This window comes from Diceros bicornis, chromosome 34 (assembly GCF_020826845.1).
Source record: "Diceros bicornis minor isolate mBicDic1 chromosome 34, mDicBic1.mat.cur, whole genome shotgun sequence".
Taxonomy (NCBI): Eukaryota; Metazoa; Chordata; class Mammalia; order Perissodactyla; family Rhinocerotidae; genus Diceros; species Diceros bicornis.
Window position 1 is genome coordinate 9,132,610 of NC_080773.1, and position 66,575 is coordinate 9,199,184.

The 66,575-nt window shown below is 56.7% G+C and overlaps 6 protein-coding genes across 10 annotated transcripts in view; 4 read left to right on the plus strand and 2 right to left on the minus strand.

Annotated features, from left to right (window-relative positions):
• Positions 1-5,061: 5,061 nt before the first annotated feature.
• On the plus strand, positions 5,062-17,903 carry ATP4A (ATPase H+/K+ transporting subunit alpha). The gene is made up of 22 exons (XM_058531051.1): positions 5,062-5,073; positions 5,167-5,307; positions 5,427-5,486; positions 5,912-6,115; positions 7,227-7,340; positions 7,574-7,826; positions 8,110-8,378; positions 8,995-9,193; positions 9,585-9,694; positions 9,765-9,899; positions 10,420-10,612; positions 11,336-11,511; positions 12,639-12,775; positions 12,862-13,012; positions 13,107-13,275; positions 13,365-13,519; positions 14,714-14,837; positions 15,243-15,388; positions 16,434-16,567; positions 16,971-17,072; positions 17,163-17,254; positions 17,457-17,903. The coding sequence occupies exons 1-22, from the start codon at positions 5,062-5,064 to the stop codon at positions 17,483-17,485; spliced, it is 3,105 nt and encodes a 1,034-aa protein (XP_058387034.1). The 3' UTR covers positions 17,486-17,903.
• A 2,833-nt stretch (positions 17,904-20,736) lies between these two features.
• TMEM147 (transmembrane protein 147) lies at positions 20,737-22,481 on the minus strand. Its single transcript, XM_058530914.1, has 7 exons — positions 22,353-22,481; positions 22,215-22,284; positions 21,657-21,716; positions 21,436-21,572; positions 21,215-21,299; positions 21,016-21,137; positions 20,737-20,932 (listed from the first exon to the last, which is right to left on the minus strand). Exons 1-7 carry the CDS (start codon positions 22,427-22,429, stop codon positions 20,809-20,811), a joined length of 675 nt encoding a protein of 224 aa, XP_058386897.1. The 5' UTR covers positions 22,430-22,481; the 3' UTR covers positions 20,737-20,808.
• A 380-nt stretch (positions 22,482-22,861) lies between these two features.
• On the minus strand, positions 22,862-32,566 carry GAPDHS (glyceraldehyde-3-phosphate dehydrogenase, spermatogenic). Its single transcript, XM_058530952.1, has 11 exons — positions 32,500-32,566; positions 29,765-29,921; positions 28,918-29,014; positions 28,630-28,736; positions 25,644-25,734; positions 25,440-25,558; positions 24,955-25,036; positions 24,493-24,644; positions 24,168-24,330; positions 23,013-23,110; positions 22,862-22,934 (listed from the first exon to the last, which is right to left on the minus strand). The coding sequence occupies exons 1-11, from the start codon at positions 32,564-32,566 to the stop codon at positions 22,862-22,864; spliced, it is 1,206 nt and encodes a 401-aa protein (XP_058386935.1).
• On the plus strand, positions 22,925-40,803 carry SBSN (suprabasin). Of its 5 annotated transcripts, none has more exons than XM_058530871.1 (7): positions 22,925-29,017; positions 32,471-34,248; positions 34,384-36,056; positions 36,163-38,076; positions 39,512-39,577; positions 39,688-39,732; positions 40,587-40,803. In XM_058530871.1, exons 4-7 carry the CDS (start codon positions 36,601-36,603, stop codon positions 40,608-40,610), a joined length of 1,611 nt encoding a protein of 536 aa, XP_058386854.1. In that variant the 5' UTR covers positions 22,925-29,017; positions 32,471-34,248; positions 34,384-36,056; positions 36,163-36,600; the 3' UTR covers positions 40,611-40,803. The 5 variants fall into 5 exon arrangements, 4 of the variants coding, with proteins under 4 accessions (XP_058386854.1, XP_058386855.1, XP_058386852.1 ...); XM_058530872.1 differs by having other exon boundaries at positions 22,925-28,730; positions 28,982-29,017; positions 32,471-36,056; XM_058530869.1 differs by having other exon boundaries at positions 22,925-28,097; positions 28,607-29,017; positions 32,471-36,056.
• Positions 40,804-47,673: 6,870 nt separating this feature from the next.
• On the plus strand, positions 47,674-60,190 carry DMKN (dermokine). The gene is made up of 18 exons (XM_058530949.1): positions 47,674-47,951; positions 48,556-48,771; positions 48,883-48,939; positions 49,177-49,227; positions 49,377-49,694; positions 50,886-50,948; positions 51,197-51,250; positions 52,731-52,781; positions 52,923-52,970; positions 53,154-53,201; positions 55,396-55,452; positions 55,794-55,841; positions 57,508-57,555; positions 57,662-57,712; positions 58,032-58,097; positions 59,143-59,166; positions 59,274-59,320; positions 59,878-60,190. Coding segments are annotated over exons 1-18 (1,374 nt in total). The 5' UTR covers positions 47,674-47,825; the 3' UTR covers positions 59,879-60,190.
• A 5,395-nt stretch (positions 60,191-65,585) lies between these two features.
• Positions 65,586-66,575, plus strand: part of KRTDAP (keratinocyte differentiation associated protein) — a 2,936-nt gene continuing 1,946 nt past the window's right edge. The window contains exon 1 of the mRNA XM_058530938.1: positions 65,586-65,672. Within this exon, the coding sequence (XP_058386921.1) occupies positions 65,586-65,672 (87 nt within the window). The remainder of the gene's footprint in view (positions 65,673-66,575) is intronic.

The following is a 66,575-nucleotide window of genomic DNA, read 5'->3' on the forward strand; positions in this document are numbered from 1 at the left end:
AGCTTTCTGCGCCAACCCCAACTAACAATCTTTGTAAGGCAACTTCCCTTCTCTGCCTTTAAGCCCCTGACTTTTACTCCCCGGCGGGACACTATTTGGGTTGCTACCTGAATCCGTGCTCCTTGAATTGCAATTCTTTGATCCCAAATAAATGCCTCTCTGCATGCCTATCATTTTGGATGTTTATTTTCAGGTTAACAGGAGATTCAGAAAATACACAAGAAACCCAATGAATAAGAAAAATTGTGCTATGTTAGAAGGTGATGAAGAGAAATGGAGGAAATGGAGGTGAGGGAGATGGAGAGGGCTGGAGGGAGACTGCCCTTACATGGTCATCGGGCCTGTCAGGGAGGCCTCGCTGGGAAGACTTTGTGTAAAGATCTGACCGAGGAGCGAGGGAGCCGTGCAGGTATCCGGGGCAGAGCGTGCCAGGACGGAGACAGCAAAGGCCAAGGCTGGAGGCAGGAGGCTGTGCGCTGTGTCTAGGCACAGCTGGAAGCCAGTGCGGCTGGAATGGATGGAGGCAGAGGGACAGTGGGAGGAGGTGAGGTCACAGAGGAAAGAGGCCAGATCTCCAGATCACCCAGCGCTTGGGCGCCAACGTGAGGACTCCGCATTCCCCTGGAGTGAGGTGGAGGCAGGGGAGGGCTCAGCCAGGAGGGCCCTGATCCCACGCAGGGGTTCACAGGCTCCCTCTGGCTGCGTGTGTGGAGCAGACTAGGGGGCGGGGGGCATGGGAGCAGGGAGACCGAGGAGGAGGCTGCTGTGAGAGTCCAGGCAGGAAGGTATGGAGGCTGGACCAGAGTGGAAGCAGAGAGTTGGTTAGATTCTGGATATGATTTGAAGATCCCAGATAAGAACAGCCTGACAACCTCCTGAGGAGGTTGACCTTTCCACATCTGGACAAAGGTGGGAGAGGAAGAGGAGACCTGGCTGCCAGGTTGGTCAGGCGGGGGCCACACCTTGCCCCCTCTGGTTGACCCACTGCCTGCTCCTATGTCAGCAAGTTCCCTGCTGCCCAGCCCCCAGCTTCAATCTTCCCAGGGTCTGGATAGGGGGGTGACCTGCCCAACAGGCGAAGGGCACTGCTGAGTCCACTATCTTATCAAAGAGACCAAACACACACCAAAAGTCAAGGTCACAATGCATTCTTTCACTGGTAAACACTCCCTGAGGCCAACCCGGGCCGGCCCTGTGCTGGGCGATGCAGGGCACACAGCGGTGGCAGACATCCCGGATCTTGTCCTTATGAGTCCAGGGTGGGAGATGAAATGTCACCAAATAGTGACAGCCCAGATTGGTCAGCCTCGTGAGGGAGGGATTACGAGTCAGAGTGGTCAGGGCTGGGATAGGGCAGCCTAGGGGTCTGTGGGAGCCCAGGGGAGGCGCCTGACCCATCCTGGGGTGGGGGGTATGGGTCCAAGAAGCTTTCCTGAAGTAAGTGCCATCTACACTGGAGCTCAAAAGATGAGGAGCAGGCGGACGGAGGGAGGAGGCAGGATGAGTGTTTCAGGCAGAGGAAACCGCATGCGCCCAGCTCTTGAAATGATCATTTTGACAAACAGAAGGGCTGAGTGGGCTGGCCCTAAAGCAGGAAAGGGGAAGTGGCACACAGGAAGAAGGAGGGACAGCCCGGGGTCAGAGCCCATCAGGCTTTGGTGGGTGCTGAGCCCCTAAGAGTGCGTGTGGTCACGATTCCAGGAGACTCTTGTTAAAACCCACTCGATGTTCACCATCCATTTAATAGCCTGTCCTCTGCCCTCTCTTTCTCAAGGAAAAAAAAAATCAATTCTGACCACTAATTGTTCTCAGAAAAGTCTCCAATGACCCATGCCCCAGGCTCAGAGAAATCTTGGACTACTGTCCCGTTGACAATGTTCCTGTGACAAGCTTCATCCCAAGTCGTGCCGGGAGTTGCCAATTGGCCTGAACCGGCATCGCTCCCAGTCCCCCGCTCTGGATCCAGGGTGCCAACGTGGGCACCCCTGTGCTTCATCCACATCCCCGCTCTGGGAAACAGCCTGTGTCCACCCCCCAGAGACAGGGTTAGGGTCTGTTGGACACACGATGGAAGATAAATGCACAAGCAAAGACCCCCAGAGATGTGGAACTTGAGTGCCACCTGAAGGCTGTAATTGGGGGACAGGTAAAAATCTTTAACAGTCAACAGGGCTGGGGGCAGAAGAGTCAGAATGGACACGGTTATGGGGCTGGAGCAGAGTCGGGCTGGGCCAGCAGCCCCATCAGGTGGTCGGGGCGGGGGTCTGGGGCTCAGGCAGTGTTTCCTGACCTGGGGTCAGTGAGGTCAATGTTTCCATTACTGTAATCACTAGTACAGCCGAGTGCCAGCGTGGCTGTGATGGTGTTTTGAATAGAAAATAAAGAGATCATAGAATAGCCCTTGGTCATTCCTGAAGCCTCTTGATATCCCCCAAATGTCCCCCCTCTTCCAGACTCAAAGATGAGGCCCAGCCCGACAGGACGCTCTGAGAAGGGCACAGACCTCCGCTGTGCTCCTGCCCACAGCGCACAGCCGAAATCCACCCGGGAGGAATCATGGGCCAGCCTCCACCGAGGGAACCTCTGCAACGTAACTAACACCCTCCCACTGTGTCGAGGTCAGGAAAGACAAGGAGGACTGAGGAACTGTCACAGACGGGAGGAGACTAAGGAGAATGGCAACTAAATGCAAAGTGCGCTCCTGGATTGGATCCTGGACTGAGAAAAGGACAGGAAAGGGAAAACTGGGGAAACTCACATCAATTCTCTAGATCAGTTAATAATGTCGTATCAACGTTAACTTCCTGAATTTGATCATCAGACTGTGGTCATGTAAGAGAGTGCCCTTATTCACAGGAGACACACGCCTAAGTGTTTACGGATAAACAAGCATCCTGTCTCCAACTTACTCCCAATCATTCAGCTGAAACTTAAAAAAAGATGTATCTACTTATCCATGTAGAAAACACAAATGTGGTAAAATTGCTAAATTTAGGTGAAGGGTAGGTAAGTATTCATTTTATTACCCTATAACTTGAAGGTCTGAAATATTTAAAATAAAATGCTGAAAACTAGCATAAATAACTAAGAAATGAGAAATAAGAGACAGCAGATGAGGCAGAGAGCAGAGGACAGTCCCTGAGCTCTGACAGGTCTGCGCGGCGCGGGTCAGCCAGCTGCTGCCAGCGATGGAGCCTCGGGTCCCCACCTGTGACTCAGGCTGTGGGGTTCCCTAGTCTGTGCAGCCACGACCCCACGTCTGCCCAGGCCCTGGAGACTTGGGGGATAAGGGGCTGGCGGGCCAGGGTGGAAGGGCTGGAGAAGCGAGGGGCCCCTGAGGAGTTCCCAGGGACGGAGACCTCCTGACAGCCTGCCCAGCGCTCCAGGCTTGTCAGTGACTATTCCCAACCACCAGAGGAGATAAATCCCATACACCGTCGCACAGTGTTAATTGCACATCTGCTGTGTGTCTGGAGGCACTGCTCTGGGTGCTGGGCATACACAGCAAACACAACCAAGTCTTCCTTCTAGTGTGACAAGACTGACACCACAAAACACAAATAAAATACGTCAGGTTGGGATAGGGGTGTGAGGGAAGCAGGTAAGGGCACGGAGCCTGAGGGCTTGCAATGTTACAAGTGAGGATTCTCTGAAGAGTTGACACGTGAGCTGAGACCTGGTGGTGAGAAAAAGCCATGCAGATATCTGAGGAAGACAGTCCCAGGCAGAAGGAAATGCAAATGCAAAGGCCCTGGGGCAGGAACGACCTTGGCCTGTACAAAGCGCAGCAAGGAGGCCAGTGCCTGTGGATCTGTAGTAGGGGCTGAGCCAGGAGAGCTGAGCTGGGGCCAGATCTTGCAGGAATGACTGTGGAGTTTATTCTGAGAAAGAAGGGAAGCCCTTGGAGGGTTGTCGGCAGGGGAGCGACACAGATGTTTTACATGTGTGGCTCAGAGACTTGAAGCCCCTCAGTGAGCCAGCAGACTCCCTGTAAGGGTAGTGGGTGTGCCTGTGGCCCCACCTGCCTCCTCTCTTGGGGTTGGCCAGCTGGGTGGGTATGGGGAACAGCTCAGGCTGCTCAGACTTTCCCAGGTGACCTGCCACAGAGGAGAAGGACATCACCAAGGCAATTATCTTATCAATATACCCACACCTGCCCCTGCAGACACGTCCACCCCACCCAGGGCAGCCCACACATTCCACCAGCCTGGCCCCTCACTGCTGTGCAGAGGTCCCTGCCTGAGGGAATGGGAGGGGGTCCCCAGACCTCAGACCCCGCACCAAGCACCAAGCTTGAGCCAGGGCCCTGGACACATCTACCCACTTTGCACTTTGCTTTCCCCATCTGGGCAGGTCGGGGTGGAGACAAGGAGATGACTGCAAGCTGTGACGGCTGCAGGGGAGGACCTCTGGGATCCTCCTTGAACCTCTCCGAGCCTCAGTTTACCCCTCTGCACAATGGGAACGGCAATGCCGCCTTCACAAGGGTTTGTGGCAAGAAGCCAGGAGGTCACGTGTGCGGGACCGGCACATGCTTGCCTGCCGCTGTGAAGTTGGAGTTTTCTCCTCGGTGGTACCACAGGAGAGCCAGGCTCTGGGGTCAAACCTGGGCTGGATTCCTGTCCCTGATACTTAGTCCACCACAACCTTATGTAAAGTCCTTAACCCCTCTGTGCCTCAGTTTCCCCATCTGTAAGGGGGGAGGTAAGAATAGCACTCACCTCAAAGGGTTGTTGGGAGGTGAAAGAAGTTAGTACGGAAAGCCCTCAGCATGGGGCCTGGCACACAGTGAGCACCATGTGTTTGCTCTTCCCCTTGTTGTCGCTATGGGTATTCCCAGTGGGCCCCTGACCTCAGTGGCAGGCTGAGATGGGGTCCGGGCAGGTTGGGGCAGTCCAGTCGGGAGCGCCTGAGCTGCCGAGGCCTGGAGGTCACCCGAAGGAGCCAGTAATCAGCTGTAATCAGGCAAGTCTGCTCCACCTCCTCCTTCCCTGGGTATATCAGGGCTGGTTGGGACCCCAGGCTCCGTCTCGGCAAAGGAGGGCAGCTGCACCCGGCACCATGGGGAAGGCAGTGAGTGGGGCTCAGGGTTGGGGGTCGGGGCTTGGGGGCTGGAGGTAGGGATCCCAGTGGGATCTGACGCCTCCCCTGTCCCCCCACCCCCAGGAGAATTACGAGCTGTACTCGGTAGAGCTGGGTCCTGGCCCCGGTGGGGACATGGCAGCCAAGATGAGCAAGAAGAAGGCGGGCGGTGGAGGCGGCAAGAAGAAGGAGAAGCTGGAGAACATGAAGAAGGAGATGGAGATCGTGAGCGCGGGGCCAGCGGTCTGGGCGGGGGGCTGGGCAGGGGCCGGGCGGAGCTGGGCAACGGGCAGGGGTGGGGACCGGGAGAGCCGGCCAGCCAGTGCCCTGCGCCCACCACACAGAATGACCACCAGCTGTCAGTGGCGGAGCTGGAACAGAAATACCAGACGAGCGCGACCAAGGTGAGCGGGGTGCAGAGAAGGGGCGAGGGGGAGAGGGTGAGAGGGAGAAAAAAAAGGGAGAAATCCATTAGAGAAAGGGCCAAACAGCAAGAGAGAGTAAGAGAAGCAGAAAAAGAGACAGAAAGACAGACAGAGGCAGAGACAGAGAGAGGCAAAGAGACGGATAAGAGAAACAGGCAGAGATATCAGGAAGAAAGAGACAGAAAGAAAGATGGGAGAGAAGAGAGAGACAGAGAGACACGAAGGGGGCAAGGGGGAAGGGGCAGGAACAGAGATGAAGAGGGAGAAAGAAATGAAGAGGCACAAGGCAGACAGAGAGACAGAGAGGGGGAAGAGGGGAAGGAGGCAGAGACAGAAGAGGGTCTGCGAGAGGAAAGCCCTTAGCGGCCACCAGGTCACCACAGCCCCACCACGCTCTGTCCCAGGGCCTGTCTGCCAGCCTGGCTGCGGAGCTGCTGCTGCGCGACGGGCCCAACGCGCTGAGGCCGCCGCGGGGGACCCCGGAGTATGTCAAGTTCGCACGGCAGCTGGCGGGTGGTCTGCAGTGCCTCATGTGGGTGGCTGCTGCCATCTGCCTCATCGCCTTTGCCATCCAGGCCAGCGAGGGTGACCTCACCACCGACGACAATGTGAGTGGTGGGTCCTGGGGGCAGACACAGGACACCAGGACCTGGAGAACAGAAGACATTGAGCATGGGACTCAGGACACAAGGGACATAGAATGCGGATATAGAGACACGGAAATGCAGTGCCCAGGCATGGGTCATGGAGAGTGAAGGACATTGGGATATAGGACAGACCCAAGGACACAGGTCAAAGTGGACGCGGGGGAGAGGTGGGGATAAAAAGACATAGAAATGCAATACTTAAGAGATGGGACTTGGGAAACAGAGGACACGGGACAGACCAAGGACAGGTCACAGGGCACATTGGGACTCAGACACGGGACAAAAGGGCATGGGGACACGAAGGACACAAGAGTCAGGACACACTGCATGGAGAGACATAAGACATTAGACACAGCAGCACAGAGACAAAGAATATTGAGAAGCAGGACAAGAGGACGTTGGACATATGACAGGAGTCAGGACAAGGGACATGGGGACTTAGGGACATGTGACATTGGACGGGGTGTGAAGTTATGGGACATGTGACACGGGATGGGGACTCAGAGGTACACAGACATGGGGAGACACTGGACAGAGGGACTTGGAATTTGGAACACAGGACACTGATTGTGGAGGACACAGACTATGAAGCACAGGATCTACTGTGCACAAACCCACGGAAATGGGGACATGAGGGCACAGGGACACGGATGGAGGGGATGGCACCCAGATTATGGAATATGGAACACAGGGAGAACAGGACATGGGAACACAAGGAGATGTAGGACCATGGACATGGGGGTGCAAGACCTGGGGGCACAGCAAGAGGGCAGACATACGACCAAGGTGCATGGTAACACGGGGCCCAGTCATAGGGTGCGGGGACACGGGGACCTAGAATTCAGGGGCCAGAGAATATGGGGTATAGGTACAGAGGGATACAAGAACCGGAGAATAGAGGGCAGTCGAGTGTGGGCTACGGGGATGGGGACGCAGGGAATAGTGCACGAGGCTTCCTAGTGGAGGGGGGAAACCACGGAGGTGACCCTGAGGACACCAGGGGACCGGGGAGCAGGTGGGTGGCCTGGTGCAGGGGGCTGCCAGCCCCTACTCATCAGCCCTCCCCCCCCAGCTGTACCTGGCACTGGCCCTCATCGCTGTGGTTGTGGTCACCGGCTGCTTCGGCTACTACCAGGAGTTCAAGAGCACCAACATCATCGCCAGCTTCAAGAACCTCGTGCCCCAGGTGGGTCCCCGGGCCCGGCAGCTTCAGGCTCCAAGTCCCCACACTGGCGCAGCCAGGCTCCTGCTGTCTCTGCGGCCCCCTCCCCTCAGGCCCGACCTGCCCTTCATCCGTGGCCTCCATCTCTCCCCATCGGTCCTGGGCTTTCCCCAGTTTTCGCCTCCCTACAGCACCATTGTGCTCAGCAACTTCCACCCCCTCCCTGCCCACCTCAACTCTGGTGCCCCTGCCCGCAGCAAGCGACTGTGATCCGAGACGGGGACAAGTTCCAGATCAATGCGGATCAGCTTGTGGTGGGCGACCTGGTGGAAATGAAAGGCGGGGATCGAGTGCCAGCCGACATCCGCATCCTGCAGGCCCAGGGCTGTAAGGTGGATAACTCCTCACTGACCGGAGAGTCTGAGCCGCAGACCCGCTCGCCCGAGTGTACACACGAGAGCCCCCTGGAGACCCGCAACATCGCCTTCTTCTCCACCATGTGCCTTGAGGGTCTGTGAGGCCCCTGCCTGCCCGCCTAGCTGACCACACTACCTCCACACTCCCCATTACTGCCTCCCCCGCCCCTCTCCTGAGCCACACTGCCTCCCCACTTCACGTGGCTGCCACCTCTTCAGGGCACACTGCCTCTCTATCTCCCATTACTGTGACCCTCTTCCCAGGTCACACTGCCTCCACTGCCTTCCACGACTGCCCCCTCCGTCAGTTCCCATCACTGTGCACCAACCCGCTGCTGCCCACCTGGCCCTGAGTCAGCCTCTTGGCCCCACTGCAGGCACAGCACAGGGCCTGGTGGTGAACACGGGGGACCGCACCATCATCGGGCGCATCGCATCGCTGGCTTCGGGAGTAGAAAACGAGAAGACACCCATCGCTATTGAGATCGAACACTTTGTGGACATCATTGCAGGCCTGGCCATCCTCTTCGGTGGCACATTTTTTGTGGTGGCCATGTGCATCGGCTACACCTTCCTGCGGGCCATGGTCTTCTTCATGGCCATTGTGGTAGCCTACGTGCCTGAGGGGCTACTGGCCACTGTCACGGTGAGTTGGGGAGGCAGAGGAGGGTGCAGAGAGCTGACAGACCTGTCCATCTGTCTGTTCATTCTTCCAGGCTTCCCTCCATCATCTCCCTATCTGTCCACCTATCCCTTCACCTCCCATCCACCCACCCGCCTTCCCATCATCTATCCTCCCACTCCCCCCCCACCCCTTGTCCACCTATCCATCCAGCAAACACTACTCTGGGCCTCTGTACGCACACTGAGGACTCAGAGGTGAACAGGCCAGGTCCTTGACCAGAGGAGGCTCAGGACGGTGTGGGCGGCCTTCAACAGTCAGCGCCCAGCAGGAGACCCACCCCAGAGGAGGCTCAGGGGATGCTTGTTTTCTCATTTTGATTGCGCTGATCAGAGAACTTACAGAACCTCAGCTAGGGCAGCTGGGCTCTGTTTATCTGGGCAGACTGGGGAGGCGTCCCAAGTAGAAAGCACAGACTGGACAACAGCGTGGAGGCAAGAAAAAGCCCGGCTTCTGCCGAGGAATGCAGCATCCGCAGTACTGTGCCTGGGCTAAGGGACCCCCAGTGCTGTGAGAGGAGGGAAGTGGGGCTGACAGCAAGGATTGCTCCCCATGCCTGCGTGTCTTACCCTTCCCCCAGGTCTGCCTGTCTCTGACAGCCAAGCGGCTGGCCAGCAAGAACTGTGTGGTCAAGAACCTGGAAGCAGTGGAGACGCTGGGCTCCACGTCAGTGATCTGCTCTGACAAGACGGGGACCCTCACTCAGAACCGCATGACTGTGTCCCACCTCTGGTTTGACAACCACATCCACTCGGCTGACACCACGGAAGACCAGTCAGGTGTGGGGTGGGAGGAGGCAGGGGCTGGTGGATGGTGGAGACCTAGAAGGGAGCTCTGAGGTTAACAAAGGGACGCTGGGTAGGGCTTTGCGTTAATGGAGAAGGGCTCCACCCCGATGGGGGAGAGGGCCAGGTCTTGGGTCCAGGGAGGGGGGCTAAGCTGTGGGTCTGCGGGTCTGTGGGTCTTCCAGATCTGCGAAGGGGCTTGGCATCGAGTCTCAGAGGAGACTCGATATTGGGTCTGGAGAGAAGGCTCCGTCCGGGGTATGAGAAGGGGTTTGGCTCCCACCCAGGTCTGGGGAGGGGATCCTGTCCTGAGTCTAGGGGAAGGGGCTCAGGTCTGGTAGGGGAGAGTCCCCTCGCGGCCCCAGCTTGCGCGCCTGGCCTCCAGGGCAGACGTTTGACCAGTCTTCGGAGACGTGGAGGGCGCTGTGCCGCGTGCTCACCTTGTGCAACCGCGCTGCCTTCAAGTCAGGCCAGGACGCGGTGCCCGTGCCCAAGGTGAGAGCCGGGGGGACCCCGGGAGCCTGGTGCAGCCGGGCTCGCCCCTGACACCGGCCCCCGCTCTCAGCGCATCGTGATTGGGGACGCGTCCGAGACGGCGCTGCTCAAGTTCTCGGAGCTGACGCTGGGCAACGCCATGGGCTACCGTGAGCGCTTCCCCAAAGTCTGCGAGATCCCCTTCAACTCCACCAACAAGTTCCAGGTGCGTGCCCACCGGAGCGGGCCCCGCCCGCGGCCCAGTCCCGCCCCCAGCAAGCCCCGCCCACGCCCTGTCTGCCCCCAGCAAGCCCCGCCCACGACAGGCCGCACCACATTTAGGGGCGGGGCTTTGCCCCGTAGCCAAACCCCACTCGCATCTCTCGGCCCGCCCACAGCCCAAGCCCACCCATGGCCAGGCCACGCCCACAACCTCTCCGCCTGCTCTCAGCCATCAGGCCCTCGGTGGGCGGTAGCTCGCCATCAAGATCCTGCCCCAGCTCACCTCCGCAGCCTAATTCTGTCCATTCCCCGCGCCCAGGACCCTAACCATGTCCCTAGCCCCGCCCCAACCCTCAGCCTCTACAATGGCCTGCCCAGCCCGCAGGCCCCTCACCCTTAGCTCCGACCCTACCCCTCGAGGCTCTCGGGGCGGCGCCCCCGCGCTGCCAACGCCCCCGCTTCCGCCAAGCCCCGCCCTCTCCCTCCTTGGCCTCGCCCACAACACCGCCCCTCCTCGCCCACAGCTGTCCATCCACACACTGGAGGACCCGCGGGACCCGCGGCACGTGCTGGTGATGAAGGGCGCCCCCGAGCGCGTGCTGGAGCGCTGCAGCTCCATCCTCATCAAGGGCCAGGAGCTGCCGCTGGACGAGCAATGGCGTGAGGCCTTCCAGACTGCCTACCTCAGCCTGGGCGGCCTGGGCGAACGCGTGCTCGGTGAGGCCCCCGGGGGCGGGGTGCACCAGTGTTGGAGGACGGCACAGACCCTGCCCAGCCTTCCCCGCCCAGCCCTGGCCCTGACATTTCCCATCCCTGGCCGACAGCTGACCTGCCCCAGTCCACACACTCACCTTGACTTCCTGTGTCTCAGTCCTGACCCCTGTCTATCCTCAATTCCTCCCTTGACCCAGCCCCTGCCCGCCTGTCCTCCCTGGACCTTCCCCCTCCTGACCTGACCTGGGATCCCTTATTTTCCCCAGCTCTTGCCCCAACTGATGACCTGCCTTGCTTTCACCTCCACCTTTCAGAGTCCCCCTTTTGACCCTTGACCTTCCCCAGTCCCTGCCTTAACTCAAGACTTTCTCCAATCCTTGTGCTGACCTCTGACCTCCTCCAATTTTTGTGCTAACTCCTTAAAGTTCCCTAACCCCTGCCTCAACCCTGTGGTCCAGTTCTGGATCTTTCATTTTACTTGCTGCATGACCGCTGGCAAGAGTTATCCGCTCTCTAAGCCTCAGTTTCCTCATCTGCAAGATGCGCATGCTAACGGCCTCACAGGGGCTGTGAGGATGGATTCAGATAATGTGAATGAAGGATTCAGCACAGGGTCAGGCATCCACGGGTTCTTGGTGCAAGGGGCCTAGCTATTTCACTCCTCACCTGGCTTTGCTGGGGAAGGGTCTGCCCAGGACTCCTCTGATTTCCCTGTTTTCTGGCCAGGCTTCTGCCAGCTCTACCTGAGTGAGAAAGACTACCCACCCGGCTATGCCTTCGACGTGGAAGACATGAACTTTCCATCTAGTGGCCTGTGCTTTGCAGGACTTGTATCCATGATAGACCCACCCCGTGCCACCGTTCCAGATGCTGTGCTCAAGTGCCGCACGGCAGGCATCCGGGTATGCCACTGAGGAGAAGACAGGGTAGGGGTGAAAACAGAGGATGGCAGTATTTGGGGATAAGGAACCCTGTGACCGATACCCACCTGAAAATAGCTCGAACCAAAAAAGGAATATTGTGGTTCATGAAACTGAAAAGTTCTAGGGAATGAAGCTTCAGGTATAGCTGGATCCAGGAGTTCGGCGTCATTAAGAATTTGCCTTTCTCCATGTCTCAGCTCTGCTTTTCTCTCTGCTGGCTTTATTCTCAAGCAGTCCCTCCATTTTGGTGGCAAAGATGACCACCCCCCAGCAGCTCCAACTTACATCCCACCTGTTTAGCCACCCAGAAGAAAGAGAGTGCCTCTTTTTCAGTTGCACCAGATTGGGTCACATGCTCATCCCTAAACCAGTCGCTGGCTGGGGGATGGAATACATTGGTTGCCCAGGTCTGGGCTTATTTGCCCAGTCTTGGCCAGGGACCTCACTTCAACCTGAGGGGACGGGTTGCTCCCCCCAAACAAATCAAGGGTGAGGGAGCCAATGCTGAGCAAGCAACAGCCAAGTCCCTCCCACGGACTGAAAGGCTCTGTAAGATCCGGGCCCCATTACCTGTCTAAGCTCATTCCTCAGCCCTCCACTTCTTGTTCACTCCCCTCCAGGCACGCTGGCCTCCCTACTGTTCCTCCAACAGTCCAGGCATGTTCTCATTTCAGGGTCTTTGCACTGGCTGTTCCCTCTGCCAGAAACACTCTCCCCCAGATTTCCACGTGGCCAGCTCTCACCTCTTTCAGGTCTCTGCTCAAATGTGCTTCTCAATGAGGCTTTCCCTGGATACATTTATAACTGAACCACCACTTTTTCCACCCAACACTTGCCATCCCCTTTACCAGCTTTGCTTTCCCCCCTCCTTCTAACATGCCATGTCATTCCTTCCTTTATTTTGTTTCTTTTCTGTCTCCCACACTAGAATGTCAGCTCCATGAGGTTAGGGATTTTGTCTATTTCGTCCCTGCTATTTCCCAGGCACATAGCAGGGGGTCACAATCGGTTGAATAAATGAATGAGTGTATCAGCAGATGTCCCCAAGGAGGATGGGGAGAGTGGGCTGATCTGAAGGGGTCAGGGTCTGCTGGTCCCCTCCACAGGTGATCATGGTGACAGGTGACCACCCCATCACGGCCAAGGCCATTGCAGCCAGTGTGGGCATCATCTCGGAAGGCAGCGAGACAGTGGAGGACATCGCTGCCCGCCTCCGCGTGCCCGTGGACCAGGTTAATCGGAAGTAAGCCTCCTCAGCCCTCCCTGTGGCTCCTCCCACACCCCATGCAGACTGAGCCCCCAGTAATGCCCTCCCACATCCTTCCCTAGGGATGCCCGTGCCTGCGTGATCAATGGCATGCAGCTGAAGGACATGGACCCATCAGAGCTGGTCGAGGTGCTGCGCACCCACCCCGAGATGGTGTTCGCTCGCACGAGCCCCCAGCAGAAGCTGGTGATTGTGGAGAGCTGCCAGCGACTGGTGCGACCCTGCCGATGAAGGCGGGCAGATGGGCTGGGCTGGCCCTGGGCTGGCCTCTCACTGACCATCCTTCACCTGCACCCACTCCCTGCAGGGTGCAATCGTGGCTGTGACAGGGGATGGCGTGAATGACTCCCCAGCGCTGAAGAAGGCAGACATCGGCGTGGCCATGGGCATTGCCGGCTCGGATGCGGCCAAAAATGCGGCTGACATGATCCTGCTGGATGACAACTTCGCCTCCATCGTGACGGGCGTGGAGCAGGGTCCGGGTGCATCAGAGACAGGGCGGGCAGCGTGGGCACAGGAGGAAGTGGGCTGTGAGGAGGCTGAGGTGCCTGCTGTACCCCCACAGGCCGACTGATCTTTGACAACCTGAAAAAGTCCATCGCCTACACACTGACCAAGAACATCCCCGAACTGACGCCGTACCTCATTTACATCACCGTCAGCGTGCCCCTGCCTCTCGGCTGCATCACCATCCTCTTCATAGAGCTCTGCACCGACATTGTGAGTCTGTGGCCCCGGGGCTCCCCACCACACACACATACAGTGCCCACAGGTGTATGCCCACGGACACTCTTGGACACAGAGTGACAAAGACGTGTGTACAACAGACAGCCGGGTGTGGACACACAGGCAGGCAGGCAGGTAGACACAGACAGAACCATGGATATGGACACACAGGTGGACACTCAGATAGGCATGGACAGACCTACGGACACGCATGGCCTCAGATCTGGACACTCAGAGATATTAAGACACCGATGTCTGGCTAGACTTGGATCACAGACAGACATCCCTCAACAGACATGGACAGATAAACATCGTGAGATAGATCCCAAGGCAGATAGATGGAAAAGAGCCACAGATACTGCCACAAATGCAGCCAGATACACGGCCATGTTGACATATTTATTCAATAACACGTAGTGCCTAGTCTGGGCCAGGCACACGTTAATTTACTTAATTTTGTCCTTATAACCACTCTGTGAGATGGGCTTTATTTATTTATCATCCCCATTTTTCTGATAAGCTAACTGAGGCACAGAGAGGTTAAGTGGCTTGCCCCAGGTCACACAGCTAATAAGTGGCACAGCTGGGATTTGAGCCTAGCAGTCAGGTGCCCGAGAGCCTCTGCTCTCGGTCAGTACACTCTGCTGCCACTCTGTAGTCACAAACGGATGGGGTGGGAGATGGGGAGGAGGACACAGAGAGATAGAAGAGATAGAGTGACAAAGAGAGATATATAGAGAGGGACACAGAGACACAAAAGCAGAGACAGTCATAGAGAAAGAGACCAGAGACAGGGACAAAGAAACAAAAAGAGTAAGAGACAGAGAGAGCAACAAGGAAACAGAGAGACCAAGACCAGAGTCCCCCAGAGAACAAACAGAGAGAGAGAGGAGGAGGAAAAAGGGAGGGAGGGAGACAGAGACACGGAGAGAGTGAGCGAGAGCACACACACAATAGCAGAGATAAATGCAGACATTCTCATGGAGATGGACACAGATGTGGACTGGAGATGTCAACACTCCTGACAGGGTCCAGCAGATCCAGGCTGTCCAGGCAGGTGTGGCTGTGTGGTCACTGCCTCCTAACCTCAGTCCTATCTCTGCTCACTGGCAGGGGAAAGGGGGCTCCAGAGACTAGGGGACAGGTAAAGGTAAACCCTGAACCCTGGTTCCTTCTGCTCCTGGCCAGTTCCCGTCTGTGTCTCTGGCATATGAGAAGGCCGAGAGTGACATCATGCACCTGCGTCCACGGAACCCGAAGCGTGACCGATTGGTCAACGAGCCCCTGGCTGCCTACTCCTACTTCCAGATCGGTGGGTGCCCGTGGGCCCGGGAAGCTGGGCTCTCCTGCAGGCTGCTCGGCTGCCTTGTCCTGGATCTCGGGGTCTGCATTTGATCCTGGGTCTCTGTCGTTCTCTGAGTCCTTGTCTGCACATGACGGCCTCTATGTTCCCCTGTGTCCTTGCTTTCTCTGGCCCTGTTCTCCAGGACCCTGTCTCTAGGTCATGGCCTCCTTGTCTTTTCTGGGTTCTCTGGATGTCTCTCTGTCCCTGTCTTTCCCTCTGCCCATTGATCTCTCTTGGGGTCCTTGTCTCTGTCACTGTCCCCATGTCACTGTTTCTGTGTCCCTGACCCTGTCTCTTGTGTCTCTCTCTCTCCCTGTGTCCCAATCTGTGTCTCCATGTCTGTCCCCCTGTGACTCCTTGCCTCCCGCCCAGGGGCCATCCAGTCATTTGCTGGCTTCACTGACTACTTCACGGCCATGGCCCAGGAGGGCTGGTTCCCGCTCCTGTGTGTGGGGCTGCGGCCGCAGTGGGAGGACCACCACCTACAAGATCTGCAGGACAGCTATGGCCAGGAGTGGGTGAGCCCCTGCCCCGCCCCACCCCACCCCATGACTCCCTCATTTCCGGTGCCACCTACCCTGTGTGGCCCACACTCCTCCGCGTGTGACTGAGCTCAGAGCATCCCAGCCTCTCTGCCAGTTCAGGGGTAAGGTGCCTCTCCCACCCTGTCTCAAGCTCCAAACTCCTGCGTCTGTAGCTCCTGATCATAGCTGCAGATGGGTCCTCCCTGCCCTGAGACTAACACAGCACCTCAGGTGTGGAACCAGGCCGCGGTCTATTATTTTCCCTGCAGCATCACTTACACAGAGTATTTGCATGTGTGGCCAACCTTAATGAAGGTGTGGGCGTAGATAGGCTAGGTCTGGCGGGCAGATGTGTAGTTTGCCCTGCAGAGTTCCAGATCAGGGGGCTCCCCTTCAGCATTTACGGTTGTGGTTAAGAATGCAGAGCTTGGAGCCAGACTGCCTGGACTCATGGTCTGCCACTGATCCCCGCCAGCTGGGGACTCTGCTGCATGCTGAAGTTTGAGTGCCACCATGCACCTCATAGGATTACTGGGAGGATTAACTGAGATAATACATGGGAAACACTTGGTACCTGGAGCACAGTAAGTGTGTCTTACACAATTAGCTGGTATTAAAAAGTTATATTGAAGCCATGGACTGAATACTGGCTGCCTCCTTTATATGGGGCACGTGCCCTGGTCCCCAAAGGCTCACCTGGCCCTCTTCACTCGTTTTAGCCATCTCCACGGGCCCTGAGTCACTAGTCTTTGCAAATCTTGCCTCAGGATTCCCATTCTCCTTGCCCAGGAAATCCTACATCCCTCCTCTCATTACGAAAGCAATGGCCTGACCTACCATTGCCCAGGCACTGACATCCAGGCTCTGCTAGGCCCCACAGTCATCCAACCTGACGGGTCCTGCATCTCTCCTCTCCTCCCGCCCTGGCTTCTGAAGTCAGGCTCAGAGCAGTCAGGGGCTCCCGGCCCAGGCCTCGCGTGCCCGCTGGCTGCAGAGGTGCTCCACCTGGGCTCAGGCCGCTGTCCCCTCCTGCCCACAGACGTTCGGGCAGCGCCTGTATCAGCAGTACACCTGCTACACCGTGTTCTTCATCAGCATCGAGATGTGTCAGATCGCCGACGTCCTCATCCGCAAGACTCGCCGCCTCTCTGCCTTCCAGCAGGGCTTCTTCAGGTGTCCCTGGCCTGCCCCACCCAGCCCACCCTGCCCTGGTCCCAACGCCCATCAGATCCTGACCAGGGCTCAGTGTGGCCAGCAAACACCAGCACCAGATGTGAGGATGTGCTGGTGCCAGGCTCACGTTCCTTATCAATAGCTGGCCAGTAGCTCCCTCATGTGCCTCTCCAGGGGCCCCTCCACGTTTCATCAACTAAAGGCGTGACGCTGACAAGGCGGGCGTCCACTGCTGGAGAGGTGCTGGCCATGCCCATGTTAAATGCTTAGAACAGCTCCCTGCTGCTGACATCTGACCTTCTTTGACTCAGTACCCTGATTCCCATCTGCTCCCCAACTCCGTGCTCACGGCCTTTGTCCTGAGCCGCCAGTCTGAGCCTGCCTCATCCCGCCCCACCTGCAGGAACAGGATCCTGGTGATCGCCATCGTGTTCCAGGTCTGCATCGGCTGCTTCCTGTGCTACTGTCCGGGAATGCCCAACATCTTCAACTTCATGCCCATTCGGTGAGGGGTGGTGACGTGTGAGCAGAGGGATGGGCATGTGGGACAGACCTGAGGACAGCCTTCACCTTGCCTTCTCGCCTGTGCCCTCAGGTTCCAGTGGTGGCTGGTCCCCATGCCCTACGGCCTCCTCATCTTCGTCTATGATGAGATCCGGAAACTTGGCGTTCGCTGTTGCCCAGGGAGTGAGTGTGGAGACTGGGGGCCTGGGGGCGGGGCTGAAACATTCTCAGAGCAGCTGCCCTGACCTTTGATCTTCAACACTTGACCTCCAAGCCCTTACCCTCCACATCAAACCTCCACTGATCCATAACCTCTGAGCCCCTGGCCCCCACTCCCTGACCCACATCCCCCCAGCACTGAGTCTCCTCTTTCTCTCTCCCCCAGGCTGGTGGGACCAGGAACTCTACTATTAGAGGGACTGCTGCCTTCAAACCATCCTTGCATCCACCACAGCTGGGGGGTGGACACATGGGACCCTCTGGACAGCCACCGAAACATCTGAGCAATCCCGAGTCCTAGCCCCACCTGTGTCTGCTCTTGCAGCCCACGGCACCCCAGCCTTGGAGGGACCCCCTCCCCCCTCCCCTTCCCCATCCACAAGGTGCCCACCCTCCTGGAGGGGCAGCCCCTAGGCCCAGTCCTCTGCACTAGCCTCGGGGAAAACCCCTCCTAAGGGGGTGGGGGGCTTTGGTAGGGAGTAAGAGCTAGCAGCTCCTGTGAAATGGGTCTGTCCTTAGGACTGCAGGTGGCAAGAGGGCTGCCTGGGGCTCTTCTTTAAAAACACACACGTCTGCATGATGGTAATAAACTGGCTCACATTGACTGCTTTCATTCGGTGCCTAAGTGTTTTTCCTGGGCCCCTTTGATCTCCCACAATCCTAGAACTTAGGGCTGCATCTCCAGTTCCTAGAACACAGCCTGGCACATAGTAGGTACTCCAATAAATGTTCCTTGGGGGGACTGTATACTATTTTTCTGCCTGGGGTTACAGCATGTGAAGGCGAGCTGCACGTGCACACAAGCACCCTCCAGACAGTGCCTCTAACCACTCCTCTAGTCTGAACCCCGCCTCTGGGCTCCCTCCTTTCCAGCACCCATTCTCCCTCTCGGGAGGCTCCTTAACACACGGTGTCAACATCTCGTGCACCTCAAGCAGCCCCCGCCCCCCACCCTTCACAGGTGTCTCCACTCTGATTCCACATGCTCACTCTTTTGTGGGGCGATGGGCACCCTATCACCCCTGTTAATCCCGACCAACTCCTGGAAGCTAGTCACAGGTCCCCTCCCCACACCCTCACCTGAAAAGTGAACCCTCCCCTGTCCTCTCCCCCCAACCTCTGGCTGCTCCTTTTCCCTGTCGCCTTTCTTGCCTCCTCCCCCTTTTACTGAGTCTCTCTGGCTGGCCCCCAGGCTTCTCCTTCCTCTTCGCCACAGCCCCCCTCCGCCACCCCTGCTTCAGTTCTGTCTCTGCAACGATGCCCACGTGTCTCCAGCCTCCCCCGCAGGTCTGAGGGGACCCATGCTGGCCTCTACATCACCCTCCAAACCTGCTTCATCCGCTGTCCCATCAGTTTCCTTCTCCCTGGGAAACGTGGTGAGCCCTTGGGAAGTTTATAAGCCCTCAACTTGAGCTACCCTGGACTCCTTCACTCTTTCCTTAGTGCTTACCCGCCACCTCCCCACTGCCCGTGCCCCGACCCCCCAAAATAAAAACAGCCCACTGGTCACCACTATGTCTCTACTCTGCTTCTACCCATCACTCTTCTCCTACCCGTCAGCCCTGCCCTGGTCCAGGCCTGACCTTCTGGCCTCAGTCTCCCCATCTATACAACAGCAATGGAGATCTTCCTAAAGCCAAATCGGACCCTGTCCTTCCTCTGCCTACAACTCTCCACGGTTCCGCACTGCCCCAGGTCCTTTTCCCAGCCCAGCCTTTACAGCCTTCTGTGATCTGGCCCCTGCTGACTTCTGCAGTCTCACAAGCCCCCTCAAACTTGTTCCAACCAGTTCTTATGTTTCCTTGGAAAGGCCAGGCCCGCTCTTTGACCTCAGGGCCTTTACGCCGGCCTTGATACCTGCTTCTCTCTTCTTTGCCCCATTAACTCATCCTCGAGGTCTCAACTCACACATCTTCTCTTCCGGGGAGCCCATCCCGCACTCCAGGCTGGGTCAAGTGGCTCCTCTGGGTCCCCTCAGCCCCTTGTATTCCCATCACAGCCCCTGATCATTGTGGTCTAGCTCATCATCCTACCACTCCGACCAGGCTTCACTCATCACAGCCCTGATCCCTCTGGCCTGCGCTGCCCCCACCTCAGCCCCAACCACTCTGGTCTCCCTGAGCCTCATAAAAGCTGGGACTGTTTCACAGACAGTTGGCCACCAGCAGGGGGCCTGGATCAGAGTCCCCGCTCAGCAAATAGTTGTTGAATAGTCATTTCTGCAACCTTCACTTGTCCCAGTACTTGTCAAGGCCTAGGTGGGGCACGGGATGCAGGTGTGGGAGAGTGATCCTATTATAGATGCACCCAGCTGGGCTGGAGGAATGTCCTGTCTACTCCCTTTACACATCAAAGTCAGGGTGACCAATCAATCACTCGCCACCCCTACTCTCCCCTAAGATACTTATGGACCCTGTCTTGACGAGGGACAATGGTGAGGTGGAGGAGGCTAGATGGTGGCTGTCCTGTCTGAAGATAAATGCTTTCTCTGAAAACACCAAAACTCACAGCAGAGCTGTTTGGTGCTGTCCTAGGTCCAGAGTTAAATAACATGATGGCCGGACCTTGACAATCTGGTGGAGGGAGGGACAGTTGCCCTATCCCATACCCTGAGGGAGCCCACTGGGAACACCAGGGCTGGGGAGCACTTTCCCACGTGGGCAGAATTTGTGTCAAGGTGGAGCTTAAGCCAGACATTCAAAGCCTGGCTTCTGACACATCACCATCTGGGAGGGGAAGGGCATGGGGCAGGGAGCTGGCCCCGCTAGACCAGGGGAAGGTTGGGGTGGAAGGTGCCAGCCAGCCCAACAGCCGACTTGGTCGGCTCTGCTCTGCTATTTGGCTGCAGCTGTCTCTGTACTCCACCCTGAGAACACTCAGGCAAGGATCTGATCTGAGGGCCACAGAACTGAATCAAAGCACTGAGGAGCTCAGAATCACAAGTCTGCCTCCAAGGGCAAAAGCAAGGGTCAAGTGGTTGGACTGTTCAGTGTGCAATGAGGAGCCCTAAATAGTTATAAGCAGGGACAGTGAACTAGTAAGACTGGGGTTTCAGATAGATCCCTTGGCTGCCATATGAAGGGTGGACCAGAGGGCGAGATTAAGGCCGGGAGCCTCGGAGGTGACCAGCCAGACAAGGGCCATGTGGGAAACGGCCGTGTGAGGAGAAGCTCCCAAGAACCGTCTCTTGGATTCCAGCTCCCCTCTATCACCTGGTCCCTGAGGGCCCTGGTCTCCGCCACTGCTCAAAGCCCATCTACTCCAAGCCCTCAGTCTACCCTGGAAAATAAGGTGCTGAAGACCTGCTCCAGGAACGCAGGAGAAATCAGTGCTGCCTAGTTTCCCAGCTTGTCTGCCTGGCTCCAAAGCCACAATGACGGCCTCTGGGACCCAGGGGAGCATGGTATTGGTAGATAGTTCCAGAGAGAGATGGAAGTTGAAACAACTTTCCAAATACTGTTTACTTCACTGAAACCTGAAAACAGGGGAAAGGTATGTGAACGTCTGAGACACCAAGCCTAGGAGTGCACGTTGACAACAGCGACATACATGGCCAGGGTGCTGAGGGCCAGCAGCCCTGTCACCACTGCTCGGGCCAGCAGTGCTGTCCAGCTGCCCAGGGAACAGAGGTGGACGAAGGTCCTGTGGGGAAACATCACAATGAGGGAAGGAGAATAGATAACCCACCCCCTTGTGGACCCGGCCTCCAACCCCACCCAGCTCACTCCATGACAAAGGCCTTGTAGACGCTAAGGAACATCAGCAGGAGGACTGCCGGCCGGAAAGTGTGGTACAGGTCATAGCGTGTTATCATCCAGACCTGGGCAGATGCCACGATGTAATGGACCTGGAGGGAGGCAGGAAGTCAGGGGAGGAGTACGGCCACCAGCAAAAAGGCGTGTGTGGGAGAGCAGGATTGCGTACCAGACTGATGTTGGAGTCAATGCTCATCTGGATGTATTTCCAGTCAAACTCAATACCCCGGGCTCCGACCCAGAGGGGGATGCAGCTGAGAAAGGCAAAGGGAGGGATTCTCCAGCACCCAGACACCCCCAGCACCCAGAATCTGAGCCCCTGCCCTCCAGCACCCCCTGGAACCCAGGTGTCCTTTCTCAGGAATCTGGGATCCAGGCTGCTGCACACACCGGGACATAATGAGCTCGGCGGTGGCCCAGCCCAGAGCAGCAACCATGATCTTGTACTCCCCCTTGCCGGCATTCCGGGACATGACAAGGTTTAGGCCTATCAGGTCTGCCACATCCACGCTGGCCTTCATGAACTCCTGTGGGTCAGGTTGAGGCTTGAGTAAGCACAGGTGCTAGGGGGCCCCACTCTGCACTCCCTCCCCCTCCCTTGCCCCACTCACCCCAATGAAGTCATAGATGCCGCCTTCCCAGGTGGGAAAGAAAGTGGCCAGGAACAGCATCTGACAAGAGAAAACAGAAAGGCCACCTCAAAGTGAGGGGGATCAAGCACGTGGGTTTTGCGGGAAGTTAGTGTGTATGTGTGAAGAACAGGGCATCGGGTTCTGAGGGCCCACGTGGAGAGGAACCACCAAATGGGGGCAAGATTACAGGACCAGGAGAGATAGAGGTTAGGGCCCTGGAAATCTGGTTCTGTGGTGATCACCGGGGGCAGGGGTCAGGCCTGGAGATGCCAGGGCTGCCTACCTGGGCAGTAATAGCAGCACCGCGGAGATTGTGGGGCTTAATCAGCGGCTCTTAACGTACCAAGTACCCTCTTATCCATACAACGGGGTTTTCCCAGTTTTACTAAAAGAGCTATACAACGGTACCTGGAGATCTCGCTTCAGGTCCCACCCCCTGCAAAGTCCGCCTTCCGTGGGTTTCTGGGGCGTCCCCCCCGGGGGCGGGGGCGGAGCCTGGGTCCCGCGAGCCCGGGGCGGGGGTCCGCGCGCCCTCACCTTGCACAGCTGCACGAAGAGGTAGGTGACCCCGGCCTGGACGCACTTCCAGAAGGCGTTGTACTCGGACCTGCAGGAGCGGGCGGTGAGGGCTAGCCCGGCCCGCGCCCCCCCGCCCCGCGGCCGCCCCGCACTCACAGGCCGCTGCACTTGTAGGTGATGAAGTAGGGGAAGTAGGCCAGGGCGAAGCAGTTCCCGAAGTGGAACAGGGTCATGGCGCCGGCCGCCCGGCCGGCCGAAGCGCGCTCTGTTCGGCAGGCCCGGCGCCCCCTCCGCCGCGGCCCGCGCGGCCTGCTGGGAGCGAGGCGGCCGGCGCCGGCGCGGTGACGTCACGCGGGGCGCGACGGCGGCGCCGCACCGCGGTGGGAGCCCGCGCGGCGCGTCCGCCCGCGGGGCCCGGCTCGGAGTCTGGCGCCCCGGCCGGTGGCGGCGGGTCGCCCGGGAAGTGTGGGGCGGGCCGGAGCCCGAGGCTACCCTGCCGGGAGCGGCGCAGAGACATGGGGCGCAGGCGTGAGCACTCCGGGTTTTTATTGCACTGCTGCCCCAGAGGCGAGGCCCCTCGCGCGGGCGCCCTCCTCCCCGGGAGCCGCGCGCGGGGACGGGGGATACAGGTTCTGGCCCGGGAGCGGAGGAGGGGCCGTCCTGCTTCACTTGTCTCGGCTGAACATGTAGCGGAGGAGGTCCACCACGCGGTGACTGTAGCCGTATTCGTTGTCGTACCTGGGGAGGGAGGCAGGGGTCAGAGGGATGCTCCCGGCCACCCCAGCCTCCCGCGTTCTCTGACCCCTTCCTCCGTACCAGGAGATGAGCTTCACGAAGTTGTCGTTGAGCGCGATGCTGGCGTTAGCGTCGAAGATGGACGAGTGGCTATCGCCGACAAAGTCCGTGGAGACGACCTGGGCGTCAGAAGGTCAAAGATAAGTGTGGGTCGCGGAGCAGAGACCTCTAGGAGCGCAGGCTCTGACCCTGAGGCCCACTGTCCATCCGTCGTCTGTTATATCTGATGGAGCCCTGCAGCGTCCGGGTTCTGGGGACGGGGTGTGAGGAAGGCGCACGGGGACTTTGCCTGGGGGGTGCTGGCCAAAGGACACAGGCAAACACCTGATGCTGCCCCAGTAAACAGCACTTCCTGGGAATAAGGCAGGCGCTTGGAGTGGGCCAGCACGCAGCCCTCTCTGAGGGAGGCCGGTAGGCTGGGTCTGCGTGACTCGGAGGATCTGGCCGACTCAGCCCTCGGCAGTGCCTGAGGTGGAAGGGGCTGCGGCACAGAGGCCCTGAGGGTTTGGCCCTAGTGTGGTGGAAGGCCAGCGGGGCAGTGGGGGTGATGTGATCTGATCTCATTAAAACAAGTAATCCTGGCGGCTGTGTGAAGGTGGGCCTGCAGGAGATAAAGCAGGGAGACAGCACCAAAGGGGGACATACAGAGATGGCACTACTGGGGGCAAAGAGACAGTGACATCCATTCCTTACAGGGAAGGCACCTGGCCATAGCCTGCCCCGAACAAGTGGTGAAAAACGGGAGCTGTTGTTGTGTTCACTAAGCATGTATTGAGCACCTGCTGTGTGCCAGGCCCTGGGAAGACCGCTGGAGCCATGGAAGTGAAAAGATAGCCCCCAAATCCCTGCTCTCTTGGAGAGCACATGCTAGCAGGGCCCACAGTGACTGTGAAATGAAATTTCAGGTGAGGAAAGGGCCACAAAAAGAACTTCTTGCTGAGAAGGGAGGTTGAAGTAGAGATTTGGAGGAGGGGAGGGCAGATTGTGTGGCCACCAGGGGGCAGAGCTTTCCAGACCACAGGAGCAGCAAGTGCAAAGAGCCTGAGGCAGGGAGATCTGACCTTCCCAGTCCTGCAGTTCCTATCTTGGTCCATCATGAGCAGCTTCTTAGCAAGTGGAAAATCACGCTCCCTCCCCAGAGGGCACCTCCCAGGGTCCCCTCTTCTCAGCCCCTACCTCATCCTCGGTGTAGGCAAGGATGCCAGCCAGGGGCCCCTTGGCTGCTGCTTTTATGGCCTCCTTGATGGCTGAGTATGGGGTAGGCTGGACCAGGCGGCAGGTCAGGTCCACAACAGACACGTCTGGGGTTGGTACCCGGAATGCCATTCCCGTCAGCTTCCTGGAGTATCCCACATCAGGGGTGGGAATCAGAACCCAGAGACTTCTCCATCCATCCCCCCTGCCTCTGCTTTCCCCTCAATAGACACCTCAAGGATTGGGGGCCAGTCTGGTCCTGCTGAGGTGCATCCCCCACCCTGGTTGCAGCTTCGTGCTCTCATACCCTTTGAGGTCTGGGATGACTTTGCCCACAGCCTTGGCAGCCCCTGTGGAGGCTGGGATGATGTTCTGGTGGGCGCCCCGTCCGTCTCGCCAGGCCTTCTTTGATGGCCCGTCCACCGTCTTCTGGGTGGCAGTGTAGGAATGGACTGTGGTCTTGGGAAAGAAGAGGGCCAAGGTGAGGCTTGCCTGCTCCTAAGCTCCCATATGTCTTTTTCCCAGGCCCAGGGTGGTGGCCCAGGTGTGGAGGCTGGTGGGGCCACCACCACAGACCATAGGAGGGGCACGTGCAGGCTGGGGTCCAGCCTTGTCTGCGAGTTGCACACTGTTTTAAAAGGCTTCACCACTGGTGGGCCTCTCCTCCTGAAACCAGTCTCCCTGTTAAGTCCACACACTAAGCAAGTCCTGGGAAGAAGACGTAGTTTCCCTGCCATCCCTCCTGCCCCCACCCCTGTCCCCAGCTCACCATCAGCCCTTCCACGATCCCAAATCGCTCATGGATGACCTTGGCGAGGGGGGCCAGGCAGTTGGTGGTGCAGGATGCATTGCTGAAACGGCCCGGGTGTGCAGGGGCTCTGTGAGGTGAGGCGCAGAGCCAGCCCTCCACCCTCGCCTGTCTCTCGGGGTAAGCACACAGGCCTGGCTTTGTGAGAAGTCAGGATGGGGATGAGGAGGATCATTGGGGATGCCTTCAGACTGAAGGAGGCACCAGAGGTGCAGCTGGGGAAGCTCCCCAGGCACGTTCTCCAGAAGTTGTGCATTTCTGACAGTTTTAGGGTCACGTTAACATGGTGGCTAAGGCTTGGGGAAGGAGAAACAGATTGACGTGCAGGAAGCACTAGGAGTTGAGAGGGAGTGGGCGTGGGGAGGGTGAGTCCGATCCCTCCCCACCACAGGCTGGCACGTGCTCCAGGCACCAACCACACACTTCAGGGTGTTGCTGCCCGTTACCTGACAATTTTCATAGAGCCAGGGTTGTAGTCCTTTTCGTTCACCCCTATGACGAACATGGGTGCATCCGGTGAGGGCGCGCAGATGACCACACGTTGGGCGCCTGCCTCAATGTGGCTCTAGCAGAGGAGCACAGGTGTCATGAGGTGCTTCGAGTGCCACACCCTCACCCCAGTCAGCCCTGGGCACCTCTCCCCCACTTACCGAAGTTTCCTGTAAGGACAGGTACACGCCTGTGGACTCCACCACAAAGGGGCTCCCGACGGACCTCCAGGGGATGTCTCTGGGCTCCTTGCTGGGGAGGGTGGCAGTGCCATGAGTCACTCTCCCCCATGGGGCCTCACCCTCTCCGTCCACGGCCTTCAGCGTTCCAAAGGCTGACCAGACACCTTCTCTCCTGGCCTGCAGCCGTCTGTCCCCCCACCCCTCACACACGGGGCTGCCCCAGATGGATTCCACCCTGCTGGTCTTGCCTCAGCACTGACGCCCCTTGCAGGCCACTTTTCTTGACTGCATCACCCCTGCTATGCCTGGGTACAAGCTGCCACCTCCCCAGTAGGCCTCAACCTCCCCAGGGGGACCATCCCTGACTCCTCCCAGCCAGGTCAGGCCCTTTGTACATGTGCTTCCTAGAATGTGACCTGGGGAGGGCAAGGCCTGCCCCACTGCCTCTGGTCTCCAGCCCTGGCACCCTCATCACGGCCCTCCTCGCCCCTCTTGTCTTTACCACTCAGCTCCCGCAACAGGGAGCCTGCTGCCAGAGGCCGGGCAGGTCCCTGAGGATAGACGCTGCCTCTAGAGAGCAGCTCCCGGGGGAGGACTGAGGCCTGGGGCAGCCCTGGGCCCAGCAGGGGCTAGTGGTGTATGTTGGGAAGGTAAAGGAAATTTTCTGTTTCCTTTTTATAAGTTTACATTTTTTTCTGATATTTTGCCAAATGTTTATATTTGAAACATATTAAACATCTAGCATTGCTGTTTTCTACCTGGCTTCAGCAAACAAGCAGTAAATGAATAAACAATGTTCTAGTCTTTTCCCTCACAGGGTTTATCACAGCTGCAGTATTTGCTTCTGTGATCATTTGTTAGCATGTCTTATCTTCTGGACTACACCACAGCAGCAGGGCTGGCCATCGAGCCTTCCCCCCGCAGAAGGGTTTGGTCAGTGTTTGTGGGGTTTTGTGTTATTAGCCATTCTACACAGTTTACTGACTGCCTGCCAGGCGCCCCTGTCTCGTTGCGTTCCCTGTCCTGAACCCAGGTAACCCTCACGGCCTGAGGGTAAGGACTGTTACTACTGGCATTTTTCAGAGGAGCCAGCTGGCATCGCAGGCCGGCTGGCCTAGGATCTGCACTCTTAGCTGTGCTGCCTGAACGAAGGAATGAATGAATGAGCGGCTGCCACTCTTCCCCCTGGGCCACAACACATCCTTCTCTTTGCCTGGTCATCTGCTCTGTCAGGGAACACTTTTCATCATCTGGCCCAACTAGCTCTTCTCTGATGCCCCCATTTCCTGCCTTCCCAGCAGGGGGTGTGCACTTCTACAAATTCCTCCAATAGCAATTGCTGAGCTGGCATGGGGCAAAGAGTTGGCGCCCCAGGAGACCCCAGCCCCTTCTCTATGCTGTGGGCTCTGCCCTCCTGCCCAGAGGGCTGTTTTGAGGTTTCCATTCACTCCTTCAAGGAAGCCCTGAGTCTACTCAGCCAGGGCCTTCGCCTGTGCCTCTGGGTGCCAAAGCAATGATGGTGACGCAAACCAACAGGGCCCTCCCTGCAAGGAGGCTGCGGCCTTGCGGGAAATGCCCTTCCCAGTGCTCCCCACTATGGCTGTGGTGGACATGACCATCGTCCCCATCAGATGACCTAGGAAACTGAGGCTCGGGGAAGTCCCATCCCTTGCCCAGGGTCCCCCAACTCGGAAGGGTGGAACAGGGTAAGGTCATGCAAGCAGCGCGGCTCGTGCGGAGCCCTGGAGAACACCCACGGTGCAGTGATGGAGAGCGGACGGAGAGGGTAACCAGAGAAGGCAGCACCTGAGGGGGCACACATGGAGGGACAGCTGTGGGGATGGGGAAGGGGTGGGGGGATGCCCCAAGGGGCAGGAATGCCGGTGCCCAGGCCGAGGAAGGAAAGGACAGGGCACGTCTGAGTGGTGACGGCTCTGCTGGGATTGGTTGTGGCGTCGTGATTCTAAACGGGTCAAGGAGCTTCTCCCATTGCCCAGACTCTCCAGTCCCCGCCTCCACCCAGCCCTGACAACCTCCCTACAGCCTTCCCTGCTCTCATTATCTCTCGCCCCACCACCAACAAAAGAGAGGAGAGGGGCTGAGAGGAGCCACTGGGAGGAGCGCTGGGAAGGCTTGTGAGCACGCACGTGCAAGTCCGAGGCTGCCCCGGGTCTGGCAGTGGCCAATTATATTAGATAAAGTAGGTCTGCTGTTTTCCGTTTTATAAATTTTTTTTGATGTCTTGAAAATGTTTGTATTTGAAGCATATTAAACATCTAATGTTACTGCTTTGGACTTACAGATTCTAAACATCCTTAAATGAAGGAGGATTATTACTGAGAACCATGTGAAGTGGGTACTAAGGAGTCAGCATTGCCGAGTGTCAGAGGTGCTGGCTCAGGGTCCCAAGAGGTGGATGCCAGTGTGGCTGAGGTGACATGGGAAGGCCGGGAGGTGGGGCACATAGTGGTTGGGGGCCCCATCAGGAGCTGGGGTTTTATTCGTGGAGTGAAGGGAAGCCATTGGAGGATTTAAGTAGGAGTAGCCAGGTCCAGTTGATGTTTGAAAAAGGCCTCTGGCTGCTGCCTAGGAACCGAGTGGAAGTGCTTGGCTAGATGGCGATGCCATTTCCTGGGAAGGGAGATGAATAGGTTTGGGGGTTGGAGGAGAATCAGGAGTTGAGTTTTAGACAAGTTGAGCTGGTATGCCTGTGAGAAAGCATGCAAATATGTGTTAAATAAAAAGTATTCTTGAGTACAGTGAAGCATCTGTCTAGATTAGTGCTTCTTAACCATTTTAGGGGTCAGGGACTTCTCTGAGACCCTCTCTCCAAACCGGTACCCAGTGGCATGCACATACACAATTTGGGGGGTTGTGAGCCCCATGTGAGGCTGGAATCCCACTTCAGTCATCTCTACATCCGCTGCATTAATATGTTGCAGGTGTGCATCAGAGCTGCCCTTACCACTGGAAGACACGGATCTCGCGGTTATCCACGACCAGCTGTCCGTTCTTGTACTCCACACTCCCCTTGTATCGGCCGTGGGTGGAGTCATACTTAAACATGTACACCTGCGGGAGACAGCGGGCTCCTAGTCTTGGGGTGGTAGGGGTGGGGGAGCGAGCATCCTTAGGGAGTTCCCACCTTGGTCAAGGTTCCACTTTGCAGCTGGGAGCCTTCCATGCAGCTCCCCTGAACCCCTCCCCACTCCAGCCCTGCCCCTCCCGATCCTCCCCCCTGCCTGCTGCTCACCATGTATTCTGGGTCAATGAACGGATCATTCACTGCCACCACCTTAACGCCCTTCTCCATGCAGGCACGAAGCACCAGGCGACCGATGCGTCCAAATCTGGTGAGGACAAGGGTTGTGGGGGTGTCCTCAGAGTCGTTGGCCAGCAGACAGAGGAGGGGACCCAGAGGGGGTAACAGAGGAGGCCCACTCAAGGGGACTGGGTGGGACTCAGTCTGGGGAAGAGGGCAGCCAGCCCTGTGGGGGCCGCTAGCATCTGTTGCCCAGGTGGCCTCTCCAGCCTCGTCTCTGCTTTCTCTGTTTCCTCTGCCCGTCCATCGCCTACCCCTAGTCCTAACCTTGGGGCTGGACGGATCTTGTAGAACTGCGGGTCAGATTATGTCTCTTGGCCTGAAAACCTCCATGACTATCAGTAAAACCAGATCCAGACGTCTTAGCGTGGCCTGCAGGCCCTCGGGGCTTTCCACCGCCCTCCCTCCTCTTCTCCCTGGCCTGCCCCACACCAGCCACACTGACTTCTTGCTGTGACTCAGTCGTCGCTCCAGTGTCACCTCCCAGAGGCCCCCCCGGACCCCCTGGTGAACACTGCCCTCTCAGTCTTACTCTGCCCCTGAGTTCCATACTGCTCACAACACAGCACTGAACCGTTGTGTTCCTTATTTGATTGTCTTCCTGCCAGAAGGTGAGCTCTCTGAGGGGGGAGCCCTGTCCGCCTTATCCCTGTGCTTCTCCAGGGTGGGCAGAATGAAAGCACTGAAGGGGAGGAATGTGGAGAGGCCCCAGTGAGTAACTGAGGAGAGGCTGGGCCCCAAGGCTTCAGGAACGGCTCAGAGGCCAGGGCCGACTCACCCACTGATGCCTACGGTCAGCTCCTGAAGCACAGAAACCTTCTTGGATGGAGGAGGCGGGGCTTCCTCCTTGACTGGCTTGGGCTCCTGTTTGGGCTCGGGTTTGGGCTCCGGTGCTGCCTCAACCTTGGGCTCGGGTGGGGGCGGTGCTCTGGTCACTGTGGGGGGGAGGGGGGGCCAATGAGCTGCACCATCACAGTGAGAGAGAAGGGACCATCTTTGCCACCCAGGACCAGTTGCTGGCTCCTGGCCCCTAGTGGCCAACCATCCAGCCTGGTGTTTCCCAAACCTAGTGATGCACAGGATGAGCAGGACCAGGGCGCCTGCCTGGAGATTCTAACTCAGTGGGCATGTATTGTTAACAGTTGCTTGGGGTGATATTCTCTGTGCCTCAGTGTTCTCCTCTAAAGTGGAGATAATAATAGTACTTCTCTCGGAGGCTCACTGAGGATTAAGTGAGGTAATACATGTGGTGCTTACGAGACAGTCTAGGGAACACTCCACATACATTAGTGTTTCAAAGAGCATTTCTCAAACTTGTCGGATAACTGATTAGCTCAGTGGTCCCCAAACTGTTCTGAGGATCACAATCGCCGGGAGGACTCTTCTGGGGGAAACCTGACTCAGTAGGTCTGCACTGAGGCCCAGGAATCCTGTGTCCTACAAGCACTCCAGGGGATTCCTAGCCTCAGAGAAGTCTAGAAAGCACAGGTCTATCATAACATGAAACAAATGGAATCCCGTATCAGCTCCCGCCTCTCCACATGCACACTTCTACTCCCGCACTGCATTTAAAACCACCTGTGCTTGGAGGTGTCTGCCTGAGCTACAGATGAGGGCTTGAGGAGAGGAGGGGGCCGTGGTGGAGACCGCAGGCAGGGGGCCTGGCTGGCAGAGGGTTTCAAGCTGGGGATCAGGCCTGGATGTCAGCTGCCTGCCAGCTGTGTGGTCTTGAGCAAGTTGAGAAACCACTCTGGCCTGTTTCCTGGTGTCACATCTGACCCTCCACCGGGGGGCTACTGTGAGGACTCAGTGAGATCTCAAGGCCCAGTAGCTGCTGATTTTAATAGCGGGGAGGACATCTGATACTGAGAGGAGTCATGAGGAAAGGGAGAGGAAGGGGTTGGAGGGAGGCTGGAGGATGAAGGTGGGAGCTGTGTTTGGCACTAGAATCAAAAGCACCTGGGAGGCGGGGTAGGAGCCGTGCCAGCTGCCCTGTCTGTCTCCCTGACGTCTTGGGCTGCCACAGACAGACCTTGTGGCCTGAGGCTGGGTTGTGGGTGTTTCCACTACCAGTACAAGTCCATAAAGGTATTAGTTTATTGGTGGCAGTGACCCTGTGGTTATTGGTGACCCGGAGGATATTTGCGTTCCTGGGGTTCTGTTTCTATCATTACGAAAGGCAGAGATTTGTCCGTCTGGGTGAAGAGTGGGCATCTGAGCCCACTCGGCGACCTTTCAAAAGAAAACTCAGGTGGTCCTCCTCTCCCAACTTCCCCCAGGCTTCCCCTGGTCTCCCCTCTCCACCAGGGCTGGGGTACACGGGCTGAAGGAAGGCTACTGTGCTGGCAAGGAAGAGCCCGGAGGAGCTTCAGTGATGAGGCGTCACCTGCTAGGTGAAGCAAGGGCACAGGCGCGCTCTCCCCCAATTACAGTAACGCTCCCATCTCCCGCGGGTGCCGCCGCGGGTTAGGAGCGGTGCGGAGCTCCTCACGTGCACCAAGCTCACTGAGTCCTGGGAGGCATGCGCCATAAATGCACTTCACAGAGGGGACACCAGGCCTGGTCACGGAGCGAGTGATGAGCAGGGAGGGGCCTCAGGGCCCGCCGCCGTTATCTGTGTGCCACTGCTGCGTGTTTCAGGGTTTCCGGGACCCTGGAGCCCAGACTAAGCCACGCCCCAGGCCACGCCCCCCACACCGCGGGGCGGAGGTTTCTGGGCCGCCCCGCCCGAGGTCAGCGAGGAGGCCGCGAGCGAATGGGGTTGCCCTCCCGGAAGACCAGGGTTCGTCTGGCTGGAGTGTGTGCACCTCTGGCTGGGTGAGGCAGGGCTGCCCAATGGCCCGACTCCACTATTCCCGTGCTGGGGAAGTGGTTTGCGCTCTCTTATCTCTGTTGGCCAGTCTGTAAAATGGGGACAGTTTAAGTACAGGGGCCTCAACAGGTGGTTGTGAGGCTTCAATGCGCTCACGCCTGTGAAGTGCTTGGCACGGCCCTATCCTCGCTTTGTGCAACAACACAGGGAGGACGAAGCTCGCCTACGCTCAAGCCACCCTTTCGCGCGGGTCGACAGGAGCGGCAATTTCACGTGAGACCTGGCTCGTCGCGGGTCTTCACTACCCAGCTGCTCCTCAGAGATGCCCCCTCGTAAACCCAGCTCCAGCCTCCATCCTGGCTCTACTCCTACCCTTCTACCGCGCGCTAGCAAAGCCCACCCTGAGGGCTGGGGTCCCCGTCCCTTCCACCGTCGCCGTAGAAACCACTTTGCCAGCAAACACGGGGGAGGAGAGGGGGGAGGAGGGAGGGAGGGAAGCGGCTCCGGGATGGAAGAGCCCCGGCGGCAAGGGGCGGCCCCACCCCGCGCCTCCTGCCCGCCTCCCTCCAGGACACTGGACGGTGCGCACACTCGCTGAAGGGGCTCGGACCCGGCGAGCGCCCTGTGCGGGGCTGGAGGTGCTCCCCGACCGCCCTTTCTTCCCCTCCCCAGGATCGCCCTGACGCCTCCCTCACCCGGGCATGGGCACGGTTGTCGCAGCAGCTGGACGACGGTGACATTGGTGAGGACGATGTCGCGTTTCGACATGGCCTCCTAAGGTTTCATAGCCTAGACGTCCCTGGACCCACCACGATGTTACTGTGATGTGATGCGGGGCGCCGGGGCTCCTGGGGCGGGAGCTCCTTGCTGTGACGTCACAGTGCCCAGTGACGTCACAGAGGCCCTATCCCAGTCGGGGCCTGTGACTTCCGCACCACCGTTCCAAGGCCACCCACTGAGGAATCCAATTTTTGCAATGGTCCTCAAAGCCCTTTCCTCTCCTTCTGTCTCTCTCCGCAACACCTCCAGACCCCCATTCCTTGACCCCACTCTGCGGAGTTACCCTAGCTGGTTCCTTTTGCCAGGAAAGCCCTGCCCAGGTCTTCCCCGGGCTGCCTCTTGGTTTCCCTCAGATGCCACCCTTTAAGAGAGGCCCTCCTCACTCCACATCAAAAGTTCTCTTCTTTCTCAGTCCCCATCTGCTGACATCCCACCCCCCTCAATCTACCCATCTTCCAGGAAGCCTTCTCTGACTTCCCATCCTGAGTTAGATGTTCCAATGTGCCAAACCACTCCAGGGTTACACTGTCTCTTCTCTGGAAAACTCATCTTGTTTATTCATTTGTTTTCTTACCAGTTGTCTCTGCCCACTGGCCTGTAAGCTCTGGGAAGGCAGAGTGCTTGTCACCTTCATCACTTTTATGTCCTAGTGACTAAAAGAATGTTTGGCACTTAGAAGGTGCTTGCTCAATAAATAATACCAGAATGAATAAATAAACATCACCTCCTCAGGTTTTTTCTGATCTCCAATCTCAAAGCAACTTCCACGTCATATCCTCTCGCAGCACCCCAGTTTCTTCCTTGTGGCCTTTCATATCGTTTGTTATGATCTAGTTATTGATGGATTTGTTCACCGTCTCCCCCGGGGGGCTCTAAGCCCCCAACAGGGCGTGCATTCTTGTCTGTTTTGCTCATCACTGGTCTTCCAGTACCTAGAACTGGGCCTGGCACAAAACAGGCTCTCAATAAACAGGGAAGAACAAACGCTGCGTCAGATGGCCCCCTTCCCCTAAAGCCCTGGGGGTGGGGGCTTGCTTGCACATCTGTGACTCACAGGCAGGCACCTTCACCTGCAGGGCCAGGTGACGCAGCTGTGACCAAGATTTAAGGGGTGTGGGGGTTTGGGCCAGGAAGGAGTCACCAGCCCAGAGAGAGGTGTGGAAGCCAGAAGGGGCAGAGTGACATAAATTCTTCCTTCCCCAAACCTCCATGGGACTCCGTTCACCAAGCACCTGTCACGGGACAGAGTGAGGATGGCCTGGGCAAAGTGAAAGTAAATTGGGTGCACAAATGGAGAGGTTTCAATAAGCCAAGACCAAAAAGCAAATATTAATAAAATGAAGGGGGACAAACTTAACATGTACCATCAAGGGAGGGAAGAGAGACCACACAAATAAAACCAGGGCTGAAAGGGGCTGATTTTGTATAACTTTACAATCATAGATGTGAAAAGCTAGATGCAATTAAAAATTTTCTTAGAAAATATAAAGGATCAAAACTGGTGCAAAAAGAAATGGCAAATCTGAATAGGCCAGAAACAAGAGAAGAAACAAAGACTGAAGATCTATCCTTGCAAAGGCTGATTCAGATCTAGACGACTGCAGGCGGGATCTGCTGAGCCTTGGGAATATGTGCCCGTCTCCAGGAACTGGTGTGGATCCTGGCAGGAGGTGGGTGGCCTGGCAGTGGCTCCTGGGGGAAGAAGCTCTGGGTGGGCACGTGCTCTGAGACCTGCAGATCAGCAGGCACACTGTACGTATGTCGCTGTGATGGCTCAGCTACTGAAACCTCCCCGCTCACTCTAGGGAAGCGGCACAGCGACCTTACCACAACCAGCAGAGGACCCCAAGGAAGGGACAGCAGCTCCAGACCAATCTCACTTATGGAGCCAGATGCCAAAGCCTTGAGTGAAACAGTGGCAGATGGGAATGGAGAGACCGAGGAGAGGGCCTGGGGTTGATGGAAGATGGTAGGTTGGGGCAGAAGAGAGAAGGGGAGTACATTTCAAAAGGAGAAGCCCCTCTTGTAATCTTGGGGCAGATTAGGATTCTGAACTCACCCCCCACCCTTCCCCACCCAGCAGTTGGGCATGGGAAACTCTCTCATTTAGGCACTGGACAAGGGCACGAAAGCCACGCCCAAGGTTGCCCAGGGATTGCTCTGTCCCTGGAGTGTGAAACCGGGAAACAGATTTGATGAGCTCAAGCTTGGAGAGGTGGCTCAATTAGTCACGCTCCAGAGGCAGAGCCTAGAGCAGGCAGAAGCTCGGGGTCTCTGGGCCCGGGTGGAGCCAAGTTTCCCGGATCTGGGGTGGAACGCTGGGTCCTGTAAGGGGAGTGGGCCTGTCACCCTTGTTTGCGCGAAGCCTGAAAACACGTGCAGATTCTCGCCACACCTGGGCACCCACACACATAACTCTGCCGCCCCCACTTGCTCACACCCTGCACATTCCTTCCTGCCTGGCCCTCCCACCAGCCATCCCACCTCCACTTCCTCTTTCCATCTCTCCCCTTGGCACCAAAACCCAATATCTTTCACCCCTGCACAACTGTACCCACCCACCAGCTCTCGTCCTTCTGGTCTCTGCCTCCCTCTGAACTAGCTCCAGGTCGGGATGCTGCGACAGACCTAGCAGCCACCACTTACCTTTCCTTCTGATGCCCCTCTTCACGCCCAGGCCAAACTCACAGCCACTTCCCCCTCCAACTCGTGCCACTATGTCAGCACGTGGGGCTTCAGGTTGGAACCTAGGAGGAGGAGGGCAGAAGGATGAGCTCCTGGCCCCCAGCCCTCCCGGCTGACAGTCTCCTGCTGCCCCTGGTCTTCGGCCCCTCCCTGTGGCTGCCTCAACCGGCTTTTCAGGAGACACTGCGTCCTGTTCCAGCTCGTGGCAATCAGCCCCCTGCCCTTGCCCAAGGGCTGGGAGGCAGGAGGCCAGGATTCTGTGACAAGAATGTGATCCTGGCTCCAAAATCTGCAGCCCTCCCCAAGGGACCCTGGGTTTCCCAGGGGACCCAGGTAGCCTTCCTTCCAGCACCCCTGGAGACTCAGGCTCAGGCCTGGCCTCTCCTCCCTTGGCTTTTTCTAATCCATCCTTTGTTCAATCTATAAATATGTACTGCCCCCCAGGCAATGTTAGAAGTTGGGGCTATAACAGTGACCAACACAGACGAAGACCCTGTCTTCTGTAAGTTTACAATCTGGTAGGTGAGACTGACAATAAAAAAGATGAATTTTGGATTGTGGTAAGTGCTATAAAAACAACAGGATGATATGACAGAGTATAACTAGGGGACGGCCAGGGAAGGTTTTTTGAGAAGGTGACATCTGAGCTAAGAACAGAATGAGGAGGAACCCGCCATGTGGAGATCTGAGTTCTGCATTCTAGGCAGAGAGAACAGCAAGTCAAAGGCCATGAGGCAGGAATGAGCTTGGTGTGTCTGAGGACCAAGGAGAAGACCTGTGTGGCTGGAGCAGAGTAAATTGCGGGGGGTGGGGGGTGGGTGTCGACAAGAATAATAAGAACAAGCTCTGATGACTGTGAGATGATCTCTCCCTCTTGACTGTACCTCCCCTCTTTCCAGACTCTCACTGCTGGGGAAGCTGGATGCTTAGACCCCCTGAGGAGAGTGAAGATGCTGAAGAACAAGGCCCAGGTGCCAGGGATGGGGGTGACTGAAGCTGGGATTGGGAGAGAGGAGGCCTGGATAGTGAGTGAGGAATGAAAAGAGCAGGTGGATGGAAGGGCAGACATCTGGGCTCTGGGGTGGAGGGCCCAAGCTGGGCCAGGAGCAGAGATGCCCTGTGAGTCTTCTCCATTCATGACTCACCCTCTCTTCCTCCTTCTCTTCATTGCTCAACCCCAAATCTCCCTGGGAAATACCTCCTTGACTAGGGACCAAGTCAGTGCCTCAAAGGAGTAGTTGAGTCATGAGGGGTGGAGAAGAGGGAGGGAGGCAGAGGATAAATAGCAGCTTTGCTTCCCTGGCTCCTCTCTGCATCCTCCCTGCCCTCCCAACAATATGCATCTTGCCAGTTTGGTCAGCTCCTGCTCCCTTCTACTGCTGTTGGGGGCCTTGCCTGGATGGGCAGCCAACGATGACCCCATTGAGAAGGTCATCGAAGGGTTCAACCGAGGGCTGAGCAATGCAGAGAGAGAGGTGGGCAAGGCCCTGGAAGGCATCAATAATGGAATCACTCAAGCCGGAAGGGAAGTGGAGAAAGTTTTTAATGGACTTAGCAACATGGGCAGCCAGGCCGGCAAGGAGGTGGACAAGGGCATCCAGGGATTCAACAATGGCTTGGACAAGGTAGCCCATGGGATCAACAATGGCGTCGGACAAGCAGGAAAGGAAGCAGAGAAGTTTGTCCATGGGGTCAACCACGCTGCTGGACAGGTTGGGAAGGAGGCAGACAAAATGATTCAGGGGGTTCATCATGGGGTGAACCAGGCAGGAAGTGAGGCAGGGAGGTTTGGCCAGGGGGTCCACCATGGGGTCAATGAGGCCTGGAAGGAGGGAGAGAAGTTTGGTCAGGGGATCCATCATGGAGTTACCCAGGCCGGGAAGGAGGCAGAGAAGGTTGGTCAGGGGATCCATCATGGAGTTACCCAGGCCGGGAAGGAGGCAGAGAAGCTTGGCCAGGGGATCCATCATGGAGTTACCCAGGCCGGGAAAGAGGCAGAGAAGGTTGGTCAGGGGATCCATCATGGAGTTACCCAGGCCGGGAAGGAGGCAGAGAAGTTTGGTCAGGGGATCCATCACGGAGTTACCCAGGCCGGGAAGGAGGCAGAGAAGGTTGGTCAGGGGATCCATCATGGAGTTACCCAGGCCGGGAAGGAGGCAGAGAAGGTTGGTCAGGGGATCCATCATGGAGTTACCCAGGCCGGGAAGGAGGCAGAGAAGCTTGGTCAGGGGATCCATCATGGAGTTACCCAGGCCGGGAAGGAGGCAGAGAAGCTTGGTCAGCATGTTCATTATGCCGCAGGGCAGGCTGGGAAGGAGGGAGACAAAACAGCCCAAGGTGTCCATCCTGGGGTCAGCCAGGCTGGGAAGGAGGTGGAGCACTTTGGCCAGGGGGTCCACCATGGGGTTAATGAGGCCTGGAAGGAGGCAGAGAAATTTGGTCGGGGGGTCCACCATGCTGCTGGGCAGGCTGGGAAAGAGGGAGAAAAAGTGGTCCAAGGGCTCCATCATGGAGTTACCCAGGCTGGGAAGGAGGTGGAGAAGTTGGGCCAGGATGTTCACCATGCCGTTGAACAGGCCGGAAAGGAAGCAGACAAAGTGGTCCACAATGGGGTCAACCAGGCCGGGAAGGAGGCAGAGAAATTTGGCCAAGAGGTCCACCATGCTGCTGGCCAGGCTGGAAAGGAAGCGGAGAAGTTTGGCCAAGGGGTCCACAACGCTGCTGGCCAGGCTGGGAAGGAGGCAGACAAGTTGCAGCAGAATGTTCATAATGGGGTCAACCAAGCCGGCAAGGAAGCCAACCAGCTGCTGAATGTAGGTGAACAGCGGTGGGAGAGGGGGAAACAGGGCTAGGGGAGGGGGAGGTTAACCCCTTGGGATGTTTGGGGAGTCCACGTAGCCTTCATTTGGTGAAAGAAGCTTAGGCAGCTCTGTAACCATGTCCTCCTCCTTCCTCCATCTCCCTTACAAAGGAGCTGGTGGTCAGATGGTCAGACGGATGAAGCCGCCTTATCTGCAAAGCCCTCTATCAGACAGTGTGGACTGGATCCAGTCCCACCTTCAGGGAGCTGCCCTCCTAGTTAGGGAGGTCTACAGGGAGGAACACGAAGCCTCTCCTGGGGAACAGGAAACAGTTACTGAGCCAAGAGCTATTACAGTGCAATCAGCGTGCGTGTTGAGAAAACCAAGAGCATCAGAGTGAGCGTGAGGAATAGCTTTTGGAGATCAGCCCTATTCTGTTTAATTTTCATAATGAGCCTCTGAGGTAGTGAGGGTGAGGATGCTGACTCCCTGATTCTCAGATAAGGAAACAGAACTCAGCGAGGTTTAAGGGCTCTGCCAAGGTTGTGTGGCTAGCACATGGCTTTGGTGAATCGAAGGTCAGGGTTCTTTCTCTTCCTCCACACTGCCCCATCAGAGGAGGGCTCCTGGAGGATGTCTGATCCCCATTTATGGAGAGGGAATAGTTACTGGAGGCTGGGAGAGGCAAGCAGTGCCATGCACAGTAGAACAGGCACGAAGGGGCGGGGGAGTGGGGAGTGCGGGGTGGAGGCTTGGGGAATAGAAGCCTGCCTGCCTCCATTCCCCCCTGTCCAGTCTCCATCAGGAGTCTTGGGGATACCATCTTGAGGCCTGGCCCAGACCTCAAAGCCCATAGCCACATGGTGGTGGGTGGGGAGGAAGGGACTATGCAGACAGTGTGCACAGTAGGGGAAGGGCTCTGAGTCAGAGGGCAGGATTCACCAGGTAGGGGCCAGGAGAGGGCTGTTTGTTACAGGACTCAGGCTGGCAGCAGCAGAGTGGGGGTGGGGCACTGCTGAGTGTCTGGGGACAGGGTTCAGGACAGTTAGGGGTCAGGCTAGAGTGTGTGCAGAAGGGGTAGATCTGAGGTCAGAGCCAAGGTTACACTCTGGGCCTAGTATTTGTGTGGGTCCTCTGGGTTCCCTTCCAGTCAGGCCCCTTCACAGTGACTGAGCGCATTTCATGAACTGAAATCAAAGGGAATGGGGGGGAGACTGGTCAGGAGGGGCAGCCGTCCTTTTTGGCTTTTCTTCCCATCTCTCACAGAATTCCCACAGCAACCTGGGCTTGGGGTTTTCTCTCTGGTTGATGAGGGCGCCGGGGGTTAGCCTATGCCTCCTGCCCCAGCCCCAGTCACCCCAGAGGGCAGCAGGTCACTGGGGAAAAGGAACTTGGGAGACCCTCAAGGGCCGAGGGGTTGTAATGACGGTCTGGGCTTTGTCCACAGGGCAGTCAACACGGCGGTTCCACGGGCCAGCATGGAGGAGCCGCAACCACAACCTTAACGTCTGGAGTAGGTCTCCCGGGCACGGCGTGGACTGGGAGGTGTGGGGGAGTGGAGGCCCTCCTAGGGTGGTGGTGGGGCACATGCTGGGCACTGACCCTCTCATCCTTGAATTCCAGGCCTCGGTCAACAAGCCCTTCATCAACTTCCCAGCTCTGTGGAGGGTGAGTGCCCGCCTGGCATCCGTCTTGGGAGATATTGTTACACAGCCCACCCACCCCCCACCCCCACCATAGCCCATTCACAGGCAACTTCACTGAGGACAGACCTCAGCCTTTGCAGAGACAATCCGACCTGCTGCGCGGCTCTGGTCTTCCCTTTCTTCACCTGCTCTTTGCCCTTCGCATCCTGCTTTCGTCTTTCGGGTGCTTTCCATTCTCGCCGAGGCAAACATGAGCTGGAAGAAAAGACCTCCAGGGGTCCACGTGCATCTGGGCGCCAGTGGGGGAGGGCCTGCTGAAACATCCCCTCCATGTGCCCATCCTCTCTTCTCGTCCTCTTCCCTCCGGTTCTTACACCTAAACCCGCTGTGCCCCCGCTGCTGCCTGGCAGCACTGTGCTGGCTGGTGGGAACCGGTGGCTCTGCCCTTTCCCCGGCTGACAGGGTTCCCCCAGGATAAAGGCTCCTGTGGGATCCTGGTCCTCACCCTGGGCCCGAAGTCCAGTCCCAGCTCTTCTCTTTGCATTTAGTACATCAGCTGCCTGAGCCTGGGGCAGAAGGGTGAGGGTGGATCAGAGCCCTGTACCCAAAGGCACCCCATCATTTACTCTTGGGCTATCGGGATGGCAGGGGGCCCTCTGAGGCAAAGCAGACAAAACTTCTCCTGGTATCTCTGCCTGGGAGGGCTGGCTCCCTGTTTTTCCCAAATCTAGGTGCCACCTTCCTTAAGCTATTCCCTAGAATATGAGCAATTCCTGGGCCAGAGTAGCCAGTCTCCCTCTCCTTTCTCTCGGGGAGAGGTCTCGGTCCCCCGTGACCGTGTGCCTGCATTCACTCCCTCTCCCTTCTCTCTTCCAGAGCGTCACCGACATCATTCCCTGAACTGAGGCACTGGCCTTGCTGAGCAGACTGACGTTCCTGTTGTCCCATCAGCTGAGATGACCTGGAGGAGCTAGGGGTGGGGGCTGGACTTCTGGAGCCCCCTAAGGGGGCTCTACTGAGACTTGTGAATAAATATGACACACTGTACTCTCACCATGGGTTTCTGTGCTCCCTAGGGAGGGATCAGTGGGGGAGGCTGGTCTTTTCTCCTCTTGCTCCTCTGCTGAAGGAGCTGGGGGTCTGATGCACAGGATGGGGGGAGCTGGAGATTTCAGGCTGGTCAGATCTGAGAGGGCGGTTCCAGGGACAAGCCCTGCTTCCCTGGTGTGCAAAGTTCCTGCTCGGCACCAGGAGGAGCATCGGGCAGGGCCAGTCATGGGGGCAGAAGCACCAGGGAAGAGAATGGCAGGAACCTAGGTGGAGCCTGAGGGGACAGCATCCTCATTCGGGGACGTGGCCCAAAGGAATGACAATAGCGACCTGTGTTTACTGGGCAGTTTCAGCCTGCATGGCTCCCTCCTGGGCGCTTCCCCTGCATGACATCACTGAAGTCTCCCAGCCACCCAGGGAGGTAAGAGGTGCTGTTCTTGCTCCATCTGATAGAGAACCATGTGGAGGCTCTCGCGGGGTAAGAAATAAGACCAAGGTCACAATGGGGTCGGCTTGGTGGCACAGCAATTAAGTGTGCACCCTCTTCTTCGGTGGCCCGGGGTTTGCAGGTTCGGATCCCGTGCGCACACTGACGCACCGCTAGTCGAGCCATGCTGTGGCAGCGTCCCATATAAAGCAGAGGAAGATGGGCACGGATGTTAGCCCAGGGCCAATCTTCCTCAGCAAAAAACAAAAAACAACAACAACAAAAAAAAACAGAGGAGGATTGGCATCGAATGTTAGCTCAGGGCTGATCTTCCTCACTGAAAAAAAAAAGACCAAGGTCACAGTCAGTAAGCGGAGGGAGAAACAGCCTAAGAGCTATGAAGGATACTCGGAGACTTCTCCTGTTTGGCGTCAGTAGGGAGGCGAGGCACTGAATAAACAGAGAGGAGAGACACATGGGAGATCCCCGAATGGGGAGCAGGCCCACTGACGGCAGTGGGGAAGGCCCCTCTACAATGACAGGAATGGTGACACCAAAGGCCCAGGTCTCAGATGTGTGGATGACTCACAGCCCGGACGGACACCGAGAACCACTACTGTACACTGAGGACTTACTACGTCCCGGGGACCGTGGGAAGAACGGTTTATACTCCGTAACATGTAAGCCTCCCGCACCCTGAAGGCAGAAGTCCTCTTATGATCTCCTGTGTATGGATGGGGAAACTAGGCTCAGAGGGGCCAGGGCAAGTGCCCGGGTAACCCGTGAGAGAGCAGCAGGCCTGACTATGGCCAGAACCTGACCTCTCACGGTTGCCTATAAAGTCTCTAGAACACGTGGCCCCCCGGCCTGGTGCTGGGAGCCCCACATTCCACTCAGGACTGAGGACATGAGCAGCTTACTTCCCCTCCCAGGGCCACCATTCCCTCCTCTATAAAGGGGGCGGGGTGTCCGCAGGGGAGGACTGCAGCACGGCTTCCAGCTCCAAAATTCCATCAATCATGGGACCAAAAACTGCCCTTGGGGAATTCACAGGCCTCCTGGGGCAACAAGGCACATAAACAGAATACAGAAACAAATACAAAGAGATGCGTCAATGAGAACCAAGGGACACACGGGGGAGGGGCGGGGCTGGCATGTGCACAACGAAGGTGACATTCCTGACACTTTTGTTCACTGCATTTTTCCTTATTTGTAGAATACCATCTTTTTTGTTGGTGTTGCTGAGGAAGATTAGCCCTGAGCTAATATCTGTACCAATCTTCCTCTATTTTGTTTCTGGGACGCCACCACAGCATGGCCACCACTGGGTGGTGTAGGTCCACGCCAGGGAACCGAACCTGGGCCGCCAAAGTTCAGTTCACCGCTCTTACCCACTAAGCCACGAGGCTGGCCCTAGAATGCCTTCATTTTTATCACATATGTTCCTTCCCTCCCCTGCAATATTTTAATTTGAAAATATTTCAAACATACCATAAAGATAAAAGAATTTCACAGCGAATCCCTGTGCACTGATACTTAGAGGCTCCCAGTAACAGTTTGCTGTGTTCGCTTGCTCACACATCTGTCCACCTAGCCACATAGCAACACATTTTTGATGCTTTTCCAAACAAACTGCAGACGTGTTCCCTGCATTTTAATAAGTAGAAGCTCTCATCCACATCACGCATTTATCAAGTATCTTCGCTGTCCTGGACGTTGTTCATACGGCTCGGAGGAGCCCCTTCTGAAGGAGAAGAGCCAAGGGACTCATTCTTCCATAAAGTAAAGCTTTCATTGGCTCTATCTGTAAGCACACTGTCTTGCTGGGGTGGCTCGGACGGGGATCCTGAAAGTGCCAAAGAGGTATGGGACAATCATGTGAGCAGGGGTCCATCCTGGGAGGCTTCTGGAAAAGAAGAGCTTAGCCGGTTTTGAAGGGTAACTGGGGCAGGGCTCACGTCTGCCTCGGGGCCCGGCGTGCTGTCCTCTGCTGGGAATATCCTCCGCGCCCTCTGTCCCTGCGTCAGCTCCTCCTCACCCTCCAGCTCTCAGCTGCCTTCACCACCCAACCCGAACAGAGATTCCCTCTCCCTGCACACTGGGCTTTGTCTTCATAGTGCTTACGATAACTTGTAACTATATCTTTATGTTTCATATCCATTGTCCTCCTAGACTAAGAGGGTCAAGAGGAGAGGTCGGGGCCAGACACAAATGTCTGGCAACCGGCAGAGGCAGGGCTACTGGCTTGAGCAGACAGGGAAGGCCGTGGAGCAAGTGTGGGGTCTGAGCCAGAAGGAGGCACCTGGGACAGACAGGTAGGGCCAGGCTAGGGAGTGAGGGAGAGAGGAGGGCCTCTCTGCAGGTGCGAAAGAACAGGGAGAGGAGTTTGGGTGGGCCCCTCACGCCATCTTTGATTAGGTGCGCGGCTGTCTGTGCTGAGCACTTACAGCCATGATTCACTCCATTCGCACCTGCCCACGAGGCGAGGACGTGATTACTCCCTTAGAGATGACGAAGCCCAGGCTCCGAGCCGGGAGAGAGGTCCCTGGGGTCACCCAGCTAGCAGATGGTGACAGCTGGCTTCTTTTCAGAGCCCTTCCCTGTGGGTGACCTCTGCTGGTGAGGGGGCTACTTCAAAATCAGTCCTGCTTTTGGCAGAAACTTAAGCTTCTCCTTCTGAAAGGAGCTGTGTGTGCATGTGTCTGTGACTCAGAACTGAACAACTGCCAAGAAAGCGTTCCAGCCACACCGACACGGCCGACACTGCCAGGAACGTGCACCGAGCGCTCCCGTGGGCCAGGCGCTGTGCCGAGACCTCTGCACGTGTCACCTCAGTAACTCTCACGGTCTCCCCTCTTCCAGATGGGACACTGGAGCCCGGGCGGGTTAAGAGCATATCTAGGAAGTGGTGGCGCCAGGACCTGAGCGTGGGCTCCACGGTAGGCGCTGTGGACGAGGCGAGCCAGGAGAGGCCAGCGTGAGGCCCAGGACCCCACAGAACGGGGCAGAGACAGCACCCAGGCCAAGGGCCTCACCTCCCCCCTACACTGAGTCCAACCTCCATCCTCCCCTCAAGCCTCCTCCCTGGTCTCTGTACTCCCCCCACCTCCCAGTCTGTTCCCCAGAGGAACCCTGTTGCCACCTGAGTCAGATCACAGCCTCCCTCAGCTCAAAGCCCTCGGCTGCCTCCACCCCACTCAGAGTCAAAGTCAAAGTCCTTACAATGCTCCCCAAGACCCCATGATCTGGCCCAATCACCTCTTTGACTTCAACTACTCCCATTTCCCCCTGGCTCCAGCCACAGTGGTCCTCGAACAGAGTAAGCAGGCTCCGCCTCAGGGCCTTTGCACTGCTGTTCCCTGGGCTTGGAATAGTCTATCCCCAGATAGCCTCGTGGCTCACCCTCTCACTTCCTTTGGGTCTCAGTTCATAGGTCACATCTCAAAGAGCCCTTTCCTGACCCCCCTATTTAAAAGACCCCCTCCATCTTCTCTATTCCCTCACCCCACCGTGCTTCTCTTCACAGTGCTCATCGCCACCTGCAATGTTCATTGTCCAGCCTCCCCCACAAGGAATGTGACTCCCCAGAAAGCAACTGTGCTGACCGTGTTCTGGGCCATGTCTCCAGGGCCTAGAACAGGCGTGGCACAGAGGAGGCCCCCAATAAACACCTGCTGAATGACTGAAGTACTGAACTCGAGAGAACAGCTGGAATCAGAGGGTCTTGGGCAGGACAGGGGCATGTCAGATCTGTGGATGCGATTATGCACGAGAACAAAGGAGGCACGGTGACGCTGGAGCAAAAGCTGTTTAAATTCCGACAGCGCCTTTTTTTTTTTTTTTTTTTTGGTGAAGAAGATGATCCGTAAGCTAACATCTGTGCCAATCTTCCTCTGTTTTGTATATGGGATGCCGCCCCGGAATGGCTTGATGAGTGGGGCATAGGTCCATGCCCCGGATCCGGACCTGCGAACCCTGGGCCGCCAGGGCAGAGTGCGCACACCTAAGCACTACACCGCCAGGCTGGCCCCTCCAACAGTGCCATTTTATGATGAACTTCTCACACCCTCTCTTGCGTGTGTGTAACAGCTCTGGGCCTCAGTTACCTCATCCGTCAAATGGGAATAACATCTACCTCTCAAGGTGATGATTAGGATTAAACAAGATCTTGTGTGTGAAAGCACCTAGTATTCTATTTGGGTCACAACAGGCATTTAATAAATATAATACAATATAAATAAATATAACAATAATAATCAGCCTTAACACTGATTCGAGGTGACCCCTCAGGTCCAGGGGGGCAGTTTTTCCCAGAAGCTAGAACACAGAACTGCTGGTGACATGGGAGGATTCAGGTGGTTTGTGCACAGGGCTTTGAAGCAGTTTGAACCACACAGTGAGAAACTTACTCTGTTCTCGATTTTCTTGGAAGCTTTCTGATTAAGTTAAAAAGGAAGACTGCGTTTCTGTGCTGGTGTGCCTCGAACATCTCTCTCACACTTGCTAATCTCCCTTTTGAACAAGGAGGGCACAGGACCTGGAGCCAGCCATCATGTAACGCCATGGGGGCTTCTCATTATGTTTTTCTGGTACTTTCTATTTACGGGCAAGTGATGCTGGCTTTCCACTGACAGTAGTGATATCAAGTATGCTTTTAAAATATACTCAAGACAGTAAGCTGGCTTCAAGAACAACGTTAGTAACAGAGAAGGGGGAGGGCAGACATGCGCCATTGTGAAGGCGGCGTCCCGCGAGGGAGGCGAGTGTGGGAAGGAGTCTTTGAGCCGGGGACACCCTACCGCCTGCCCTGTGGGAGAGGGAAGCAGCAGGCTCAGGCTGGGGTCTCCATCACCCACCCCAGAGGCCTCCCATGCACTCCTGCTCTTCCCTCTACATGGTCCCGGGGCAAGACCAAAACCCTTTCTACCCAGAGAAGAAGGAGCGCGCTTCGCAAAGTGGGAGGTCTGAGACCCTGAGACGACAGAAGGTCCGGGAGCCGGGCCTGGGAGTGAGGCCTGCCTGGGCTGGGCTTCGGCTCTGCCACACCTTCGCCATGTCCTCTCTGAGCCCCAAGTTCCCTGTCTACACACGGGGTCATAATAAGGCTGATCTCCCAGGGCTGCCTGAGCCTTAAAGGACTTAGCCCGGCGCTGGGCACATAGGAAGCCTTGATAAACTGCAGCTGCATGATGATGGCGATTACCGCCACCATTATTACCGTCATGAAAGAGTCAGAGAGGAACAACAGGGAGGCAAGAGCCGCCGGGGACAGAAGCAGATTGTGTTTACCTGGTAAGAGGTGCTGGACGTTACAAGTTGGGGTGCGGGTGTTGGGGTGGAGAGAGACTGAGTGAGAGGCATTGAGAAAGATGGATGGAAACCGGCCCCTCCTAACCGGGCGCTGAATCCCAGCCATACGAGGCAGTGCCAAGTGGGAGGTCCTGGGCCCCTGGGATTGGAGAGCTGCCACGCTTGCTGAGCACGGCTGAGCCCTGGGGAGGACACCCGAGTTCTGCATCCTGAGCTGGGACGGGGAGAGGGCCTGCGGCTGACCCAGGGCTCTGGCCCTTGTGCTGGCCCCTGTCCCCTTGCCAGCTGCCCTGGCCCCTGGGGGAGGCTGGGGCTTGGGTCAGGGGGTGCAGTCCCAGCGCTCACAGGAGGCCCTGGGTCACACGCAAGCCCCCTCCCGGCGGGCCAGGTAAACAGGATGGATGCCTGGGTCAGCCACTCCCTCCCTAGGTCTCTCCCTCCCACTCATTCCCTGGGGGCGGCTGGCCCAGCTGGCCTGGCTGGCCCGCCTAGCTCCCGGCTCCACACCCAAGAGCAGGCTGAATGCTAATGAGATGCCCTGATGACCACTCTCAGGGTCGAGGCCACTTCCTTCCCTGAAGCCTGGGGTCCCCACCCAGGGCGGGCTGACAGCGCCCAGGCTCTCTGTGGGCTAGAGGGTGTGGAAGAGTGTGAAGGCAGTCACCTTTAGGGGACAGTATGGGAGGGGAGAGAGGAGGGAGAGACAAGGCCCGACAGAAACTGAGAGAGAAAGGCCAAGACAGGGCAGCTGTCTCTCATTCTCGTGCCCCTGACCCAGGCTGGCTTACGCCTAGGGTGGGTCTCATTCTTCTGGGTTCCCTACCCTTGTCCCCTGGTGGGGTCCTGCCTGTGATTCCTCACTCCTAAGTCCCCTCCACCGTGCTGCCTCAGATGCCCTCACCCCCACCCTGCACCCCAAATTCCTGGGGTTGGGAAATTGGAACATTTTTGCACCTGTCTCATCCCATCTAACCCTCTCTTCCTGATGCTGGGCTCCCTCTCTGTTTCAACACAGAGTGTCACACTCGCAATTACGGCTCATTACCCAGTTAGGCGCTGACCCTGAGTCACTGGGGGAGGGACTCCAGGCTGCCCAGCCCTGCCCTCTTCTCCAAGCTGCAGTATAAGGAGTAGTGGCAGGAGGAGGACTCTGGGAAGACAGGGGAGTCTGGGAAAGGAGAGAGAAGGCAGCACACCTGCAGGGAGGGAGAACGAGAAGTCAGAAGGAAGAAGAGGACCGAGGAGGGCACGCAGAGGAAGAGAAAGGGCAAGGAGAAGTAAAGTTGGGTGGGAAGAAGACACCCAGAAGAGAGAGGAGCGAGGCAGAGATGAAGTTACAGGGGTCGCTGGCCTGCCTCCTGCTGGCCCTGTGCCTGGGCAGTGGGGACGCTGGCCCGTTGCCGAGTGGAGAGGAGGACGCTGCAGCAGGTGCTGGGGAGGCCTTCGGACACCAGGTAGCTGAAGTCATTGAACACGAGGTGGGAAGTGCCATTAGCCACGGAATCGAGGAGGCCAATGGGCACAGAATTAAGGAGGCCGTGAGCCAAGGGGCTGGAGAGGCAGGCAGCTCTGGAGCCAGGGAGGCCATGAGACCTGGGATGGGGGATGCTTTCGGCCATGGGGTTGGGGGGCCATCCACCATGGGGATGGGACGCAGCTCATGCTCTAGGGAACCCCAGGAGTGAGGCTGGCAGAGAGGCTGGGAGTATCACTTGACCTGGAACAGATGCTGCCCCCATCTCCTGGCAGGGGATGCCCGGCAGTATCGGTGCCCTGGTGAGTGGCTGGGAGCCTGTGTGGAGACGGGAGGCTGCGGTCAGCTGGGTGCAGAATTGGGAATCAGCTGAAAGGCTGAAATGGTGTGGTATTTGTGGCTGTCTGGGGCAGTTAGTTTCCTTCCACGTTGTGCATCCTGCCTGCACCACCTCAGGGCCTTTCTCCACCCGCCTCTCCCTGCGTCCTGCTCTGGCTCTCTCTATCTTAGTTGCTCTGCCTGCCCTCTCCCATCGCAGAGTGAGACAGCCACACACACTAAGCGCAGGCATCTTGTTTTTGCAGGAAACCAATGGCCAGCCTCCATCCGGAGGCCACGGCATCTCTGGCTCTCAGGGTGACCTCGGAAGCCATGGCCAGGGCAATCCTGGAAGTCCAGGTACTCCCAGGGGCCATGGACACTCTGGAGGCTCAGATGGCAGCTTTGGAACCAACTCTCAGGGAGGCTCCTGGGGTTATGGAGGCAATGGAGGGTCATCCAACTTGGAGACCAACGCTCAGGTAAAGTAACCACCTGGCCTGATGCCTGCCCCCTCTCTCCCTTCAAGCCCACACTCTCCACGCCTCCCTCATCCTTCTGGACGTCCACATTCAGTCTCATCCTCTCTGCAGGGAGCTGTGGCTCTGCCCGGTTATGGCTCACTGAGAGGTAGCAACCCACATATAGAGGTAAGAGGAGTCTGGGGCGGAAGAGGGTGTCTGGGTGCATGTGAGAGAAAGTGGGAGAGACAGACTGGCTAGGGAGGAGACGGGCCTGGGGAGGGGCTGGGGAGAGGGGGGAAATGAACCACGGATGGGGAGCAACACGTTGGGAAAGAAAGCCTAGCCACAGGAAGCAGGAGAGCCTGGCCTGTGACGAGGGCTTGACTGAAGTCTGGAAACTCACCTGTCCCCTTCCCTCCACAGTGCACCAACCCCCCGCCATCTGGCTCAGGTGGAAGCTCTGGCTCCTCAGGGGTAAGAGGAAGGGGTGACCTGCGGCCTCCTGCACAGGGAGAGAACAGGGACTCCGCTTCCCACAGACGGGGCAGGTTCAAGGAGAGGGAGGGAGGTAATTTCGGCGTTCCCATCTTTAGACCTCACTCTGGTCTCTTCTTGCCCCTCAGGGAAGCAGCGGCAGCAGTGGCAGTAGCAGTGGTGGCAGCAGTGGCAGTAATGGCAGAGGCAGCAGCGGCGGTGGCAGCAGTGGTGGCGGCAGCAGCAGCAGCAGCGGTGGTGGCAGCAGTGGCAGCAGCAGTGGTGGCAGTGGCAGCAGCAGCAGCGGCGGCAGCGGCAGTGGCAGCAGTGGCGGCAGCGGCAGCAGTGGCGGCAGTGGTGGCAGTGGCAGCAGCAGCGGCGGCAGCAGCGGTGGCAGCAGTGGCAGCAGCAGCAGCAGCGATGGCAGCAGTGGTGGCAGCAGCGATGGCAGTTCTGGGACCAGTTGGGTGAGTTCTGCTCCTCTGTTGAAGGCAGAGATGGGGCTGAGGCCCCCGGTGGTCCCTGCTGGGCAGATGCAGTCCAAGGTCTTCCTGAAAGTGGCCAGCCCCGGGGTGGATGGCATCCCTGGCAGCAGTCACCTTGGGAGTCCTGCTTCTGTTGCCCACCTTCCCAGCCCCACCACGAGGTGTCCTTACACCTGCACTCCACTGTTGCAGAGGAAGCGCCTTGCCTGGCTCTGCGCACTCCGTCCTCTCATCTCCACTCCTCACAGCCGGATATTCTGTCTCCCGTCTAACCACTTCTGTAGTCGTATCCACTGGCAAATCTGACTAGAGCAGGGGGTGGCGGAGGGAAGAAGAGAGTGGGCACAGAGAAACATGACACTTGTGTGGGAAGTTCCCAGGAGAATCGGGCAGGCTTGCACACGTGGAGACTTAGGGACATTTACAGAGCTGTGGTGTAGATGAACTAATAAATACGGTGTACACACCAGGCCCCTATGAGATGGGCGAGAGGGCCAGCAGGGGTCCACAACCTGGCAGCCCGATCAGGGTGGAGCTCCAAGAAAGCAGCCTGCAGAGAGAGCTCCAAGAAAGCAGCCTGCAGAGAGGAGCACGTGGCTTCCTCAGCCGTCTGGGAAAGGTGTCAGGCCAGAGGAGGGAAGGAACTAGAACAAGCCAGATAACACAAGCTGTTTTAATTTACTGCTCTTTGTACGACCCGCTTTCCCCCCGAGCTAGGACCGACCCTTAGAAAATTCTAGGAATTTTGATCAAAGCAGCTACCCAGGCTCCCGGTGAAGGATTCTAGGGGTACCTTCCCCTTTCTAGGTTCCAAGACAGGATGTGGGGTGAGGCGAGGCAGGAGGAGGGCAGAATGAGCCCCAGGAGCCAGGGTCACGGCTCTGATGAAGTTACGCCCGAGGCCCTCCCACCCTGGCAGGCAGTGGGGAAGAGCGGTGGGGGCTGGGGGGCAGCAGCTCAGAGTCCCCAGACCATCCCGTGTTTCCAAATGCACTGGGCCACACCCGGTCTTCTCTGTGCTCCAAATAACTTTTCTCAGTGACCGACTGGCTACAGACGGGAAGGTAGGGAGGTTGGGGAGAGAGGGTTAAAAAATCATAACACTGCTTGGAACTATTTGACCCCTCCCAAGTCTCCTTAAGACCCCACGTGGACTCTCGCTTGCCCTTGCAGGACTACAGTGCAGGCTCTTCCTCGGAGAGCAGCGGCGGAAGTGGAGGTGGAAATAAACCCGAGGTGAGTGTCTGGCTAGCGCACCCCTGCGCTGATCTCTCTCCAACTGTGGGAGGAAAATGAGGGGCCTTGAGGCCTGTCGGATGATGGGGGAGAGACGACGGGCTGGGGCTGAGAATGCGGGGGGACCGCCCCTGCTGCAGCTGGTGGGGCGGACCTGGCTCCCCTGGGGTGAAATGCTGCAATCTGGAGGCTGGAATTGCCGTCTGGGTGGGGACAGAGAGGAACGCTTCTCTTTCTCCCTCCCATAGTGTGACAACCCAGGGAACAACGAAGTGCACGTGTCCGGGGGATCCGGGGTTCAGGTGAGAGCCAAACTCGGGGTGACTGCATTCATCACCGCAGCAGCACCCCCTCCTCGTACTCCAACTCTGCTCAGCCCCACTCCTAGTGCTATCTCCATCCCAGCCCCGGCTGTGGGAAATTTACAATGCAGGGGGAAGAAACCAAAGGCACCACCTAAAAATACTACCCATCTGCAAAGGAATCATTCATCGCAAGTCTCACATCATATCCCTCACTTTATACCACAGGTGGGCCGCGAAAGATCGTAGGGACACCAGTCCTTTTAGAAACACCATCCTTTCAAATGTCCTGCATCCAGCCAGTAAACACAATTTGGTGACCCCTTCGACAGAGTTTTGAAACAGTGTTTTGAACATGTACATTTCCCTCCTAGTTACTCTGAAAATCTGGGCTTTCTGTCAGCCGCACAGTGCTGACAGAGAAAGCGCTACGCTCAGGTCCGCAGGAATCTAAGGGTCTTGTGAAAACATAGGTTCTGATTCAGCAGGTCTCGGGTGGGGCCAAGAATCTGGTTTGTAACCGGCTCCTGGGTGAGGCTGGTGCTGCTGGGCTGGGCGCTGGTGTGAGTGTGGCCCACAGCGCGAGGAGCGCGGCCCGAAGGGGAGAAGCTGGCGGTGGGTGGTGCCACCTTGAGAAGGCTCTCTGAGGAGTTCCTCAAATGTTAGGGACACTAACCTTTTATGGCTGGACAGGTTTTAAGAAAACTTTTCCCAGTTTGTAAGTCTATTTCCAGTTTTTTTACATACCAAAGTCTTAAATATATAGTGAGGAGAAAAACAGACAAAGATAACAGAATGGTCGAAGGGATATGTTTAAAAGCCATACTTAAGAAGGCAGTGTTGAGAAGTGGGAACGTAGTTAGAAATTAGAAGGTGGAGGTTCAAATGTCTCACTCGTCATCTATGTGTCTCCAGGCAAGGCAGTTGCCCTCTCTGAGCCTGGGCTTCCCCTTGGGTAAAACAGGGACAGAAGCCTAACTTGCTCACCTCCCCCAGTTCTGCAGAGCTTTCTGCATCGTAACCAGACCAAGGTGGTTCAGAGTGTAGACACTGGAGTCTGACATGGAGACAGATGCGGAGGCAAGCTGGCAGCTCTAGGTTTCCGTTTCCTTGTCTGTAAAATGGAGACATCTCCACATAGGAATGTGGCAGGGTACGGCACAGAGCTCGGCACATAGTGGGACTACACATTAGCTACCAGCAGTGTTTTAGGGGCAGGGTATGGGAGGAAGCAAGAATATAAATACGATTCAAGGGACGGGGTAGGGTTAGTCTAGGAAGAAAGTGGTGAGCCATCCCAGGAAGGCTTTCTGGAGGTGGGGTCTTAGGTGCTGTGTAAACAAGAGGAGAAGGTGTCTCTACAGAGAGTACACAGAGCGTGAGCAGAGGCAGAGACGAGTGGGCTGGGGGCAGGTTGATAGGCAGCATGCGTGACATGATGCACGAGCCCTGAACATCAGTCCCTCTCTTCCCCTCCCAGAGGCAAGCGCCCAGCGGAGGAGGTGAAGCTGTCAGCGGAACTGATGCGCTGGTGAGTGGAGGCATCACCCCACCTGGGGCGGGGACCACGCGTCCAGCAACGCCCGCCTCCCCTCCTGACACCCATACCCCCTGCCGCCACCGCGCGCTCTCAAAGTGGGTTCTTTCACCCCATTTCTCATCGGTTCCTTAGAACTCTCAGACGCCTCCTGGGCTCTTCAACTTCGACACTTTCTGGAAGGTGAGTTCCCAAGAGCACGCTGCTCACATTCTTTTGGAAAACCAAGTCCCTGCCCCCTGGCCCCACAGGCTGAAGTCCTCTTTCTATGATGACTGTCAGCGGTGGCCCTTGACCTCTCGTCCTGAGGCCCTGAGCCAATTACGTTATGACCCAATTCAGCCATTCTCCTTCTTTTCTCTGCAGAATTTTAAGTCCAAGCTGGGTTTCATTAACTGGGATGCCATAAACAAGGTAAGGGCGGGCAGGCGGTGCCATCCTGATCTTTGTGGGCGAGGGACTGAGAGAAGCAAGTAAACCTCTGCTCGGTGAGCCGGGCAAACAGTGACGATGCCACTAAGAGAGCATTTAGGCCAGTGCTAAAAAAAGATAAAACCAAGGAGGAAGGACAGCAGAGACCTAGAAAGAGAGGGAGAATTTGGAAAGAGCTGGGAGTGGGGGCTGAGAGCAAGGAGGGGCCTCTTTCAATCTCAACACGCAGACCGGAGTGTCTGAAGCTCACTTTCCGCTTGGAGGCCTGCAGGTTAAGGGGAGAGTAAGTAGGCCTAACCCTCGGGAAACCAGAGAGGGGGCAGAGGCCAGGGTGGGGGAGGGACTGAGTAGTCAGCTGCAGCTAGCAGGCCAGGCGTTAGTCTGGGCCCCGCGCGTACCTCATCTTAGCAGACAGCTGGGGCCCAGAACCCCTTCCTCCTTCCTCCCTGCCCGCCCCTTCCTCTTGCGGGGGACCCCTTGGCTAGGCTGATGTGACACCAGAGTAGCAGAGGTACCTCCGGAGTCGAAGGCGGACTGGAAGGAGGGGGGGAAGGGCAGACGGACGACCCAGACAAAGACCAAGGCAGAAGCGGCAACTGGTGGCCCTCTAATGGGCTTTTTTGATTCATTCTTTTTTGTTGAACACTATGAATTGGTTGACAAAGTTCAAAAATTGAGAGACTTCACATAATGACTTGGATTTCTGGCTTCTCTTGGAAAATGTGGCAACACTGGGCCCCCCTTTCCACGGGGCTACTACAGACTAGTGCCGAGTAGGGCTGCTGCTAGCCACGGGGTGCTTGCTCTCCAGCCGCCACACTCCCCCTGCCCATCAGGGTCATTTTAGCCACCGACTGGCCCCGTGAGCAGCTGAGTTTCTGAGCCTTAACATAAGAGAATGAAGACCAGCATCCCTGCTGTCCAAAACTTGCGAGGGAAACGGGGTGGTGGTAGGCGGGGAGGCAAAGAGACAGCCCAAACCTCAGGAGAGTCAGTGTGCCCTTCTGGAGATGAGGCGGGGAGTGAAAGCCAGGAGATGCAGAGGTCCCCGCTGCCCCGGGTTCTGGCTTGGTGAACTAAATGAACACAGTAGACTGTTTCTGTGGCATACAGAACTGTATACAATTACTGCAGACCACGGGGAGGCCAGGTCCCGGAGCATGGGGAACTGGGGGTGTAATGGCAGAGCTAGACACTGGCCAGAGGGCCAGCACAGGCAGCCAAATGTTTTTGCACATCTAGGGATCAGGAAAGCAAGCGTTCACAGTGAGGCAGGATTCATTGGGGGTGGCTTCCCAGAGGAGCAGATCTAGGAAATGGAGCAGGAAGGAGATGGGCAGAGAAGAGAATGGAGAGCCCACCCCAGCTCCTTCACAGTGGGGGAGGGAGCTGAGGACTTCAGCCAGAGTGAGGAGTGACCACAGGGGGGCCAAAACCTAACATTCTTGGCAAGTATGGGGGTTTTCAAACCCATGTCAAAATATCTGGATTTGACTGGATGACAGCCGTGGGCAAAAAGGTCCCTGCAGACTCCTGGAGCAGGGGTCCAGTCCACCCTTGCCTTGGCCCCCCACTCCCTGAATTCCTGTCCCTGAGCTCCCCCTGAGGACTTATCTCTTTGCCCAGGACCAGAGGAGCTTTCGCACCCCATGACCTTCAGACAAGGAGCTACCAGATGGATGGGACCCCCACCCCTCCTTAAAACACCACTATCTCACCTCTAATCCCAACCCTTGCCCTTGAAATAAATAGCTGCCCACACTCCTGGTCTCTGCTCTTTTCTTCCGTCTCCACTGCTGGTCCAGGGTGGTTTGAAGGGGTGACTTCAGCCCATAGCTTTGGGAAACAGGTGGAAGGGGGCATGGCAGGGGAAAGGCGGGAAGCTCCGGAGGTTTTGCTACAGTTAGGTTCTGCCCGAGGCTGGGAGACTGGGCTGGAGAACGCTGTGCACGTGCTGGGGCAGGGAGGGCTGGTCAGTGGCTCCAGAGATCTAGCATCTCTCTCCCTCTATTTCCCAAAACAGTATTCTAGTGTCCCCAAAGACACCCAGCTTCCCCCCAAACCTTAGTCGCAGTGAAATTTCTGAAGGCTGAGCAATGGTGGCAGCAGGAGTAGGGGCTTAGGTGAGCAGGGGGTCCGGCTCCCCACTAACCTGATCCCCACCTTTCATCCACAGGACCACACTCAGCCCCCCAGCACTCGAGCCCTCCTCTACTTCAGCAGACTCTGGGAGGTAGGAGAAGTCTCATTTTCTGAAGAACTGGGGATCCTGGTCATCCCATCCCTCTCCACAGCTCCCTCAAGGCGGCCACCCTCAGCTCTAGCCTACCTGTCACAAGATCTCCCCTCTTTTCATTTTTGAGACGAGTGATCTCACCCAAATCTCATCCCCAATACCATCTCAAATTTTACGCCCTCCACTTCCTGTATGCTCATCTTCATCTAACCCCAAACCACACCCGGGCTCCAAAGCCCATTCTTGCCCGTGACCTTGAATCTTTCCCAACAAGCTGCCACACTCGACCCTCTGGATTCTGTCTCCCTGTGGTCCACCATCTCTCCTTCTCCCTCCAGAATTTCAAACACAACACTCCCTTCCTGAACTGGAAAGCAATCACTGAGGTAAGGCGGCAGAACCTCTCGTTTCGGGGTCAGCAAGCTTAGCTCACGTCCCTGCCCGCGGCAGTGGCGTGCAGATTCCATCCCACTTCCTGGCCCTGCCTGCTGGGGGATCGTGCCTCCCTCCCTTCCCACTTCCCTCCTTCATGCAACGCTAAGCGCTAAGCGGAGGTGGGGTGGGAGAGAGAAGCTGTGAGTCACTGAAGAAGGACAGAGTGGGAGGGCCTCCCTAGGATAAAAGCCGAGGCCGAGGTTGGGGCCTTCACAGGCACAGGAACATGAAGGTGGCCACGGTCTCCGCTCTGCTGCTGTTCCTGCTGGCCTTGGCCTGGCTCGGGGGGAGCCACAGCTGGGGGGCTACCACACGGTGAGCAGGTGGAGGGGACCAGGAGGCGGGGAAGAGGGAGGGACCCGCAGCTGGGGTCAACTCTCAGGCCTGGAAAGGGGGCACTGGGAGGAAAGCTGAAGGGCAACAGGAGGGCAGTGTGAACGGGGGCGGGAGTCAGGTCACCGTCAAGGGCAGGCGGTCACAGCGGCTCTGAATATCTGGGTTCTGGGAAAGATGGACAGGACCTCTGGGTCCTGCAGAAGGCCCCATGGCCAGTGGCCTTTGGAAACCGGGCCCCTTGGGCACTGAGGCAGGGTTGCCCACTCACTCGTCCACGTGGGCCAGGCATGTGAGGCTGGACAGGTGGGGCCGTGCACAGGTGGAGGTCCAGGCCCTCCAGCTGAGTGTTGTCATGCGCTCATGCAGGACCAGTATGGCCATGTCATCTGATTCTTTAGGAAAAGCTAGAAATCTGATTTTTAATGGTTTGCAACTGATTTAATGAAACAATGCAGACCAAGCAAAAAATGTCTGGAGGCCTGTGGTCAACCGGTTTGTGACCTCAGTGTCAGGGCTACTAGTGGGGTTAAAATTGAAGGCCAGGTATGGGGAAGGTGGAGAGCTCAGTCAGAGTTAGAAAGAACATCCTGGCGCTGTGAGTGGGCGGGGGTGGGGGGCGCCTAGTGGAGAAGCCATGATGGTGGGATCACAACGTTTTTTCTCCTACTCTTAGACTTTTCTCCTTGCCTTGATGGGGGAGAGGGTTGGTGGCAAGTGCCTCTGCGGTGCGTCTTAGGTGGCTTCATCTGCTTTCTTGTATTTCTCCCCTTTGACCCAGAGCTATCCTAACGCACTACACTTCGCCTCTGCGGGTAACATCCACCCTTCCCAGGCCCCTGCAGAGAACAGCATTGTGAACAGGGACTGAAGGGCCTATGAGGGGAGCAGGGTTGAACGTCACAAAGGTGGGCTGGGGCGGAGGCACCTGCGTCTGCCCCGGGAGCCTGTGTGGGTGCCGCTCTGGTGTCATTCCAGCTGCATCTCAGGCCAGCCTGTCAACGCTCCAGGTGCACGGGTGGGGGTGGTGTCACCCAACCTGTTCTCTGCCCTCACTCCCCGACGCCGAGTGTGGAAATCTGTCCTCTACCTATCTAGGCTATCAGTTTACTCCAGGCTCACCGCCTTCTCTGGAGGTAGCATGTATCACAGACCACTGAGAGGGCTGGGGAGGGGTGGGTGCCACCCTGGTGGTCCAAAATGAGGGCAGAGCCCAGGCAGCGAGCCTGGTCAGGCCTGAAGTGCCACGGAGACACCCTAACCACAGCTCCCTCTCCCGTCCAGGGTGCCGATGCGACCTCGCTCCAGAAGAGGGCAGATGGCGCTGGCCAGGTGAGTCTCTCTGCTCTCAGATGGCCCTTGAAGGCTCTTGGTCCCTCTGTCTTGTGCCGGGTCTGGCCAATCTGAAATTCTCTCTCCTTCACCCCCGACTCTGTAGTTTTCCCAGCCTGGCTCAGGACGGCAAGATGTGGTAGCTGTAACTTCTAAGGTAAGATACCTGCCACCCGGCCACCCACTTTAGACCTCACCTCTCTCCTTGGTCTCCTTCCCTCACCTCCCAGGCAACACTGAGGAGTTGGGAGAGGTGCCCAGGGAAGGAGGAGGCAGGGCCATTTGGACTAGGCCCATACAGTGAGGGGAGGGTGCAGGCTCTGGCTGGCAAAGGAGGAGACCCAAGGAGGAGAGAAGGCAGGGGCTCTGAGAAGGGGCCAGCCAGGGCAGGAGGTGGGGGGTTTATTCCCGAGCAAAATGCCTCCTCCCTTCTCTCCTGCCCCCACCACCCACTACCCCCCTGCTTTCTTCCGCAGAACAATTATAACCAGCAAGCATATCCTACTGTCCCTGGTGGGCAGTATGCCAAGACCCCTGCCAAGGTAAGACTTGTCACTGCCCTGTTTCCCCCGGCCCTGGGGTCTGCATGGGATGGGGGGCAAGGGAGGGAGCCTTCACTGCCAGGGTCCTCTGCGCAGGTCAGCTGAGGCCGAGTCCTGTTCACTTTGAAAGGCAGGCCTCTCCCCTCTTTGTAGGGAGACTGGGGCTCCCCGACGGTAGTCTGGAAATGGAGGGGAGGGTTCAAGGTGTTTCACACCCACTCACTCAGAAAAGGTGACAAGGGAGCAGTGGCCACATCACTTGTCACGGAGAACACTAGGAACCAACAACCTCTCACGAGGAATATACGGCACCAAAAACATCACAGAACACACGGCAAATGGCCTTCCTTCACAGCGGCCCTCTCCGTCTCGCTAACTGCTCACCTTTCGGGGGCAGGAGGGCACGCTAGCAGTTACAGGAAGCTGGCCCGGGAACTCCTGGCTGGTGGGAAAAGAAACGCTTCCTTCCCCAAAGGAAATAACAGGAAAAACATTTGAGGATTTGTCTTGTGCAGTTGCAAAGAAGGCAATCTTATAAATTCAGTAAACGAATGTGCTGAATATTAATGAGGCTGTCGAAGAAGACGGGGCGCTATTTCCCTCCATCTCTCAGAACAACAGAGTGCCGCCCTTGGGGGAGGAGTGAGGGAGGGCTTCCACTGAGAGATCAGAAAGTATTCGCTGACTGAAAGGAGGCAAGATGCAGTTAATACACCTACGAGTGTCCTCTCGCCAATCATCTGTGGCCAACGTCTATCCACCCAGCAGCAGAGGGAGACTCACCTGCCCTCCTTCACTCGCCTTGGTCAGTGTGCGCTCAGGGACCACATTCGGTATCATCTTGGGTAAAATGTACTTAGGATGATAAATCTGCTGTGAAAAAAATACCACGGGCTGAATGTCCGCAGCCCTACCAAAGGGCTTTTGGGATAATCCTGGTCTGAGCCTGACCCTGCCACTGGGGCCTCCTGAGCCCTGAGGCCGTGGCAGAGTGCAGAGAGGTCACTGGAGCCCCCACATCACCTCTCTGATCTTCTCTTTACAGGGAGGAGTCACGATTTCTTCCTCGGTAAGTATTAGGGCAAGAAAATCCTGCTCGTGAGAGAAGGGGTCTGAGGCCAGAGGGCGTACAGGGGACAGTGCCATGTCCACTCAGACATTCTCCTTGTCCCGCAGGCTTCCTGGGTGCAACCCGGCCTGCTGCAGTGGGTGAAGTTTTGGTGGTGAGTGTCGCAGTGAGCTGCGCAAAGCTGAGGCACCCAGAAGCTGAGGCACATCACCCAGGGGAGGGCTGGCGTCTCGACGTTTCCTTTGCCCTGGGTGATGCTCTCAAGGTATTAAGGGGGAGGAGACCCCAGTGTGGAGAAAGACTCACAGGAAAATGATGGAAGACACTCGTAAAGCACGCTCTGGGTGCTGGGCGAAGGCCCGACAGAGGAGGGACCACGCAGAGGCAGCTGAGGAGGAGAAGGATGGCGCACTACGCTAAGGAGAGGGGACAGGATAGGAACCCTACGGGGGAACTGGAGAGAGGCGCGCCTTTCAGGAGTAAAGACTCATGGGCAGGAGGAAGGCAGTCGCCAGTGGGGAAGAGGCAATAGGTTAACCTGGCAGAACCACAAAATTCACCTCAGGGAGGAGCAAAAGCAAGTGGAGCTGCAGCTGAAATGGGTGGGACACAGAGGAGCCACGGGGGCGCAGGAGCTGGGCGAAAGGACGCTGGCCTCAACAGATTTGGGAGTGGCCACATTCTACCATTCGCTCTTCTCTTTTCTTCTAGAAAACTACCTCCCGTCATGGCTGAGGCCCTGGGAAACATCAGTCGTCAAGGAGCCGCCTGCACCCCTGCCCCAGCCTCCCCGTGCCCGGCCTGGGCTGGGTGCTGACACCTGCTTCGTCTAGGTCAGGGACCTGGTCTGCGTGTCCCTTGTTTCTTCCCACCCCACTGTGTCATCTCCTGACCACCAGCCTCATCGGATACACCAGCCACTTTCTTTATCTACTCCATTTTGTGACCTCAAGTCACTGTGACATTCTTCAGAGGAGCTTCCTACTTTGGAGTTTCTCTGTGGAAATAAAAGTGAATCTTGTTTCCCCTCAAATTTTATTCTTTAATACTATGCTGATGGCCTGGATCAGGGAGGATGGAAGAGCGATTTAGGGCAGATAGTTTGCCTTCCTCCTGAGAGTGGGATACAAAATGCAGGGTGGAGAGAGAAGACCTGGGGGTCCTGACGAGAAGTAGGCTAGCTGATCCCCCCACGCCTGTTTCTTCATCTGTGAAAAACCATCTTTGCCCAGCCTACATCTGAACACCATGCCTTCTGCACTCGAAGTAGTCATAGGTGCTCTGGTCGCCTGAAAAAGCCACAGGGGAGCTACTCAGATCAGGAGGCGGGAGCAAGGAGGCTGTTCAGAGAGGAGACCAGTCCCAGAGGGCTGGGGAGCGGGCGGGGACCAGGAGTGAGGGGCTGGGAGAGAACACGCTTCAGCCTCATAACGGAAGGTGGGTGAGGGTACCGTTGGGTTGCTGTGTTCACGAAGCTCGGGGGAGTGGCCCATACCCAGCGCCTTACCACGTGTAGCAGCTCTGTGTCTCCAGGATGCAGAGGGGTGGTGGAACACTTCCACTCCATTAATGCAGCAACAAAACAGGCAGAGGTTCTGGGCTCAGGCTGAGCCCAGGCTGATCACAAGCCAAGGAGCCCTGTGGACAGGGCCGGAGAGTCTGCATTAGCCTCTGAGCCAAAGTCTGATCCGGCCTGTACGGTGTGCCCAAATTCAGGAGCCCCACCACGCCTCCCCGACATCCCTGCAGGGACCCTGAAGTAAAAGGAGGGCATGAAGCAGCCGGCGAGCCGAAGTGTCTCCCTCTGAGATCGCAAGTTCCTTGAGGGCACGACCCCTGTCTGCCTTGGTCATTGCTCCATCTCAGCACTTGGCACAGGGCCTGGCACGGGGTAGGCCTCAAACAGTTGATGAATCAATGAAAGAAACCTGGTCCCAAATGGACTTGGGGAAACCAATTTGATCAAACCTGCCCAACTGGGAGAAAGATGAGGACGACCCCTTTGCTCTGCATCCTCTTCTCACTTCTGTCCTGAAATTGGGGCTACTGCTTTCTGTTCATCCCGCGTTTCAACTGTGTAGAGAGGGCCTTGCAGTACCTCCTCACAGCCACGGGGAGGAGGACACGGCTGGCCCAGGTGGACACTCAGTCCCTCCGGCTGACAGCTGGCTTCCTGGAACGTGGGGGAGGGCTCAGAAACAGGGGCAACTCAGGTCTCCCCGAGCCCGGCCCTGAGGGATTGAGGGAGAAGCTGAGGTGGTCAACAAGATTCTAGACTCTTGGGGTGTTCCTGGTCCAAAGGCATAGAGCAGCCCTCTAAAGTTTAAAGTACCATGTGAAGCAGGCCCAGGCCCTCTGGTGTGAAGGACTCTAAGAAAAGGGCGGGGCCCCCACCTTTCTCCTGCCTCGGCCTCTGAAGCAGCTTCCCAACCTCCTGACTTTCATTTTTTCCCTAAAATCCATTCTCCCATGACAGCCAGGGAGGATCCTCAGTTCAGAATCCTCCACGAGCTTTTCATTAGCTCTAGAATAAAACTCCAACTCCTCGCCGTGGCTCAGGGTGACCTGGCCCTGGCCTCCCTCTCCAAGTCATGCGGCCCTGCTGGGACAGGCTCTCGAGGACACGGCTGGTACCTGCCCCCGGAACTCGGTCTCCAGAAGGCTGCGGCTCTCACTGCTTAGGTCTCCGTTCGAATGCGCCTCCCCAGCCCGATGAACCGAGGCTACCTCCCCCCTCACTATCACAGCACTCTGTTCCCTTGTCTTACACAACTTGTCATTCTCTGAGATGATCTGGTTCCTAAGCGTCTGTTAGATTACCATCTGTCTCCTCCGCTGGAACAGAAGCTCCCCAGGGCAGGCACCTCGTCCATCCTCAATTCCCAGCACCAAGAGCCAAAGTGGCGGTTCAATAAATATTTGTCAATTAGAGAATGGAGGGAGGGGTCAGAACAAAATGGGCTCAAACCAGGAAGTCTTCCTGGGAGAAGTTTAAGGAAAGGGTACTCAGAGACAGAGGGTGGGCGGCAAAGGAAGAAATCAGACCTGCTGGGCGACGTGGCTGCCTCCTTGGGTGTGATGACAACACCAACAGAGGAAGGAAAGGATGGGGCAGGATGCCTTGTGCTCTGCCCCCCAACACCCCACACCGCAGCCCTCTTTCTCTCCAAGGAGTCTGGGCTCTTCACCGGGGTGTTCACAAGTCCCCAAGGTCCCAGTGTGCAAGCCTTTAAACCCCCCATTCCCCATCTGAGCCCAGGAGGTTGGCTCCCAGCCCCCAGGTGTGTCTGTAATGTAGCAATCAGGGCTGGGCCTCGACTCCTGCCCACACTCAAGTGCTGGCAGATTTGGGGTGGGGTGGGGGCAGGCCTGAGGGGGAACAGGGCTTCACTGGTATTCTCAGAGGGAGGGAGGAGATCAAGCAGACTTGGGGATGGGCTGATGCAGAGCCAGGCTCTGTGACTGCTGGACTCCATGAACCCTCTGCAGTGCAGCCCAAGCAAAGATGAATCTGGGCGCGTTCTCCTGCCCCCATTACTGACTGCTGGGACGCTCTCCTAGTGAGAGTCGCCCTACCCCTCTCTTCCCCCATGCCCAACATTGGACACTGGACACTCAGGGAACACAAACTCACTGAGGCAGTACAGATGGGGGAAGGGGGCCTGGAGAGAGACACTGGATGCTAAAGTTAGCGCAGACAGCATAAGTTGTGGAAAGCTGAAATGACCCTTGAAAGCCCATCAGGAAGATGCTGAACAGACACACATCCTAAGTCCCGCACAGCTTTCTCCAGCATTAGAACAGAATTTCTTTGGTTGTGCAAGTGAAGTAGTTGGCGTGTATTCAGAGGCATTATACAAAAGTACCTATCTTGAAACACTAGAACCTTAAACACTAGAACTAGAACACTGCTTTAAACACATACTTGGTGTGCAAGATGCTCATCCTAGAAGAGGCATCTGGAAACTGAGGCAATTGCAGGTTCATTCTAGGGCATATGCTCGTTGAGTGCCATTAATCTCTCAGTTCTCTGTTTTCATTTTGCCAAGAGTGTACAGTTTAATTCATTAAAATTAATGCACATATGCTCGGAGCTGCCACCTATGGCCATAGAAGTCACACACCACAAAAGGACACCTGGTTATGGGGGCTGATGGGGACTAAATGCAGCCTGCCCCCCAACTCTCGGGGCCCGGGTCTAATGGACACCAAGTGCTACGTGGGCTGGCCGGGGCCCTCTGTGGGACACTACTCCACAGCACAGCAAAGGAGCAATACGGGTGCAGGCTCTGGAATCCTGGGGTTCCAATGCTGGCCTTGCTACACACTGGCACTGTGACCTTGGCTAAGTTATTTAACCTCTATAGGCTGTGGTTCTCCTGCCTATAGAATGTGGATAATTACAGCACCTACCTCACAGAATCCCTGATATTTCAATGAGCTCATGCACTTAAAGCACTTAGCACAAGGCCTGCCACATAGCAAGACATCAATAAATTGGCTAACATTATTATTAGCGGCATTAGCATTAGGTGGAGAGGAAAACATAGGGAAGTCATTTTGTTGCAAAAGAATTCTGCAGCCAAACTGAAGATGGTGTTTGCATTGCCCACGCCACATCAGCATGTCTAATTGGAGTAGGTTATAGAATATCCGTTCTCCTTTGTTGAGTCTTCACTTCTTCTGCTCCTGAACTTGACCCTATGCTGACAGAAGGGTGGTTAATGAGCTCCTTCAGTCACTGTTAATTAACTGGTAAGAATCACTACACATAAAAACTTGTGTCCTGCAGAAAAGCTTGGGGAGGTGCACCACCCACCTCAGTCATTTTCTCACTCGTCCCCTCCAGGAGCACCAACTGCACATGACGTCCAGGCGACATGGTCATCTGTGTTTACCGAGTGTTCCTCACGCACTGTCTCCTCAGGGAGCTCTGCAAAGGGGAGACGCCATTGTCAAAACAGAGGAGGCTTCCTGAGGATAAAGAGGGGCAGAACGTCAGGGACTGGGGTGCGGTGGCAGCAGCAGAACTGAACTGAAATGCCAGCTTCTGGGGTTCATAAGACTGTTCACATCTAGCCCTCCACCCTTGGCCTGCCACCTCTGTGCATTGCATCAGGTTCAGGTGAAGAGGCCCACTCTTGAACAAGGGCTTGCTTTGTCCCGGCAGCACCAGTCCGTGTCCCAGCACCTCCCTATTACACCATGAACCGGTTGGGCCACCTGAACCTCACTGCGGAGAAGGCTGCTTGATTAGAATGTTTTGTCACTTTGAGGTAATACAACTCCCCACTGGAGGGGTGGGCTGGGGGGCATGATAAGCTCAATGAAATGGAGCAGCCCTCAAAGTTCTGGACCTCGATCCCATCTCCAGTTGGGTATCTCTAAGACCTGTTTTTAGTTTTTTGTATTGCTCTATTCCTTGTCTTCTTAGCTCAAGACAGTCTTGTCTCTGAAGACCCAAGAGCAAAAGACGGGGAGCTGGATAATGGGAGGGGTCCAGACCCAAAGGAGGAAAGGGTACAACTTGGTGGAAGGATGCTTGAAATCTAACATGTCCAATCTATCAAATGTTGGCTCCACCTGCACTCTGCGTAAGGCACGGTGCTAGGGGATAGAAAGGTGATTAAGATACAGTTCCTGACCTCAAGGAACTTAATACTCTATGAGGGAAATAACAGAAGAACAATGGTACAATGCTGGAGAGATATGAATGAACTGCGATGGCAATTTCAAGAAGGGAAAGGTGTGTGCGTGGGGGGGGCAGAGGAATGGGGGATGATGCGAGAAATCAAAGAAGCTTCATCCAAGATGGATGTTGGGTTCTGAGAACTGGAGATGAGAGAAGGGCATCCGAGGAATAAAGAATAGCATGGACAGAGGCTTAGAGGAGGACAAGGAAGACTATGTTTGGTAAGGAGTCCAATTTGGCTAGAATGTGAGGGATGTAAAACAAGAGGGAGTAAAACAAGAAAAAGTTAGAAAGGCAGGTTGAGGCCACAGTGTGCAAGTCCTTCAGTGCCAGTCTAGGGAGCTGAGACAGAATTGGGTAGGGTGGAAAAAGGCCCGAATTATAAGAGAAGAATGAAGTATATAAAGAAAAGAGACAAAGACAAAAGGAGAGGTTCCTTGGGTGCCACTGCTAATCCCTTGGAGGGACAGGTCCAACCTGTCTCCATCCCAGCTCCATTTGCATCAAGAACCTCACTGCTTACTTTCCTAGTGCCTGGAGCAGAATGTGAATTGAGAAATCCGAAGTGGGGAACAGTCCACTCCCCACGCCAGAGCCTCAGGGGTGGGCAACAGGATCTGGGGGTGAGTCAGCAGGGTGGGGATCCCATTTCTGTTCACATCCTCCTCCTTGGGAATATAAACGGCAAGTGGTGAGGCCCCGCCTCAGAGCACCCCAACCTGGCACCATGAAGATCCCAGCTCTTCCCGCAGTGGCTCTCCTCTCTCTTCTGGCATTCCACTCTGCTCAGGGGGCCTCCCTGGGTAGTTCTGAGGTGAGCACGTCACCTGGGTTCTCTTGCTCTTACATCTATTGCCTCACTTCCTCTTCAATTTCTTTACCTTCTGTCCGTTACCGGATAAGCGGCTCTTAGTTTTGGGTATTATCAGGGGCTGAATGAGAAGCTGGGGCTCTGAGGAAGGGAAGAGAGGAGGAAGGAAGGGAAGCACTCCTGGGAAGACATGTAGGGATGGAGATGCTGATATTTCTGGAAGGGATGGTGAAGTAGGGGGTGGAGGCTAGACAACTGAGTCCTGGGAGGAGACAGGGACTGAGGTTGGTTGTCTGGGTTCAGTCTCACCTTTGTTTCCATTGTTTCCCTGGGAATGGCTTCTGGGCGACTGGAAGCTCCCTGCTCTCTCTGGAGCCCAGCATAGCAAGAATCCTTATGGGCCAGTCTCCAGCCAGGAGGCATCCCGAGGCCCCTCTCTCCCCTCTTATCCCAAGGCAGGGGACAAGCAATGTCCATGCTGGATTTAAAAGTCTAAGATGGGGTCACAGACTCAATTGCTTAGGATCCAAGCAAGTGAAGTCAATGAGCAGGAGGTCCGGTAGGGCCTCAGGGTGGGTGGCGGGAACTTGCCCATCTAAAGGGGGTGGTCTTTATTCCATCCGACTGCTGCTCGGGGGAAAATGTATAGCATGGCCAGAGTTTTAAAATTTTCAGAAGAAATTGGAAATCTGATTTATAAATTCCTCCTAATTAAAAATGTTTAATTCAAATTAAAAAACAAACAAGCCAAACTACTATGAGATCTAAACATTGGGGTCTAGCCTGGAGGCTACTTGTTTGTGACCTCTGCTGTGGGAAGGAAGGAATAAGGGACAACGATCGGGCAGCTGAGGTTGGGAGAGCGACAAGATGGGGTGTGCTGAGGTCGGAGGAGCTACCAAACAG

What these genes read in the sequence shown, in the direction of transcription:
- ATP4A (XM_058531051.1), top strand. An exon ending in TCAAGAACCTCGTGCCCCAG is followed by an intron (nt 7,341 to 7,573) that starts GTGGGTCCCCGG and finishes CCCTGCCCGCAG; the next exon opens with CAAGCGACTGTGATCCGAGA. An exon ending in CGTGACGGGCGTGGAGCAGG is followed by an intron (nt 13,276 to 13,364) that starts GTCCGGGTGCAT and finishes GTACCCCCACAG; the next exon opens with GCCGACTGATCTTTGACAAC.
- TMEM147 (XM_058530914.1), bottom strand. Translation starts at nt 22,429, where the DNA reads ATGACCCTGTTCCACTTCGGGAACTGCTTCGCCCTGGCCTACTTCCCC. An exon ending in GCCGAGCTCATTATGTCCCG is followed by an intron (nt 21,300 to 21,435) that starts GTGTGTGCAGCA and finishes TGCCTTTCTCAG; the next exon opens with CTGCATCCCCCTCTGGGTCG. An exon ending in TTGACTCCAACATCAGTCTG is followed by an intron (nt 21,138 to 21,214) that starts GTACGCAATCCT and finishes GCCTCCCTCCAG; the next exon opens with GTCCATTACATCGTGGCATC.
- GAPDHS (XM_058530952.1), bottom strand. Translation starts at nt 32,566, where the DNA reads ATGTCGAAACGCGACATCGTCCTCACCAATGTCACCGTCGTCCAGCTG. An exon ending in GGCTCTATGAAAATTGTCAG is followed by an intron (nt 25,037 to 25,439) that starts GTAACGGGCAGC and finishes GGGCCGTTTCAG; the next exon opens with CAATGCATCCTGCACCACCA. An exon ending in GTCATCCCAGACCTCAAAGG is followed by an intron (nt 24,331 to 24,492) that starts GTATGAGAGCAC and finishes GGGATACTCCAG; the next exon opens with GAAGCTGACGGGAATGGCAT.
- SBSN (XM_058530871.1), top strand. Translation starts at nt 36,601, where the DNA reads ATGCATCTTGCCAGTTTGGTCAGCTCCTGCTCCCTTCTACTGCTGTTG. An exon ending in CCACAACCTTAACGTCTGGA is followed by an intron (nt 39,578 to 39,687) that starts GTAGGTCTCCCG and finishes CTTGAATTCCAG; the next exon opens with GCCTCGGTCAACAAGCCCTT. An exon ending in ACTTCCCAGCTCTGTGGAGG is followed by an intron (nt 39,733 to 40,586) that starts GTGAGTGCCCGC and finishes TCTCTCTTCCAG; the next exon opens with AGCGTCACCGACATCATTCC.
- DMKN (XM_058530949.1), top strand. Translation starts at nt 47,826, where the DNA reads ATGAAGTTACAGGGGTCGCTGGCCTGCCTCCTGCTGGCCCTGTGCCTG. An exon ending in ACTTCAGCAGACTCTGGGAG is followed by an intron (nt 55,453 to 55,793) that starts GTAGGAGAAGTC and finishes TTCTCCCTCCAG; the next exon opens with AATTTCAAACACAACACTCC. An exon ending in TGGTAGCTGTAACTTCTAAG is followed by an intron (nt 57,713 to 58,031) that starts GTAAGATACCTG and finishes TTTCTTCCGCAG; the next exon opens with AACAATTATAACCAGCAAGC.